At 36.5% G+C, this 67485-nt stretch overlaps 1 protein-coding gene across 1 annotated transcript; it reads left to right on the plus strand.

Annotated features, from left to right (window-relative positions):
• Nucleotides 1-24523: 24523 nt before the first annotated feature.
• IRAK1BP1 (interleukin 1 receptor associated kinase 1 binding protein 1) lies at nucleotides 24524-60492 on the plus strand. Its single transcript, XM_019929324.3, has 4 exons — nucleotides 24524-24956; nucleotides 43802-43867; nucleotides 59757-59887; nucleotides 59995-60492. Exons 1-4 carry the CDS (start codon nucleotides 24642-24644, stop codon nucleotides 60263-60265), a joined length of 783 nt encoding a protein of 260 aa, XP_019784883.1. The 5' UTR covers nucleotides 24524-24641; the 3' UTR covers nucleotides 60266-60492.
• The last annotated feature ends 6993 nt before the right edge of the window (nucleotides 60493-67485 follow it).

Consider the following 67485-nt stretch of genomic DNA (forward strand, 5'->3'; position numbering starts at 1 on the left):
CAGACAATGAAATATTATTCAGCACTAATTTAAAATGAGCTATTGAGCCAAAAAAAAAAAATGAAAGAAATCTAAATGGGTATTACTATGTGAAAGAAGCCAATCTGAATAGGCTACATACTGTATGATCTCAACTATACGACATTCTGGAAAAGGCAAAAGTATGGTGTCTCCATAATTTTTACTGCTGTTAAAAGATCAGTGGTTGGGGGGAGGGAGGGATGAATAGGCAGAACAAAGAGGATTTTACCAGTTGCTTTATTTTTTTATTTTTTATTTTTTACGGTATGCGGGTCTCTCACTGTTGTGGCCTCTCCCGTTGCGGAGCACACGCTCTGGACACACAGGCTCAGCGGCCATGGCTCACGGGCCCAGCCGCTCCACGGCATGTGGGATCTTCCTGGACCGGGGCAAGAACCCGTGTCCCCTGCATCAGCAGGCGGACTCTCAAGCACTGTGCCACCAGGGAAGCCCAGTTGCTTTATATTTTAAATGAAATATAGGTATACATATGTGTATATATCTCAGAAAATATTAGTAACCACTGGTACTGGAGTTCCACTTAAGAAACTGTCATCATTTAGACAAATGCCTTGATAAACTTCCATGAGTGTGGAAGGTGAGGTCTTTAGAGTGAGGTATAGAAGGAGACTGAAATACAAGGAGAGAATATTATCTCAAACTACTTTGATAAATTTTTCACTTTTTTATCCTGATGAAAATATCTGTATAGCTACCAAGAAAGCCAAGGTAAAAATCGTGTACATTCAAATGTTATAACAGATGGTCTGAGTCTCACAGCATCAGCGTCCCATCTATAGTGGGCCCTCAATAAATGTGGAATTCATGAATAAATTGATTACTGAAAGAACACATAATGCAATTTTCCTGTTTTTTGGTTTTTTCTACTCTGGAAATAAAACTTATATATGTATTGCTTTACACTTTCTGTGTCATACTTTTCTGAAGACACGGATGATCATGCACTTTTACCAAGCATTTGATGGAGTGGGAAACCTGTCAATCTGAATTGGAGAGACTATTTGGAGTATTGGGAATTTTATGGTTTGAAACCTTATGAAGTGTTATTGGGCTTTTGCTTCAGGAAAGAAAGTATGCACTTGTCAACTTAGCTCAGATCAAGCATTTCAAGAGTAATGTTCATAGAATGCTTGGTGAGAAGAAAAAAGGAAACACCAGAACAGAATAGTTCTTACAAAAACTACCTCCCTACAGTAAGAAATACACACAATAAATTAGGCTCTAAAGTAAGTTAGAGGCATGCATAAGATGCATGAAAAGCAACTCTAGTCCTCAACACTGTCTCTTTGCTTTTTAAATAAGTCTGATGATTGAAAGCATTGGCACTTTTGATTTTTAAATATTGTGTTCAGAGAGAAGATCATGCTACAGAAGTATCAAAATATGAAGGCACAGAATAAAAGGTAGATGAGGAATCTGCAGTGTAAGTAGGATAGGTGACTTGGCCAATTTCATAGAGCTCCTCGGGAGTACAGCTAGAAGAAAGAATGCAACAGAACCAAGAATCCCACTGTTTCTTTCCTAAATTCCAAAGAACCCTAATATAACACAAGCAGGTCAGCTTTTAGACATAACCTCAGGAATTACGTGATTTCAGAGAGAAGAATTTTACTTTGTTCAAAAAACAAGTCTCCTGCACAATATTGCCTAAAATTTCAATAGGAAACAGAGCCTTTAATTAACAGAAGATTAAAAGGCCAGAGTGAACACATTAGTGTGAATGTTCTCACATGCAAATGAAAAATGAAACCTCTTGATAGAGATAAATGACTAGAAATCAGGAAGAACCTGCGTACTTAAAGGGTAAGAGTGTATTTTCTGAAGGAGGAAAGGTTGTTAAAAAGTGACAATGCAGAGACTTCTCAATTCCGCCCTGATCTAAAATCTATATCAAATACTGATTAGAAGCTAAAACCTGAGAGTGAGAATTTCCCTCAAATAATACCTAGATATATGACCAAAGCAAGCCACTCAAACTTTCTAAGCCTCAGTCCTCTCATCTTTAAAATGAGTACATTAGTATCTATCTTAAACGACTGTGTGAGAATGAAGAGTTAATATATTGAAAGAATCTGGCACAATGCCTGGCATATAATAAACAGTTAATACATGTTTGTTATTAATATCAGTTCACATACCTCTTGAGCACATTGACTTGTTAGGAGTAAATATGTTTAAGTCTCATTCATCAGTGTTCAGCAAAGAATGTAAGTTTCATCAGTGTTATTTTAGGCCTTTCAAATTAGGTCATAACCTATTTTGATTTCTATAAAAATATAGCCCCCAAAAGTAAAACTGCATTATACTTCTTGAGAATCTGTTTCAGGTAACTGTGTGATATAATAGATATGTTAATTAACTGGATTATGGTCATCACTTCACTATACTACCTTGTATACCTTTAAAAAACTTGTACATGGGCTTCCCTGGTGGCGCAGTGGTTGAGAGTCCGCCTGCCGATGCAGGGGAGACGCAGGTTCGTGCCCCGGTCCGGGAAGATCCCACATGCCACGGAGCGGCTGGGCCTGTGAGCCATGGTCGTTGAGCTTGCGTGTCCGGAGCCTGTGCTCCACAACGGAGAGGCCACAACAGTGAGAGGCCCGCGTACCGCAAAAAAATAAATAAATAAAAACTCGTACAACCTAAATAAATACAATTTTTATTTGTCAATCATACTTCAGTAAAGTTGAAAAAATACTTTTAAATAAAAAATTTCAATCACTAATAAAAATCTGTTTCATGTTATTAAATCCAATTTTTCTTATCTTTGTACTTCACCCAAATATGTTTCTGTTTAACTTTTATAATTACAAAATAAAAAGCAGTCAGCATACAAATGAATGCTGTAACTATATACCTTGGTTTGAGAGCAAATTCAGTATGTCCCTTTGAATAACTTTTATACAGTTGTGTCTGTCAGTCAAATATATCCACATCTGATATGATATTGGTTTATAAAAAGATTCTTCAATGGCAAAATCCCTATGAAGAGAAGACAATTTAAATTTTTAAACACTTTTTAGCGTAACAATTATAGGAATATTTCTATGTATCTGGACCAGCAATATCATGTCCTAGAGAACTTGTTAGAAATGCAAATTTTCACACCCTCCCCAGAGCTAATGAATCAGAAATTCAGAGGACAAAGACCAAAAATTACATTTTAACAAGCCCGCCAGGTGATTCTGATGTATGCTGAAGTTTGAAAATCACTGGTCTAAACTCTAGTCAGTATGATTGCATGCTATAGATACCCCTAGCTGAAACTTCTTAACAGCTGAGGCGCTGTGCCTATGGATGATAGAGAACTGAGAATTCTTGGTCCATGCCTTGTGATTACAGGGAGAGGCTCCCTACTACACCACCAATTACCAAAAGTCCATAAATTGCAGAAGGGAAGGATACAGCAAAACTTCAAGTCTTAAAACATCAGATCATAATTAAACAGCTGAAGGTCTTGAATTTTAGTCCCTATAGGGAATCCCTAACCAGGATCAATCCAGCTACAATTAGTGTAAGGAACTCCTTTGCACCATGCCTGGCAGTGAAACTGAATAATGTTGACCAGAGAGAGCAGCAACACAGGGGCTTTCAGGGAAGACTTGACTTTGGAAGATCCTTTCAATATTTCAACTCCCTTTTAAGAGAAAACCCCAAATACCTCAAAGGCTTACTCCATTTTGATGAACTTAGATTCTGCGCTTTCTAAACTATAGGATTGGAAACTCTAGGCCTCAAAGTAATTTCAAAGGATTATCAGCTGGTAAGCACACTAGGCACTGTATGTAGACAATAAATAACCAAGCAGGCAACATTCATTCATCACTCAGCCTGTGCCAGAAACTTCTATGTATTCACTCACTCGATAGCCCAATGTGGTAGGTACTGTTAAACAGAGACTTAGAAGAGTAATTTACCCAAGGTCATGCCTAGCAGGTGATGCTATTGATAGCAGTCTGATTAGAGAATAAACACTCTTAGCACTACCATCTGGGGTCAGAAATGTACAGGCATATCTGGGAAACTGAGTCACTACACAAGACAGAAGTTTTTACATGAGAGACTGAGGAACAACAGAAGACAGGACTTATTCTAAGAAGTAGAAGAACCAGGCACAATAAGTTTGATCAAGTAACAAAGTCTTATTTGCCAAATTTTTACACATTCTAAGTAGCTGTCATTCCATCTGCCCCAGCCTAGCTGTTTGCACTCGTGTCTGTGGCCTAATGTGAAAGAGGCTTTAGCAAAAACTGCACAGTCATTTCACTAAAATCTAGTAAAATACAGTACTGTTTAAGGGTACCTCTAATGGAGAGTAACACTAAAAGCAAATGGATGAAGGCACTTTTCTTGGCTTCCCTTCCCCCTCTCATCCCCTAATCCCCATCTACATATAAGGGCAGTATTTAAGTAGAGCCAGGCTGCTTGGGAACTGAAAACTGGAAAATCAAGAGCATAGATCCTTCTTGCTGTCTCTCAGGAGCTGCCTAGCCACTAATCTCTTTTTTTTTTTTTTCCTGCTATGGCTAAGTACACTGATTTTGATACCTAATAAATCTGAGTTTGAACCTCAATTCTAAACCCAGTTCTAACCCTTACTATCTATAAGACCATAGACAAACTTTTAACCTCTTGAAGCTTTCACTCTTTTATTTGTAAAATGGAATAATAATTAGTACCTACCTCAAAAGCAGTGATATGTTACCCCATAGGCAGAATAAGGATGTACTCATTGTACCAGTAAAGCAGGGTTGTCAAGATGAAATGATAAAACATTTTTAATGGATATGAAAAAGCATCAAAATGGTCATCAAAGTAGTGATATTAACAACTAATAGTTATTTGAAATTCCATTTGGTGTGTGCTCGCATTAGGGGAGGGATGACAAAGCACCATAATCTTTTCAGTGCTTATTGCAATTGTAAGTTTCAACATGGCTCTGCTCATAGCATGGATATGAGGATCAAAAGAGATAGAATGCGCTTGAAGTAACGTTTGCCCAAAGTGAGCTCTCAGTAAATGTTAACTGTTATAATAATCTGCATTAACTTCCACTAATACCTTCTGCTGCCTCATAACTTTAGCTTGTGGAGCCAACTCTAACCCTTGCTCTACAAGACCTTTCAACTCAAGTACGCCGTAACTGAACACAACAGTCTATGTCTCTTTGTTCAAATTCTCAAGAAAAAAAAAAAAAAAGGTGGATTGGACCCAAGCAATTGTAGGCTGAAGTGGAGGTTGGTGGAACAGAGTTGAGTTATATAACCTCCTAGCCTCTCCCTTTTTTTTCTTTCAACAAGGGCTATAACTACAGTCTGAGAAGTCAGCTTTTGCTAGTTTCTGCTGTGGTTAAAAAGCAACCCTCAAATCTTGTTGTTTACAAGAATGAAGGTTTATCTCTGGCCCACATCACATCATAAACTGACTGCAGATTGGCTGTGATTCTGTCCCACACATCTTTCCAGGATCCAAGCTGAAGGAACAACCCCTTATCCATGATGCACACTTCTTGTGACAGAGGGAAAAGAACAGTGGAATGACTGATGGCAAGTAATGTTTCTGCTTAGCCAATATGTATCTATCATTCATGCTCACGAAGAAAAGCACATTGCCAAGCCTGGGGCTGAGAAGTACAATTCTCCTGCAGGAAAGGCCGTGAATAGCTGGGAAAAATAATACAACCGAGGACAGGGAATAAGGGGGAGCAAGTCTTTTAAAACATACCTATTAAAATCATGTGAAAAACTGTAATATTTAAGTACAAAACTTACTAAGTAATGTACATTTTTGGGAGCTACTGCTTAAAATGTTACTTCAAGTTCTCTCAAGCCACTGGACAATCTGAAGAAGTTTCTAGTCAGCATGATGGCATAGAAACTCATGTTTTTCATACACGAACCAGTCAATACCAAAGTGTTTTGGAGACAACAAAACTTAAACATATGCATTATCCTAAATTTTAATATAGTGTCTATGCCTTTCCATACTCAGTACAGAAATGGCTCCTTAAAAGAGCCATTTTTAATTTTTTAGTAAACGGAAGAATTTAGTAAACAACATTTCCTGCAGCATGAACTTTATGCACTTGAACCTAATCAGTTTTCTTTTTTTTTGCTTCATTAAAATGTGAATTTAGGGGATTATTATTAGCTTTAAATAGCATGGGGAGCATCCATACTTAAATGTCATAGAAATTTAGCATTCATGTCATATAATTCTACAACAGTCCAAGGAGTCTGTAGATGATACTATATAATGAAACTATTATTTTCCAGATTAGCCATAATAGGCCAAAAATGCATAATTTAGGTATCCACAATTAGAAGTAAAAAGCATGACTGTATATTTCATGCTTTATGAATAAATGTTCTGACTGTAAACTTTTGAAGAGTTGTGGCAAACAACCACGGAAGTCAAGGAACAGTTCCATTGCTGTCTTCTCTCTAGAAATCAAAGTTTTTCACTGCTCTCCCTACTTTGTCTGTCAGGAGACTTGTACAGTCTGCTGCTCCTTGAGTCAAGGGGCCATTATAGCTCAAACTTCCAAGAGACCCACAGCAAATCCAGGGTACTAGTCACCCAAAGTAGGGATTGAAGTTTTACAGAGGTGAATCAGTATTTTCATCCTACTTAAGAAAAGTACTTATTTTGATAATGAAAGTAAAAGAAACAATCAATATCTTTCTAAGAAATCATATTGCTTCATTTTCTACATATCTTTATTCTTCTTAAGTTAAAGCCAGTGAAGATACAAAAAGATGAATTAAAGAACTGAATTTTTCATTGGTTCAAACAATTTATGCTGAAATTTTCTTATAAGGGTTAATTTTTTTTTAACTATTATGAATCTTCCTTAAAGGCAAGGCAATTTTACCCATCAGGCACTATAACTACAGTGCTTAAGGCCTAAGTTCACGTAACAAAAAACTTGTTTAAAATTTTCTTACCCAAAACTTTCTTTTCCTGGCCCCTTCAAAAGTAGAGAGAAAGAAAGAGAGAGAGAGAGAGAGAATCAATTTTGAAAGTAAACAATCCAATGATATAAAGCAAGGCTGTAATAATTGTAATCAGCAGTTTTTTTTAAGGTCAGAATCATCTGACCTTAAAAAATTAATAAATGTAACTTCTTGATAAATTTTCCAAGAATAAAACATTGCAAAATGTATTCTAAGTCACCTAATGAGCCAACTACTAAATTGATAGCTACATGCAAGTTGAAGGCCAGAGAACATCTCCCCAAACCTATGGCTTTGCTTTTGGAGAGTTCATCTAAAGCCCCTCTGTCTCCTACCGGAAGTAAAACAGCTGAGCTAGTCCTCTATTCCTAGTTTATGACTGTGAAGCCATGCCTTTTGCATTAAGAGCAAGCCTAGTCTTCAGTTCTCTGTAGTGTGGTGGGTAAGGAGTAGCTGGAAATGACAGTGGAGAAGTATGATTGCTGTATCAAATGGTAGTTCTATTTTTAATTTTTTGAGAAACTTGCATAATGGCTGTACCAATTTACATTGCCACCGACAGTGCACTCTAATTTTAATATACAGTGTGTTTATAAGATAAACAAGTACTGGGGATATATTATACAACATAATGACTATAGTTTTAAATATATATAGTTATGTTAAACATGACCTCTGGGACTTCCCTGGTGGTCCAGTGGTAAAGAATCTGCCTTACAATGCAAGGGATGCGGGTTTGATCCGTGGTCAGGGAACTAATATCCCACATGCCATGGGGCAGCTAAGCCCGTGCACCACAACTACAGAGCGCATGCACCCTGGAGTCTACATGCCACAACTAGAGAGAAAACCTGCATGCCACAACAAGAAAGAAGCCCGTGCACCACAACGAAAGATCCCACGTGCCATGACTAAGAGTTAACACAGCCAAAAATAAATTAATTAAATAAAGAAAGAATAAAATAAATCTTTTTAAAAAAATGACCTCTTTCCATTACCATTTAACAATCTGCATTTAGCTTTATTAATTTTTCCTTATACCATCTGATTTGTACATGTTACTTTCCCCCTAACTCCCCCATATATCTAATATCTAACTCCTCATATACCTAATCTCCCTTCTGTGATGGAAGAGGAAAACGAGGTAACATTTTTTTCTTAAAACCCTATCTTTTCTAACCATCCAATGTTATCTCTGGTTTCTCTAGCACAGTGTGTTAAATTCTTTTTTGGTGATTTGAATATCAAAGACATTATTTCCTTTTCATGAAATGACATCTTACGTAAACCATTTTCTTTCAAACTTGCAACATATTATTTCCTTCCTAGGAGGGACTGCCTGACATCTTTAAAGTAACTATTCTATTCAAATACTGTTTACTTTGGTAAATCCAATGTCTTTGAACTAAACTCTTTTTTTATACACTGGAAAGTGACTAATTCCTATGCTTTCATTAAACAAGGATAGACGTGCATTTCAATATACAGTAATGGATTTCTGAAGTCTATGCTTTATACAAAAATGTTAAATTTCCTTTGAAAACTGAGGCCAGGAGTAATTAGTTTTTCCTTAAGAAAAATAAACATTTTATTGCTAACTTAGACATTGGGGGTTACCATATACCAGGATCTTGCATGGCTTCCCTTAGCACACAAGCTCAAAATGTTAGTTTTCCTGTGAAAGTTATAAATATTTTTATTATAAATTTATGAATGTTGAATACATAATTGTATGAACATTGATCATCCCATTGAAGACTCTCAGTAAGAGCCTTCTATGTACAAAGTACCACAGAAGATAGAGCTACAAAGAAGGTTCCTGACTTGTATCTCCAGATAAATGACACCTATAAGTAAAATGTCCATCTCCTGAACCTGATGATCTGAATGTTTGCCCTCCTACGTCTAGTCTCCCAGAACAATAAGAATAATGCTATCCTCTCTCTACAAAGAAAATGTAGCACATGACTTTGAAGATTTTTTTTCAGAAGTGGTGATAGGTCTTTTCATTTGCCCATTCCTGAGCTGTATAATATGGCAGCCATTATGCAAATGTGGCTATTGAACACTTGGAATCAGCCTAGTCTAAATCAAAACAGGCTGCTGGTGTAAAATACACACTGATGTCAAAGAATCAGCATGAAAAGAAGAATGCAAAGAATCCTGATTACATGTTGAAATTTTAATGTTTTGGATATACTAGGTTAGATAATGAATTATTAAAATTAATTTCACCTGGGTTTTATTAAACTTTTCTAACGTAACTATCAATACTAGAAAATTTTAAATTATATTTGTGGCTTGCATTGCATTTCTACTGAACAGCACTAGTCTAGTCTCTCTCCCCTGGATCCTAAATGGTACACAATCACAGTATGAAACATGTGACTTAAGTTAGGGGTATCACATGGTACAATGACAGAGAATAAAATGAACAGGCCAACAAAAGGATTAAATATGTGATGTCAAAATCTATAACTGGATGTTGATTAGATGTAACGTGGTAATTGTTTCAATAAATGCAAATATCGAATCATTACATTGTATATCTGAAACTAATATAATGTTATATGTCAACTATAACTGAATTTAAAAATCTATAACTAAATGAATTAATCATTTATAATTCCAAGGAATCTGAGAAATACCAACGGGTCTAACTGTAAGAGTAGCAGCAAAAAGTCAGTCCTGCCAACTCAGATCCTGTCGGTCTGATCATTTGGGGGAATCCTGGTACCTGCAATGCCTGAATACTCACATGCTTATACATGTAAAGGATGATGGTGACAATAACTGTCATTTACTGAACGCTTAATTTATGTCAGATACTTTATAAAGATTCCTCGTGTAATCTTTATAATAATCCTAAAGGTGTATTAGTTGGGGTAGGCTAACTGCTGAAACAAACATCCTCCAAGTTTCAGTGACTTACCAAAATAAATGTTATTTCTTGCTTACATCTGATGGGGTGGCAAAGGAGTGGCAGCAGACTCTGTTCAAGGTTTCTTCTGTCTTAAAGTTCTTGTTTCTCATAGGTCTCTGGAGTCCTCCCCAGTAAGCCAGCAGATGGAGAAAAGAAGAGAAGAGCGCACTTGGGGGATTTTTATGAGCCAAGCAGGAAGTGGTGCTTTTTCTTTCCAACCAGCAATCCATTGCCAGAATTCAGGCCTGGACACACCAGTCTGCAAGAGAGGCTGAAAATATTTATTGTGCCCAAGAATAAAAGGGAAACATTAGCAGTCTCTGCAGCAGGCACATTTTACAGATAAGGACACTGAGTCTCTGAAACATTCAAATAAATTCCCTAAGGTCACAGATCTAGAAAACAACATTCAACCACAGGTCTGTAGGACCCAAAAGCCCATGCTCTTTCTAAGTAACACTGCATAACTCACAGGAACTGTCACCACCTCAGTATACTGACCTCAGTGGGATGATCAAGCAAATGGTAAGGACAGAACATGAAGTGATTAAGATGAAAGCGGAGTATTTTCTTCATAGGCAGATGCCTAGTGAGCTGGCTATGAAGGGTTGATAAAATTGTTGTCTCCGTATAACAATTTTTATATATTTCCATATATAAAAAGATATATATGGAAATCATTAAGCTAATTTGGCTATAAATGAGATAGAAATCAAGACACATCAAAAGATTAGATAGGCAAAAACTACTAGAACTACAAATAAGAAACATGGAGGTTCAAAGACTTGAAACTTGAATTTGATATGAAAGATCACGTTGGGCTCTAAATTACTGATGCAAGTGAACAAATTTCTTTTAGTGGCCATTGAATTATGCAATTGGTTTGGGTGCGAAAGTCTAGAAGCAAACAGACAGGAAAGTTATCTAAAAGGATGGTAACTATGATAAAGAAAAAGGGAAGAGCCAATGGTGCTAGTCATTTGCTATGTTTTTTTTCTCTGTTTCTGTATTCATTGCATCTTAGGAGCACTTCCATATCATGTTAGTCAGTATTCCTGACTCTACTAAATCTTATGAACACGTTTCTGAGAGAATATAATTTGTTTCCTTTTTCAGTTCTATTGCCATTCTCAGAAGGTTACTTATCTAACCTTAACCCTCCTTGGGACAATCTTTTACTGTTCTCAAAAATATGATACTTTCTAAACTTCATGTGACTCTACCATGTTTCTACAAATCTGGAAAAAAAAAGATTACATATCTTAATTCTATTCTTATGGGGACATGACTTGGGTTAGACCTTTTTCTGAATCTCGGTGAATGGCATTTTCAGATAGGCAGTTTTCTGCCATGCTCTGTTAGGTACTGGGTAAGAGTTTTATTCCATCAGAGCTTCCCTACTACCTTACTCAGAGATAATCCTCAAAGCCAAGTCTGTCTCAGCTTGAAAAGTGAGGCAGGACTATAGGAGACCGTTGGAAGTTGTGTGTTTACTTAAATTTTTACTACCATGTGTGCTGCACACCTTCAAATATCCCCATCATCGTCCTGTGAATCCAGTCATCTGATCTGTCAACTGGAACCTCATCCTCTGAGAAAGGCTCCTATGAGAAATTCCAGTGCCCTTAGTCCCATGTACTTGCTTTCTCATGGTCAACCATAGCTCTTACTTCTGCTGAAGTACTGATTACACACACCTCACCTCTTAGAGATGATTGCTTCTCTTTGTTCTATACAGAGCTTCTTTCCTTGATTTCCCCCAAACCACACAGACACTGCAATGCCATGAGTTGTTACATTGCCAAAAGGCCTTTAAAGTTCTCAGCTACTATGCCGCCATAGTGGCATAGGAATTTTTCTATCTTTCTCCACAGATTCAGCCTGCTACCTATGTTTTATGGCCTTTTTTCTAACTCCATCCTCCCTTGTCTTTCTTCCTGGCATTCCTCCTCCACATCTATGTTCACTTCTTTATGCATAACTGTTTAGTTCTCTCTTTGTATTGCAGCCTCCTTCTACACCTCACTGAAAAGGCCTCACCTTCCACAGTCATGGAAGTTTATCAAGGCATTTTCCTAAATGAAGACAGTTCCCTAAGTGGAACTCTAGTACCAGTGGTTATTAATATTTTCTGAAATATATACATATATTTATACATATAATTCATTTAAATATAAAGCAACTAAGCTTCAGAGGACATAAATTTCCAGTTCATATCCTGACAATACATGTCACTTTACCCTAAATACCTTTGCCTTTTAAAATACTGTCAACACGACGCTGTTTTTCATTTTAATTAATAAACTGTATTTCTAGAGCAGTTTGAGGCCCAAAGCAAAATCAAGCAGAACATACAGGGTTCCCATAGAAAGTCTGTCCCCATACACACACACAACCTTCCCATTATCGACGTCCTGCACCACAGTAGTAGATTCATTACAACTGATGAACCTACATTGACACAACACAATCACTCAAGGTTCATAGTTTACATTAGGGTTCACTTTTGGTTTTATACATTCTATGGGTTTTGACAAATGAATAATGACATGTATCTACCATTGTCTTATCATATAGGATAGTTTGCCCTAAATATCCTCTGAGCTCTGCCTATTCTTCCCTCCCTCCCTCCTAATCCCCGGCAACCACTGATCTTTTTAGTGTCTCCATAGTTTTGCCTTTTCCAGAATGTCCTATAGTTGAGATCAAACAGTATGTAGCTTTTCAGATTGGTTTATTTCACTTAGTAATATGGTTTCTCTGTACCTTTTCATGGTTTGGTAGCTCATTTCATTTTAGCACTGAATAGTGCTCCATTATCTGGATGTACCACAGTTTATTTTTCCAGTCACGTACTGAAGGACATCTTGCTTGCTTCTAAATTTTGGCAATTATGTATAAAGCTGCTATAAACATCCATGTGCAGGTTTTTGTGTGGACCTAAGTTTTTAACTCCTTTGGGTAAATACCAAGGGGCACAATTGCTGGATCATATGATAAAAAATGTTTAGTTTCAGAAGTAACTGCCCAACTGCCTTCCAAAGTGGCTGTACCATTTTGCATTCCCATCAACAATGAATGAGAGCTCCTGTTGCTTCACATGATCATCAACCCTTGGTGCTGTTATCAGAGTTCTGAATTTTGGCCATTCTAATTGGGAGGTAGTGGTATCTCATTGTTGTTTAATTTGCAACTCCCTAAGGGCATATGATGTTGAACACCTTTTCATATGCCTACTTGCCATCTGTACATCTTCTCTGGTGAAGTGTCTGTTCAGACAATGCTGGCTTTTAAGATAAAAATTTATGACATCCATCATTTTATATTGTCATTGACCCGGCTTTTAAAAGTAAAAAAGAAGCTACTCCGGTTCTCTCATTTTACAAATAAGAAAACTGAGTCAGTAAAAGTGAAAACTGAATACATGAAAATAGTTACAAATTTAGACAGAAGAAGTAGGCTGAGGACTGAGTCAGTCAGAAAAAGAAGTCAGTAAAGTATACAGTATAAAAATGACCAGAGAAGGAAGTAAAACAAGAAGAATAGAGTGTTATAGAAGTCAAGAAAGGTTAGAGATAAAGCAGATTATTTGTTCATTTGCTTTGAAAAAGAGCTTTTACAATAGCAGTAGGCCTCTATGATCGCTGGGCAGCAGCAAGGCACAGTGGAAAGATCATTAGATTGCCTCCACCCCATAATCTGGGGTATGTAAATTTAAACACTTTTTGGTTTGTTCTAGTATGTCCATCTGTAAAATCAGACTATGCTTCTTCTAGCTTCCAAATTCTGTGTTTTCTTTCCCATGGTATTTCTCTCTCTTACTTTAACAAACTTTTTACATCTTTTTTCTTTGATAATTGTGATGACTTTTTAGCATCTACCTCACTGTGCCCTGTTAGATCTCTAATGATTGACCACATCATAATCAAAACTTGTTATTTGTTGTCTTTTGGATAAAAGCCACTCTGACAGGTGTGAGGTACTATCTCATGGTTTTTATTTGCATTTTTATTTGCATTTATTTGCATTTTATTTGCATTTCCCTGATGATTAGTGATGCTGCTCATTTTTTTTATGTGTCTGTTCACCACCTGTATGTCTTATTTGGGAAAATGTTTATTCAGTATTCAGGTCCTCTACCAATTTTTTTATCAAATCGTTTCTTCTTTTGATGTTGAGTTGCATACATTATTTGTATATGTTGGATATTAACTCCTTATCAGATAAATCATTTGCAAATAACTTCTCTCATTCAGTAGGCTGCCTTTATATTTTATTGATGGTTTCCTTTGCTGTGAAAAACTTTTTAGTTTGATGTAGTCCCATTTGTTTATTTTTGCTTTTGTTTCTCTTTCCTGAGGAGACACATCCAAAAAAATATTGCTAAGGCTGATATCAAAGAGGGTGCTGCCTACATTTTCTTCTAGGAGTTTTATGGTTTTAGGTCTCAAATTTAAGTCTTGCTCACTTTGAGTTTATTTTTTTATATGGTGCAAGAAAGTGGTTCAGTTTCATTCTTTTACATGTAGCTGTCCAGTTTTTTCAACATCATTTACTGAAGAGGCTGTCTTCTCCCCACTGTATATTCTTGCCTCCTTTGTTATAGATTAACTGACCATAGACGTGTGGGTTTGCTTCTGGGTTTTCTATTCTGTGCCATTGAGATATGTGTCTGTTTTTGTGCCAGTACCACTGATTATTATAGCTTTGTAGTATAGTTTGAAATAAAGGAGTGTGATACACCCAACTTTGCTCCTTTTTCTCAAGGTTGTTTTGCCTATTTGGGGTCTTTTCTGATTCCATACAATTTTTTAAATTATTTGTTTTAGTTCCATGAAAACTGCCATTGGTATTTACATAGGGATTGTACTGAATCTGTAAATTACCTTGGGTAGTATGGACATTTTAAAAATACTAATTGCTCCAATCCATGAGCACATTGTATCTTTCCATTTGTTTGTGTCATCCTCAAGTTCTTTTATTTACGTCTTACAATTTTCTAAGTACAGGTCTTTCACCTCCTTGGTTAAATTTATTCCTAGGTATTTTATTCTTTTTTGGTGCGATTGTGAGATTGTTTTCTTAATTGCTCTTTCTGATAGTTCATTACTAGTGTATATAAATGCAACAGATTTCTGTATATTGATTTTGTATCCAGCTCTTTTACTTAATTCATTCACTATTCCTAATAGTTTTTTTTGGTATGTACTTACAGTTTTCTACAAATAATATCACTGCAAACAGTGACAGTTTTACTTCTTCCTTTCCAATTTGGATTGGAAGAACTCCTTTGGAGTTCTCCACCTCCTGACCTGCAAAGTTTCTGCTGAAAAATCAACTGGTTTTCTTATGGGTGTTCCCTTGTATGTAACTAGTTGCTTTTCCTCTGCTGCTTTTTAGATTCTCTTTTATCTTTAATTTTTGCTGTTTTAATTAGAATGTACTATGGTGTAGCCCTCATTGGGTTCATCTTGCTTGGGACTCTCTGTGCTTCCTGGACATGAATTTGTTTGTTTCCTATATCAAGTTAGGGAAGTTTTCATCTATTTTTTTCTTCACATAAGTTCTCTGCCCCTTTCTTTCTCTCATCTCTTTCTTAGACCCCAATAATGCAAATGTTAGTATGCTTCATATTGTCACAAAGGTCTCTTAAAATGTTCTCATTTTTTAGAAACTTTTTTCTCTTCAGCTTGGGTAATTTCCACTACTTTGTCATCCAGTTCTCTGATCCATTCCATTATATCATCTAATCTACTTTTGATTTCTTCCAATGTATTTTTTTTATTTCAGTTATTGTATTCTTCAGCTCTGTTTTCTAACTCTTCATTAAAATTCCCACTATTTTTATCCATTCTTCTCCAAAGTTCGGTGAGCAACTTTATGATCACTACCTTGAACTCTTTATCAGGTAGATTGCTTATTTCCACTTTGTTTAGTTCTTTTTCTGAGGTTTTGTCTTGTTTCTCCATTTGGAACATATTCCAATGTCTCCTCATTTTGCCTAATTCTCAGTGTTTATTTCTATGTATTAGGTGAGTCAGTTACATTCCCTGATCTTGGAGAAGTGGCCTTATATAGGAGATGTCCTGTGGATCCCAGCAGCACACTCTGCTCTGGTCACCAGTGCTACATGCTCTAGGGGTGCCCTTTATGTGGGCTGTGTGGGCCCTTTTATTGTGGCAGGGCCAACTGCTACAAATAGGCTGGTAGGTGGCTGTCCCACATTCCAGTTGGCTGCCAGGCCCTGCCTTGTACAGTGGCTGCCGGCCCACTGGTGGGAAGGCTTTGGTCCTGGCACAGCTTGGCTAGGGGCACCTTGGGGCTAGTGCTGGCCTACTGGTGGGTGGGGCTTGGTCCTGGGGTGGCTCTAATTTGTAACTTTCAAGGTGAAAATATAATCATTAGACTTGGGAACTCTGTGTAAGTTGGGCAGGGGAGACAAGTAAATAAATATGACTGGCAGTAATCTCCATGGACACAGCACACACTATGCCCACTATCCTGTTCTACATATATCATTTCAGGTACCAGAAGATAAACATCTGCAACCTCTAATAAAGCAAAAAACAAACATGGAAATAATGAAAAAAGACAAAAAGGAGAGCTATTTGAAGTGTCTGGGGTATTTGTGAGATAAAATAGGATATTATCTCCCTTCATTTCTGGAAAGCCTGAATACAATTATTTTTTCTTATCAAAGCAAAACAGAAGGCAGTATTAACTTAAGATAGTATTAACAAATATTTACCTTTTTCTAGTCACTCACTCATCCCTTAACCCTTGTCATTCAGTTCCTAGTGAAACAATCCTTTGAAAGTCACTAATGATCTTCTAAATATTATATTCAATAGACTTATCTCCATTCTCAAATTTTTTCCCATCTGTATCATTTGACATTATTAAGCACCTTTCCCTTTTTGAAAATTTTATATCCTGTGGTTCCACTCACACAGAGATAAGAAATCCTTTTTAATAAGTAATTAATTAAGTTTCTCAACATATGTTATCAATTTCTGTGTTGTTGTCTCTTCTATGCCATGCCTTCCCTTTGGACTTACTAATTTTTTTAATTAATTAATTTATTTATTGGCTGTGTTGGGTCTTTTTTGCTGCATGCAGGCTTTCTCTAGTTGTGGCAGGCAGGGGCTACTCTTTGTTGTGGTGCTCGGGGTTCTCATAATGGTGGCTTCTCTTGTTGCAGAGCACAAGCTCTAGGCACATGGGCTTCAGTAGTTATGGTGCATGGGCTCAGTAGTTGTGGCTTGCGGGCTCTAGAGTGCAGGCTCAGCAGTTGTGGCGCATGGGCTTAGTTGCTCCACAGCATGTGGTATCTTCCCAGACCAGGGCTCACACCCGTGTCCCCTGCATTGGCAGGCAGATTCTTAACCACTGCGCCACCAGGGAAGTCCCTGGAATTACTAATACTACAGAGGCATATTCTATGATAATATTTTAGTGAGAGACTGTAACTGGTAAACTCCCTAAGTTTTTGTATGTCTGAAAAAATCTCTATTTTTCCCTCATTCTTGAGGGACAGTTTAACTAATACACACTTCATGTTCAATTTCATTTTTACCTCTGCATTTAGAATATACTGCTCCATTCTCTTCTAACAGATTTTTTTTGAAGATGTACAGAATTGCCCATTTAAAGATGGGTCCTGTCAGACACTCCAAAACATACAATCAGTCCAGCAGAAATCCATCAAAAGATAAAAATAGTATATCTGGGACACCAAGTATGAGCAGGACAAGAGGCTCTGCCCCTTCATCTCCAGCCCTACCTCCTACCAAGGTGACAGCTTCCAGCAAACCTTGGGGAAAGACTGACTCATGCTCATGTCAGATCCAGCTCTTCCAACAAAGCCACTGGATACATACAGACAGTACAGGTATATTCCCATACAAGGACACTCCTTCAAGACCACAATAGGTTAACTGTTTCAAAAAATTTCACAGAGACAGAGAAAGTTAAGCAAAATGAGAAGACAGAGAAATTTTTCAATTGAAAGAACAAGAGCAAACTCCTGAAAAAACAATTAATGAAACAGAAATGAAAAATTTACCATATAAAGAGTTCAAAGCATGAATAATAAGAATGCTAGCTGAATAAGGGAAAATAATAGATGAACACAATGAGAATTTTAACAAGGAACTAGAAAATATAAAAAAGAACCATTCAGAACTGAACACAATAATGGAAATGAAAAACACACGAAAAGGAATTAACAGCAGACTAGGTGATACAGAAGAACTCATAAGTGATCTGGAAGATAGAATAACGGAAATCACCCATAAGAACAGCAAAAAGAAAAACAAATTTTTAAAAATAGTCTAAGGGACCTCTGGGACAACAACACAGTACCAATATTCACATTATAGGGGGTCCCAACAGGAGAAGCGATAAAGGGCCAAAAATGCATTTGATAAAATTATGGCTGAAAACTTCCTGAACCTGAAGAACAGATAGTGAGGTACAGGAAACACAAAGGGTCCCAAACAAGATGAACCCAAACAGACATCATCAAAGACATATCATAATTAAAATGACAAAAGATAAAGAGATAATTTGAAAGGCAGCAAGAGAAAAACAGAGTCATATACAAGGGAAGCCCAATAAGGCTATTTTTCTGCAGAAAATTTGCAGGCCAGAAGAGAGTAGCATGGTATATTTAAAGTGCTAAACAGGGAAAACCTCCAACTTAGGAAAATCTACCCAGCAAGATAATCACTTAGAATTGAAGTAGAGATAAAGAACTTCTCAGACAAGGAAAAACTAAGAGTTCATCAATATTGAACCTACCATAAAAGAAGTGTTAAAGGATCTACTCTAAGTGGAAAAGAAAAGGCTATAACAAGAAATATCTATAGGAAAGGAAAAATCCCACTAGCAAAGGCAAATATATAGTAAAGGCTGAGGATGAATCAGATAAATAAGCTAGTATTAAAAGACAAACAATGTAAAAATCAACTATAACTACAACAAATAATACAGGGATAAACATGAAGGTTAAAATATATCAAGAACAAAAAATGTGAGGGAAGGGAGTAAAAATGGTAGATCTTTCAGAATGTGTTTGAACTAAAATGACTACTAGTTTAAAACAAGTAGACATATTTATAAGTCAACGTATATGAACCCCATGATAATCACAACAAATCAAAAACCTACAATAGATACACAAAAACAAGACAGAAAGGGACACAAGCATAGCACTAAAGAAAATCATCAAACCACAAGAACCTAAAGAAAAGAACAGTAAAGAATTACAGAAACAACTAGAAAATAAGTAGCAAAAGGGCAATAAGTACATATACCTATCAATAATCACTTTAAATGTCAATGGACTAAATGCTCCAATCAAAAGACATAAGGTGGCTGATTGGATAAATTTTTTTAAAAGACCCATTTACACACTGCTTATAAGAGACTCACTTCAGAACTAAAGTCACACACAGACTAAAAGTGATATAATTGAAAACGATATTTCATGGAAATGACAAGAAAGAAGCAGGAGCAATACTCATAACAGACAAAAAAGACTTTAAAACAAAGTCTATAACAAAAGATGAAGAAGGGAAATATATAATGATAAAGGGATCAATACAAGAAGAGAATATAACATTTGTTAACATATATGCACGTAATATAGGAGCATCTAAATATATAAGGCAAATATTAGCAGACATAAAGGGAGAAATTGACAGTAACACAATAATAGTGGGGGACTTTAACACCCCACTTATGTCAACAGACAGATCATCCAGACATAAAATCAATAAGGAAACAGCAGTCTTAAATGACATGTTATAAAATAGATAGCTAGTGGGAAGCAGCCACATAGCACAGGGAGATCAGCTCAGTGCTTTGTAACCACCTGGAGGGATGGGATAGGGAGGATGGGAGGGAGACACAAGAGGGAGGAGATATGGGGATATATGTACATGTATAGCTGATTCACTTTGTTATAAAGCAGAAACTAACACACCATTGTAAAGCAATTATACTCCAATAAAAATGTTTTTAAAAATGACATATTAGACCAACTGGACTTAATAGCTATCTACAGGACATTCCATCCAAAAACAGCAGAATACACATTCTTTTCAAATGCACATGGAATGTTCTCCAGGATAGATCACATGCTAGGCCACAAGACAATTCTCAACAAATTTAAGAGGATAGCAATTATATCAAACATCTTTTCTGACCACAGTGATACGAAACTAGAACTCAATTATAGAAAGAAAAATGGGAAAAACACAAACATGTAGAGACTAAACAACATGCTACTAAGAAACTATTTGGTCAATGAATAAATGAAAAAGAAAATCAGAAAATACCTGAAGATAAATGAAAATAGAAACACAATTTTCCAAAATCTATCAGATACAGCAAAAGCAGTTCTAAGAAGGAGGTTTACAGTGATATAGGCCTACCTCAGTAAGCAAGAAAAATCTCAAATAAACAACCTAACTTACTATCTAAAGGAATTAGAAAAAGAAGAACAAACAAAGCCCAAAGTCAGCAGAATGAAGGAAATAATAAAGTTCAAAGAGGAAATAAAATAGAGACCAAAAAAAATTGAAAATATCAATGAAACCAAGAGATGGTTTTTTGAAAAGATAAACAAAATTGATAAAGTTTTAGCCAGGCTCATCAAGAAAAAAAGAGAGAGAATCCAAATAAACAAAATAAGAAGTGAAAGAGGAGAAATAACTGATATCAGAGATCCAAAAAGTCATGAGAATACTATGAACAGTTATACGCCAAAAAATTGGACAACCTAGAAGAAATGGATAAATTTCTAAAAACATACAACCACTCAAGACTGAATCAGGAAGAAATAGACAATCTGAACGGACCAATCACTAGTAGTGAAACTGAACTTGTAATAAAATAAATACATAAATAAATAAATAACACAACTCTCAGCAAATTCCATGACCAGACAGCTTCAGAGGGGAATTCTACCAAATATAAAAAGGAGAGGCTAATACCTATCTTTCTCAAACTAGTCCAAAAAATTGAAAAGGAGGCAACACTCCCATTTTCATTCTACAAGGCCACATTATCATTAATTATTATTAATTAATTACCATTACCCTGACACCAAAACCAAAGACACTACAAAATAGAAAATTACAGGCCAACGTCTCTGATGAATATAGATGCAAAAATCCTCAACAAATACTAGCAAGCTGCATTCAACAATATACAAAAAGGATCATACACCATTGTCAGGTGGGATTTATTTCAGGGATGCAAGGATGGTTCAATATTGCAAATCAATCAATGTGATACATCACATTAACAAAAGGAAGGATGAGCAGGACCAGAGGACATAAGCAAGCTCAATGAAGAGGTTACTCAGACTCCCATGCCACTCACCAAGGTTGCACTATAACACCATTCTCAGCTCATACCAATGGTTATATAGGGCTTCTTGTATAAAATGCTAAAGGAAGAGGGAAAAGCCTGTGGTTTTATGGATAGGTTTATGGGTAGGCTGCCTAGATAAACAGGTTCTAGTTGGAAATGCAAAATAGCTGCATGACAATCATTCAACTGAATGACAGTGAAAAGCAAAATTTTCTCCAAGAGTGAAGCTTTGAACCGTGCACCTAATGATCCACTTTGTGTGGTGCTCTATAAATTCCTTATGGCTGAAAGCTATATAAGTCTTCTTTGAATCCTCCTCTATTGTCCACTGTTATCAGTCAAAATGCTTAGTTTTAAGATAACATAAAACTCAATCAACCTACTTATGCATTAAAAAAAAGGCAGGTGAGATTTTACGATAAGGATACAGGAATATTTTATAGAACTCCAGGAATGAAGACAGGACTAAGGAAAATTCTATAAACATAAATTGAAACTGCATTTGGATTCTTAATCTCATCTCTGTTCCTCTCTGAGTGACTTCCTCTCTCTTTTCTTTCCTTTTCTCTATACATTGACACACTGACATTTTCTGCTTCTCTACTAGAAATGGTATGTGAAAAATGGCAAATCTATTATCTCTCAAAGTTGTGTGTGTGTGTGTGTGTGTGTGTGTGTGTGTCATGGTCCACCATCTGAGAGACTGAATTTTTAAAATTGGTGTAAATATAGATTCCCATGAATAATAAAAACAAAAAACCTCTAACTGGCCTAGCTGGAATCAAGTGCCTATTCTGCATCTAATCAAATTGTGTAACGCACATCTAATCAAATTGTGTAAAGTACAAAGTCAAGAGTCATGTTATTAAAAATGATTGCTAGAGGCTCAGCATTGACTCTAAAGGAGAACTAGGTCATTGTTAGCTGAACAATGGACATACTCTTATCATTCTCATTTTCCCAGTTCTCCTGACTAGAAACCTTAGTCAGCTTTGGTTTATCCTTCTCTTTTATTTACTATATAGTTCTTTCACCATGAACTATTCCATTCTTCTTTCAAAATTAATCTTTTATCTATTCCACCTCCATTCCTACTTCCTTTGTCATTTTCCAAAATGACAGTCCAAAAAAAAGGATATTTATTGTAAAATCTGCATTTTTTAACTACTAAATTTTTTTTCTCATTATAGACTACTGGTGTTTCTGCATTACTAGCTTGTGTTTTAGACTGAATTGTGTCCCCACCACCACCCAAATTCATACGTTGAGGTGCTAACCCCCAATATGATTATATTTAGAGACAGGGTCTTTAAAGAGGAGATTAAGGTTCAATAAAGTCATTAGGGTAGAGCTCTAATGCAACAGAACTGGTATTCTTATAAGAAGATAAAGAAATAGCAGGGATGCTTGCACACATAGGAAAGGCATGTGAGGACACAGTAAGAAGGCTGTCTGCAAACCAAGGAGAGAGGCCTCAGGAGACACTAAACCTGTCAACACCTTCATCTTGGATTTCTAGCCTCCAGAGAAAGCAAATTTCTGTTAAGCCATCCACTCCATGGTATTTTATTATGGCAGCCCTGACTAACCAGCGGTTTGCCTCTGTGTTCATTATGCAGTTTTCTTTCATTTTATTCTGGTAAGAGCTCACTAAACATTGACTATTCGCTTTTTACACAAACATTTTCCCCAATTTATTTGCCCCCTCATCTTTTTGTTTTGTTTCACATACTGAAGTTGTTTCAGTGTAGTCAAATTTTTCAGACCTTTTCTTACAGTTGCTGCATTTGAAATCATGCCTAGAAAGTTCTTCTCATTCCCAGAATTATATATATATTCACCCATGTTCTTACTATTTTTTTGTCATCTGAATTTTTTTTTAGTGCCTGATGTAAGATCCAGATCAATTCTTTTTTCACATAGCCAACCAATTATCCCTGTACCACTTACTCATTTTCCCATTTATTTAAAACCTACTTTTATCATACCCTAAATATTTATATGCACTTAAAACTCCTATTGCTTCTTACTTATGACATTCATTCATTCAATAGTTCATTTTGGAGATTATATTTTTCCACATTTATCATTAAAGAAAAAGAATTTTCTACGAAATTCAAGAAACATTATTTTGGGTGACCCAAATTACTTAAAAAATTATGGTGGGAAAGTTTTTAAATTAAAATACTAACATATAATTGTTTTTAGCTAAACATCAAAATAAATATATACAAAACTACTTCACCCAGTAATGAGCCAAATGAAGGTGGGGGGGTACCATCTGATTTAATTGAATTATACTAATTAGAAATAAAAGAAAAATGATAGAGAGGAAACTACCTGAAGATTGTCAGTTGGCTTGTTCAGGCTCCTTTCAAGAGAATAGTTGTCCTTTTTTTTTAAATTAGTTATCCAAAAAAAAATTTTTTTCCTCATGGTATAGGAGGGCTATTTTTGTACATCATTACTTATTGGTAAGAAGAAAACCTACTTAATGCAGGTCACTGGGTTAAGGATTCTGTTGTGCCAAGCAAAGGGTATTGACAAGAACTAAGTAGTACAGGCCCTGTAATGTCCAGTTGTATGTGCTTTGCTACCGCTTGAGTTTCGCCTGTCCTTATTCAAGGCCAGAACCATTCCAGGAATTTTAGAGAAAATTCAAGAGACTTGAAAAGCATGCCAAAGCTTTAGCTATTACTACTATCCATTATTTTCTGCTTTCCATATGGCAAACACTTTATAACCACACTGCAAATGTGAATGTATTATCAACACAGCTTTATAGACGATGAAACTGAGATTCGAGGTATCATAAACTTCCAAGATCAAACTAGTAAAGAGCTGTTCATTCCAACACAAATCTCTGGCGATCCGAGGTGCTGCGCGGTCCAAAAAGCTGTGCCCAAGTAAAATGGTAAAGTCGGACAAAAGGAAAGACAAAGCTGTGACAATCGCAGACTGGCATTAGAGAAAGATAAAAGCGCCGCGGGGCCTATCAGGAAACTTCCGAGGCAGGCAAGGTACGTGGCCGGCCGAGGCCGACGGAGCGCGTGGAAATGGGAGCTCACTGAGAGGAAGCCGCGGAGAAACCTCGCTACGGTTTATAAAGGCCGTAAGGTAAACAAGTTAAAAACCAGAGCGACCCGCTCAGCCAACAACTTGTAAAGGAGACGCGTTAAGACGCTCCGCAAGGATTTAAGTACCTCGCGCCACGAGCTCCTGGACCTCCAAGCTCATCCCGGCATTCTTTGCGCCGCGGAGGAGCAAGTCCTGACGCGCTTGGGCCCGTGCGGCCGCCGTAGGCTCTGAGTTGCTATGGAAACCCAGCTGCCCTCACTATGTCGGGGCAACAAGCCCCTCAGTCCCGGGTATTCGTGGAACTGGTTCCCTGGGCTGACCGGGGCCGGGAGAACTATCTGCTCTCGGGCGGAGAGACGCTGCCCGGCCTCCGCCGCCCTCTCTCCTCAGCGCAGACCCAGACTGCCACCCGCGAGGTGCATGTAAGCGGCACTGCGGAGGTGTCTGCGACCCCCGACCGGGCGCAGGTGGTCGTGCAGATGAGCAGCACCAAGGAGGCGGCAGCCGAGGCCAAGAAGAGCGTTTGCCGCCGCCTGGACTACATCACGCAGACCCTCCAGCAGCAGGGCGTGCAGGTGAGAGCTCCGCGGGCGAGGAGCTTCTAGCCTGCCCAAGAAAACCCGGCGGCGGGGGTTGGGGGGTGGGGAGCGTCTGGGACTTTGGTGTCATCGGTGGCATTAGAAGGCTCGAGGACCTGGCAGAGTGAATCTTTGGCCCATCCTTCCTGATGAAAGTAATTATCAGCTGCAGAGACTTGTAAAATAAAAGAATTCAAATTGAATGGGGTTTTATTTGGCGATATTTGCTGCAATAATTTTGTTTTTAACGTTGAAATGACGAAGTGTTAAACATGAAATATTAGATGTAAATGTTTGCCTAAGTAGTGTGCTAGACACCAGATCATTTGTTTTATTCTGCACCACGAAATTAGCAAGTGAAAAACAGGGCTTCCTCCAACCTGGTAAAGCTTTTTTTTTTTTTTTTAACCATCTTTATTGGAGTATAATTGCTTTACAATGGTGTTAGTTTCTGCTTTATAACAAAGTGAATCAGCTATACATATAAATATGTACCCATATCTCCTCCCTCTTGCGGCTCCCTCCCACCCTCCCTATCCCACACCTCTAGGGGGTCACAAAGCACCTAGCTGATCTCCCTGTGCTATGCAGATGCTTCCCACTAGCTATCTATTTTACATTTGGTAGTGTATATATGTCCATGCCACTCTCTCACTTCGTCCCAGCTTACCCTTCCCCCTCCCCGTGTCCTCAAGTCCATTCTCTACGTCTGCGTCTTTATTCCTGTCAAGCCCCTAGGTTCTTCAGAACCTTTTTTTTTTTTTTAAGATTCCATATATATGTATTAGCATACGGTATTTGTTTTTCTCTTTCTGACTTACTTCACTCTGTATGACAGACTCTAGGTCCATCCACCTCACTAAAAATAACTCAATTTCGTTTCATTTTATGGCTGAGTAATATTCCATTGTATATATGTGCCACATCTTCTTTATCTATTCATCTGTCGATGGACACTTAGGTTGCTTCCATGTCCTAGCTATCGTAAATAGAGCTGCAATGAACATTGTGGTACATGACTCTTTTTGAATTATGGTTTTCTCAGGGTATATGCCCAGTAGTGAGATTGCTGGGTCATATGATAGTTCTATTTTTAGTTTTTTAAGGAACCTCCATACTGTTCTCCATAGTGGCTGTATCAATTTACATTCCCACCAACAGTGCAAGAGGGTTCCCTTTTCTCCACACCCTCTGCAGCATTTATTGTTTGTAGATTTTTTTGATGATGGCCATTCTGACAGGTGTGAGAAGATATCTCATTGTAGTTTTGATTTTCATTTCTCTCATGATTAATGATGTTGAGCATTCTTTCATGTGTTTGTTGGCAATCTGTGCATCTTCTTTGGACAAATGTCTATTTAGGTCTTCTGCCCATTTTTGGATTGGGTTGTTTCTTTTTTTGATATTGAGCTGCATGAGTTGCTTGTATGTTTTGGAGATTAATCCTTCGTCAGTTGCTTCATTTGCAAATATTTTCTCCCATTGTGAGGGTTGTATTTTCGTCTTGTTTATGGTTTCCTTTGCTGTGCAAAAGCTTTGGAGTTTCATTAGGTCCCATTTGTTTATTTTTGTTTTTATTTCAATTTTTCTAGGAGGTGGGTCAGAAAGGATCTTGCTGTGATTTATGTCATAGAGTGTTCTGCCTATGTTTTCCTCTAAGAGTTTGATGGTGTCTGGCCTTACATTTAGGTCTTTAATCCATTTTGAGTTTATTTTTGTGTATGGTGTTAGGGCGTGTTCTAATTTCATTCTTTTACGTGTAGCTGTCCAGTTTTCCCAACACCACTTATTGAAGAGGCTGTCTTTTCTCCATTGTATATTCTTGCCTCCTTTGTCAAAAATAAGGTGACCATATGTGCATGGGTTTATCTCTGGGCTTTCTATCCTGTCCCATTGATCTATATTTCTGTTTTTGTTCCAGTACCATACTCTCTTGATTATTGTAGCTTTGCAGTAGAGTCTGAAGTCAGGGAGCCTGATTCCTCCAGCTCCATTTTTCTTTCTCAAAATTACTTTGGCTGTTTGGGGTCTCTTGTGTTTCCATACAAATTGTGAAATTTTTTGTTCTAGTTCTGTGAACAATGCCATTAGTAGTTTGATAGGGATTGCATTGAATCTCTAGATTGCTGTGGGTAGTATAGTCATTTTCACAATGTTGATTCTTCCAATCCAAGAACATGGTATATCTCTCCATCTGTTTGTATCATCTTTAATTTCTTTCATCAGTGTCTCATAGTTTTCTGCATACAGGTCTTTTGTCTCCTTAGGTAGGTTTATTCCTAGGTATTTTATTCTTTTTGTTGTGATGGTAAATGGGAGTGTTTCCTTAATTTCTCTTTCAGATTTTTCATCATTAGTGTATAGGAATGCAAGAGATTTCTGTGCATTAATTTTGTAGCCTGCCACTTTACCAAATTCATTGATTAGCTCTAGTAGTTTCCTGGTAGCATCTTTAGGATTCTCTATGTCATCTGCAAACAGTGACAAGTTTACTTTTTCTTTTCCGATTTGGTTTCCTTTTATTTCTTTTTCTTCTCTGATTGCTGTGGCTAAAACTTCCAAAACTATGTTGAATAAGAGTCGTGAGAGTGGGCAACCTTGTCTTGTTCCTGATCTTAGAGGAAATGATTTCTGTTTTTCACCATTGAGAATGATGTTGGCTGTGGGTTTGTCATATATGGCCTTTATTATATTGAGGTAAGTTCCCTCTATGCCTACTTTCTGGAGGGTTCTTATAATAAATTGGTGTTGAATTTTGTCGAAAGCTTTTTCTGCATCTATTGAGATGATCATATGGTTTTTCTCCTTCAGTTTGTTAATATGGTTTATCAGAATGATTGATTTGCGTATATTGAAGAATCCTTGCATTCCTAGGATAAACCCAATGTGATCATGGTGTATGATCCTTTTAATGTGGTGTTGGATCCTGTTTGCTAGTATTTTGTTGAGGATGTTTGCATATGGGTTCATTAGTGATATTGGCCTGTAGTTTTCTTTCTTCGTAACATCTTTGTCTGGTTTTGGTGTCAGCGTGATGGTGGCCTCATAGGGTGAGTTTGAGAGTGTTCCTCCCTCTGCTATATTTTGGAAGAGTTTGAGGATAGGTGTTAGCTCTTCTCTAAATGTTTGAAAGAATTTGCCTGTGAAGCCATCTGGTCCTGGGCTTTTGTTTGTTGGAAGATTTTTAGTCACAGTTTCAATTTCAGTGCTTGTGATTGGTCTGTTTATATTTTGTATTTCTTCCTGGTTCAGTCTTGGAAGGTTGTGCTTTTCTAAGAATTTGTCCATTTCTTCCAAGTTGTCCATTTTATTGTTATGTAGTTGCTTGTAGTAATCTCTCATGATCCTTTGTATTTCTGCAGTGTCAGTTGTTACTTCTCCTTTTTCATTTCTAAATCTGTTGATTTGAGTCTTCTCCCTTTTTTTCTTGATGAGTCTGGCTAATGGTTTATCAATTTTATCTTGTCAAAGAACCAGCTTTTAGTTTTATTGATCTTTGCTATCGTTTCTTTTTCATTTATTTCTGATATGACCTTTATGATTTCTTTCCTTCTGCTAACTCTGGGGGGTTTTTTGTTCTTCTCTCTCTAATTGCTGCAGATGTAAGGTTAGGTTGTTTATTTGAGATGTTTCTTGTTTCTTGAGGTAGGATTGTATTGCTATAAACTTCTCTCTTAGAACTGCTTTTGTTGCATCCCATAGGTTTTTGGTCATCGTGTTTTCATTGTCATTTGTTTCTAGGTATTTTTTGGTTTCCTCAGTGATCTCTTGGTTATTTAGTAGTGTATTGTTTAGCCTCCATGTGTTTGTATTCTTTACAGATTTTTTCCTGTAATTGATATCTAGTCTCATAGCATCGTGGTTGGAAAAGATAGTTGATATGATTTCAATTTTCTTAAATTTACCAGGGCTTGATTTGTGACCCAAGATATGATCTATCCTGGAGAATGTTCCATGAGCACTTGAGAAAAAGTTTTATTCTGTTGTTTTTGGATGGAATGTCCTATAAATATCAATTCCATCTTGTTTAATGTATCATGTAAAGTTTGTGTTTCCTTATTTATTTTCATTTTGGATGATCTGTCCATTGGTGAAAGTGGGGTATCAAAGTCCCCTACTATGACTGTGTTACTGCCGATTTCCCCTTTTGTGACTGTTAGCATTTGTCTTATGTATTGAGGTCCTCCTATGTTGGGTGCATACATATTTAAAATTGTTATATCTTTTTGGATTGATCCCCTTGATCATTATGTAGTGTCCTTCTTTGTCTCTTATAATAATCATTATTTTAAAGTCTATTTTGTCTGAGATGAGAATTGCTACTCTAGCTTTCTTTTGATTTCCATTTGCATGGAATATCTTTTTCCATCCTCTCACTTTCTGTATGTGTCCCTAGGTCTGAAGTGGGTCTCTTGTAGACAGCATATATACGGGTCTTGTTTTTGTATCCATTCAGTCAGTCTATGTCTTTTGGTTGGAGCGTTTAATCTCTTTACATTTAAGGTAGTTATCGATATGTATGTTCCTATTACCATTTTCTTAATTGTTTTGGGTTTGATTTTGTAGGTCTTTTCCCCCTCTTGTGTTTTCTGTCTAGAGAAGTTCCTTTAGCATTTGTTGTAAAGCTGGTTTGGTAGTGTTGAATTCTCTTAGCTTTTGCTTGTCTGTAAAGGTTTTAATTTCTCCATTGAATCTGAATGAGATCCTTGCTGGATAGAGTAATTTTGCTTGTAGGTTTTTTCCTTTCATCACTTTAAATATGTCCTGCCACTCCCACCTAGCTTGCAGAGTTTCTGCTGAAAGATCAGCTGTTAACCTTATGGGTATTCCCTTGTATGTTATTTGTTGTTTTTCCCTTGCTGCTTTTATTAGTTTTTCTTTGTATTTAATTTTTGATAGTTTGATTAATATGTGTCTTGGTGTGTTTCTCCTTGGATTTATCCTGTATGGGACTCTCTGTGTTTCCTGGACTTGATTGACTATTTCCTTTCCCATATTAGGGAAGTTTTCAACTATGACCTCTTCAAATATTTTCTTAGTCCCTTTCTTTTTCTGTTCTTTTTCTGGGACCCCTGTAATTCCAATATTGGTGCGTTTAATGTTGTCCCGTAGGTCTCTAAGACTGTCCTCAGTTCTTTTCATTGTTTTCTCTTTATTCAGCTCTGCAGTAGTTATTTCCACTCTTCTATCTTCCAGGTCACTTATCCGTTCTTCTGCCTCAGTTATTCTGCTATTGATTCCTTCTAGAGAATTTTTAATTTCTTTCGTTGTGTTGTTCATCATTGTTTGTTTGCTCTTTAGTTCTTCTAGGTCCTTGTTAAATGCTTCTTGTATTCTCCATTCTGTTTACAAGATTTTGGATCATCTTTACTATCATTAGTCTGAATTCTTTTTCATGTAGACTGCCTATTTCCTCTTCATTTGTTAGGTGTGGTGGGTTTTTATCTTGCTCCTTCATCTGCTGTGTGTTTCTCTGTCTTCTTATTTTACTTAACTTACTGTGTTTGGAGTCTCCTTTGCTCAGGCTTCAAGTTTGTAGTTCCCATTGTTTTTGGTGTCTGCTCCCAGTGGCTAAGGTTGGTTCAGTACGTTGTGTAGGCTTCCTCGTGGAGGGCACTGGTGCTGGTGTTCTGGTAGATGAGGCTGGATCTTGTCTTTCTGGTTGGCAGGACTTCGTCCAGTGGTGTGTTTTGGGGTGTCTGTGACCTTATTATGATTTTAGGCAGCTTCTCTGTTAATGGGTGGGGTTGTGTTCCTGTCTTGCTAGTTGTTTGGCATAGGGTGTCCAGCACTGTAGCTTGCTGGTTGTTGAGTGGAGCTGGGTCCTAGCTTTGAGATGGAGATCTCTAGGAGAGTTTTTGTCCTTTGATATTACGTGGAGCCGGGAGGTCTCTGGTGCACCAGTGTCCTGAACTCGGCTCTCCACCTCAGAGACATAGGCTGACTCCCCACCGGAGCACCAAGACCCTTTTGGGAAGTCTGAGGTCTTCTGCCATCATTCAGTAGGTGTTCTGTAGGAGTTGCTCCACATGTAGGTGTATTTCTGATGTATTTGTGGGGAGGAAGGTGATCTTCACGTCTTACTCTTCCGTCATCTTGAAGGTCTTCCCCCTGGTAAAGCTTTGCATGAAGTGATACTTCAGTATTTTTATGCAAACAATAATGTGGGGCCCGCGAGGGGGTGTGGAATTGCACCCATTGTCATTTTTTATAAAGACTCAAAAAATCTCTCCAAATTTTTTCTTTTGTAGCTTAAAAAGAAAATTAAGCCAGTATATTGTAGATGCCACATATATGAAATACTTCTACTTACCAGAGATGTCCATGAGACACATAGCTAAATAAATCTTGTTTTAAGCCTATTTCTAAGAAAAGAAGAAAAAAATGAACCAGCCTTATTTAATCAGCACAACAGCCCTGTTAGGCAGGTTTTAATATCCCCACTTTGCAGATTTAAGGAAGTTAAGTAATGCTCTGAACTTCAGCCAGGGCTGTATTTGAACTTCTGTGTTCCTGAAACCAAAATCTATGTTTCTTCCAACTAGCCTAGGCTCCGGATAATTAGAATGAAAGAGAATGAGAAAGCACAGCATGGGTCATTGTCTCAGTTCACTCATTTTAGAGCATAGGACTCTAAAGGCCAGAGCTGTGATTTATGCCCTCCCAACATTGAATTCATAAAAGTGCTTTTGTTAGAAATGACATACCCTGAAAAAGCAAGTCTTTATTTTAAGGAGAAAATACATTTGTACTGCATTTATAAACATAAGAGTTATTTAAAAAGACATTTTGAAAAGATGTCTCTAAATGATTTTACAGTTTAGAAGAATTCTAATGCTAATTATAAATTATGTGAATAAAGTGAATTAATATATAGAAAAATATTTTCTCACAAAAGCTGCTGCCAGTGCTACAGGCCTGTTTGAATAATATAACTAATTCTTAAGTTATTTACTTAAAATGTATACTGAGCTCACATGGCTGTAACTTCTAATATGTAAAACCACATAAATCACTACATCCAATTTATAATTACATTTAGACTTAGTGCTCAAGACAAGACATACAAAGGTCATTAATCTCCCAGTTATCTCTGCTGATGGAGGAAAGCAGTCATGTAAATAATTTGTTCAGTAGATACGCAAAAATTAATTTATATTACTTTCCAGGATGAATTATAATGTGTCTTCACAAAGTCTTTCATCATTTTAACCTTAAAATCTGGGTTTATAAACATCACTCCCCTGCTTAAAGGGCCCCTCATATTCCAAATTCTTTTGCTTAATAGATGGAGCCTAACTTTCTGTCATTTCCTGTCATCTCTCTCCCCTCGTTAACTGACTCCCATTTTTTTCCTTTAAAATCCAGCCCAAGTTCACCTCCTGAGCAGTTTTTTCCTAGCGTAGCACTAGTCCCTGTCATACCACACTCCATTCCCCACCTTTAATAAAACGTATCACTCTATATTATAATTGTTGTTCTCCTTGTCTCTCCTCCAAATTCTGAAGCTCTCCAGAGCACAGGCCATTTTATCTCTTGGTTGCTTTGTATTGATGGATTATGTTTCATACACATCACATAATGTGTACTTAGAAAATGGTTTTTAAATGAATAAAAGAAAAAAATGAATGAAGCACTAAATGAATAAACTATTAGTTCAACAATCATGTAGATCATATAGTTTTATGGTGATATATAGTTTCACATGTGAAGGCATAACCCTCATTTTTAGTGTTGTTTTCATGGAAAAAAGTTTTAAAGTTCTAAGCAGTATTTACCATTCAACCATAAAACACTTATTAAACATTCCCTATCACTTCATTTTTAAATAGCATTTAACACAACATGTAATTATTTTGTTTTCTGGTTTGTATGTTCCCCCCATTGGCTGTAAGCTCCAATGTTTGCCTATTCATAATTGTATTTTTTGATAAATGTGTAATGGATGCCTCAGGCATGTTGCTAGACACCAGAAATAGAGAATGAGTAAAACTTAGGCACTGTGCTGAAGGAGTCTCATTATAGGACTAGACTAATATGTAGTGTTGTGATGAAAGTATGTACATGATACAGTACAGCAGAGTAAGAAAGGGAATAATGTTCATTTTACTTGAGGAATTCCAGAAAGATTTCATAGTGGAAGTGACACTTGTATCAAGTCTTAAACCATGGCTGAAGGGAAAGCATTTCAGTTCCACCCTAGAATGCAGCAAGTGTATGTGTTCAAAGCACTATATGCAGTTCAGCATGGCTAGAACCCAGGAGTGCCTGGAGAAAATGGAGGGGAATTAAGAGATCAGACTGAGGAATAAAGCTGTAGGCAGAGCAGGGAGGAAGGCCTTGTGTGCCATCCTGAGGGGTTGGATATTATTGATAATAAAAAACTGCTTACTATTGCTAGACTTTTTACAAATGTTATCTCATTTGATATTCACTCCTGCTATATGAGACTGGTATCTCAGTGGCTGTTTTACAGATGAGAACTCTCGGGACCAGAGTGATTATTAGCAGGTAGCTTGACCAAGATCACACAGGTAGGAAGTGGTAGAGTTTAGACTCCTGTCAAGAACTTTGACCTCAGAGCCACGCTCTTTAACCACTATAGCATGTTGCTGCTTTATTGTCTTGGCAGCAGGTGATTGAGTTTCAGGTAGAGGATGCAGCAGATGCTGTTGATACCCCACATTTGTTTCCCTTGGCTCTTCACATTGGTGTACATGCAGGCCCGCCTTATGTCTGCCAACACTTGTGCATTCTCTGACAGCTTTCCCTGGCTGCAGGAAGCCACTCTACCTACAGGTGGGCCCGAAAACACTACCAGAAAATTAACAGCCCCTCCCCCTGCTCCAGCAGCCTTCAACTAACAGCTGAGGGTAGTGAGTGGAAAGAGACTCCAGATTCCTTCACCCTTGGGGAGGATAGCTCTAAGGCATGTGTTCTACCCCAGCTCCCAGAGTTTCTCTGCAGGAGTAAGTTTCAGTTGCCCACACTAGCGACTGCTTGACAACACACCCTTCAACGGCTTTCTTTCCTTCTCTGTTTCACTTCCTACTCCGCTGTGGTGTTTCTTGGAATCATCTTAAAAATTAACTGCTTGTACTCAAATCCTTGTCTCAGAGTCTTTCTGGGTGCACCCAAATAAAGATAGGGAGTGGTAGGAATAGACGGAACATATCATATGAGTTGGCTTCAGTTTTTCATTATTAAAAATGGTGACAAGGGCTTCCCTGGTGGCGCAGTGGTTGAGAGTCCGCCTGCCGATGCAGGGGACGTGGGTTCGTGCCCCGGTCCGGGAGGATCCCACGTGCCGCGGAGCGGCTGGACCCGTGAGCCATGGCCGCTGAGCCTGCGCGTCCGGAGCCTGTGCTCCGCAACGGGAGAGGCCACAACAGTGAGAGGCCCGCGTACAGCAAAAAAAAAAAAAAAAAAAAAAATGGTGACAAAATGAATATCCTTGTTAGGTATTTATACATGTTATTCATTATGTTCTTTTGATATTAATTCCTGGCTTATGCATATTTCTAAGGCTTATGAAAAGTTACACTCAAGGAAGAAATATATTCTTCACTAGAAATACATCCTTGGCACAGTAGGCATTATTTTCTTCTTAACTTTGCCAGTTCAGTAGTCCAAAAAATGTTGTTATTTCTTATGCTTTGGTTTTTTTACATTTGAGGTTAAAATTTTTTCATGTAATTGCCAGTTCATAATATTTTGCCGATTTTCTCTTATCTTTTCTTTACTAATTTATGAGAACTTTAAAAATTAAGATTATCAATAGCTCTCATATAGTGCAAAAATTTTCCCAATTTCATATTTGCCATGTAACTTTGTTTACAGTATTAAACGTTCAAAATTTTAAAGATTTATTTAGTCAAATTCATTAATGTTTTCAATATGTTTTCTGACTTTGGTGTAATGCTTATTGGGTCCTTCCCAAGCCTGAGGCCATAAAACCATTAACTAATATTTCCTGGAAATTTTAGAGACCCTTTGTAGTACATTAAATATTTACTACATTTGGAATTTATTTTGGTATAAGGAAAAGAGTTTTGTTTTCTCCTAAATGGGTAAGTTGCTGTACTTACCGAAATCATTTATTGAAGTCTATTTCTATATCGAAATCTTTTATTGAAGTCTATCTTTCCCTTACTGCATGTGCAAGAATGTAACTCAACTGACCTTAAAAACAAAAAGTATTGCTTTTTTTGACCTTATGGTCAAGTTGTATTATGGTTTTCACTTATGCAATGGTCAAGGCTCTATTTTGATGTAGTTCTCTTGGCTTTACCTGCAGCTTTCTGTATGATACCAAAATGACTGCCCCACTCCCAAGGCTTTCATGACATACGGTACCATAAAGAGAAAGACAATGGTTCGTATTTCCTGCAACCACGTAAAAATAAAAATTCCTGTAGTTCACTCTAAGTGGACAACCTCAACTTGTCTTTGTGGCCAGAGAAATGCTATACACTAATTAGATTAGATTTGATTTCTGCCCATTTTTTAACGTAATTCTGTGGCAAGTTAGATGTGTAATCCTGAATGGTTTAGACCTGTCAGGGCTTACCTTGAACCACATAGTTGCTGCTCAGAGAGAGTAGGGGCAGAATGTAGATATGAGGATTCCATATTGTTTTGTTGTGCCTATTGTTTTGAAATGTTACTGGTATTATATTTGTGGTATTCAGACATTCTTTATTTCAGATTATTGTAGTTCTTTTGGTCACCTTGTTGTGTTAGTACCACATTAAATTATTACATCTTTGTAAAACATTTGTAGGGCAAGTTCTTCCCTCATTACTCTTCTACTGAAAAGGTTTCCTGCAAGGGACATGTTAAACGACACCATGGGGACGTTATCAGGAAATCCAGACAATGGAAAATTCTACATTTTATTCTATAAATAAAATATCTGTTCATATTGTATTGTTTATATATTAATTTCAGGAGAATTGCTGAGTTTACAGTAGTTTTCCTAGTCCATTCGAGCTTTTTTTCTGTAAACTTTTATGGTTTTCTTTTGTTTACCCTTTTTAAGTTTATTCCTATAATAACATGTGGTTTTTTATGGCTATTTAGAATGTTACCTTGCTTCTTTCATAGATTTAAATAGTTATTCTTATATTGACCATTTTGTATTTTAAAACTCTGTCTTTTGTATTTAAATATAAAATATCAGTAGCTTACTTGGGAAAACTTAATGGACTAGGTTTGTATATTTTAATATTTTTTAGTTTATCACCAGTATGGCAGGATTTCCCAATGTCGGCACTATTATTAACATCTTGGACTAGATAATTCTTTGTTGGGAGGGGCTGTCCTGAGCATTGTAGAATATTTTAGCTGCATTCCTGGCCACTACCTATAAGGTGACCAACTTATCCCAGTTTACCTGGGACTGTCCCAGTTTTACAACTGAAAGCCCTATGTCTCAGGAATCTCCTCAGTTCCTGGTAAACAAGGATACTTGTTCACTTTGTCTAATCAGTGCATCACAGCCATGTACTCTCTCAACCCATTGTGACAATCAAGTATATCTCCAGATATAGCAAATGTCCTGTGGGGAGCAAAACACCCTCTGGTTGAGTTCCACTGCCCTATAGATAAACAAAAAAATCTCATGCTTTGTGTGGGATTCCACCAGCTAAACACATCAGGAATATGTCTATAGCGAAACAAATTTAGGTTTATTTAGCATGATGTAGCAAACAAGAATGCATCTCAAAGGACCTTAAGAGTGTTTCAAAAAGGGGGAGTAAGGAGAGACCTCTTATAGGTTTTGGACTTGTGCTGTGAGTGGTTCTAAGGAAGGATCAGTGAAGAAGGGGCAGTTTGGTGATTGGCTATTTTTTTCACAGGAAACCCAGAGGATTAAAGTTAGGATAGAGTTGGCTTCTGTAAAGGCAGCAATCAAGCAGAGAAAGAATGTTAATCACTTTTGCTGTTGCAGTTCAGTTAGTTTCTGTTAGAAACTTTGGTTCTGTCTGTGTCCTGTTGAAAACTGTTTATATTCTGCTTAGAACGTCTCAGTCTGATTGCCAAGAGGCAATTTTTATTTCCTCATTCCCTATAATATTTGGAATTTCAATGTTTATTAAATATGTTACTACATTTATAAGCAAGGTAACTATCTTACATATATTGCTTTTAAACTACACACATTTGCTTTAAGAGTCACTGGGATAAACTAAACGAAATTGCTTCTAAGAATTTTTTCCTCCTCAGAGAGGAAAACACTAGGGGTATAAATGCAATTCAGTAGAGTTAGGAGAGTCTTTTCAACAAATGGTGTCATAACAGTTGAATGTCCATATGCAAAAAGTGAACCTCAACAAGTACTTCACATCTTACACAAAAATGTGTTCAAAATGGATCATAGGCCTAAATGTAAAACATAAAGAAGAAGAAAGTAAAGGAGAAAATCTATGTGACCTTGGGTTTGAAAATGACTTTTTAGTTACATTACCAAAAGCACAATCCATGAAAAAACAAAAATGTAAATTGAACTTTATCAAAATTAAAAACTTTTGCTTTGTGAAAGAAATTGTTAAGAAAATGAAAAGACAATCCAGTTACCAAAACTTGGAAGCAACAAAGATGTCCTTCTGAAGCTGACTGGATAAATAAACTGACAATGGAGTATTTTTCAGTGCCAAAATGCAATGAGGTATCAAGCCATGAAAAGACATGGGAGAAATTTAAATGGATGTTACTGAGTGAAAGAAGCCAATCTGAAAAGGCTACATATGGTAATGTTTCAACTATATGACACGTCTACAAAAGGCAAACTATAGAGACATTCAAAAGATCAGGGTTTGGGAGAGAGGGAGGAATAAAGAGTCAGAGCACAGAGAATTTTTAGGGTGGTGAAAATACTCTGTTTGCTGCAATAGTGGTGGATACATATTATGATACATTTGTCCAAACCCACAGAATATACAACACCAAGAGTGAACCCTAATGTAAACTATGGACTTTGGGTGATCATGATGTGTCAGTGTAGGTTCATCAGTTGTGACCAATGCGCCACTCTAGTGAGGATGTTGATAATGGGGAGGCTGTGCATGTGGGGGGCAGGGGGCGTATGCGAAATCTCTGTACTTTCCACTTAATTTTGCTGTGAACCTAAAACTGCGCCAAAAAAATAAAGTCTTAAAAAAGACATTCTACAGACTGGGAGAAAATAATTTGTAACTTACATATCTGATAAAGGACTTGCATCAAGAATATATAAAGAACTCAATTCAATAATAAAAAAACAAGTAGCTCAATTAAAAAGCACAAAATATCTGAACATATACTTCACCAAAGAATATATACAGATGGCAAGTAAACACATGAGAAGATCCTCGACATTGTCATTAAAGAAATGCAAATTAAAACCACAATGAGATGGCACTATGCACCTATTAGAATGACTAAAATCCAATATCATTGATGATAGCAAATGCGGGCAAAGATGTAGAACAGAAATTTTCATTCATTTCTGATGAGATTGCAAAATGGTACAGCCACTTCGAAAGAGTCTTACAGTTCCTTATAAAGTTAGACTACCATGGGAACCATTAACCCACAAAAGAATTAAAGACTTATGTTCACATATAAATTTGTGCAAGCAGTTTATAGCGGCTTTATTCATCAATTGCTAAAACTAAAACTTTAGAACTTGGAAGCGACCAAGATGTCTTCAACAGGGGAATGGATAACTGTTACATCCGTGCATTGGAAAATTTTTCAGCAGTAAAGAGGTACAGGCTATTGATTGACAGAAGAACATGGGCAAATCTTAGATATTATAAGTGAAAGGAGCCAGATCCAAAAGGTTTATATTTTATGATCCATTCATGTGACATTCTGGAAAAGGAAAACTATAGGGACATAAATCAGTGGACAGGGGTTGTTGGATGGCAAAGTTGTTGACTATAAAGGAGATGCACAGAGGAACTTTTCAAGGGAAAGAACTATTCTTTGTGGTTCTGGGGTGGTGAATACATTTGTCAAAACCCATAAAACTGTAAATCACAAAGAGTGAACATGAATGTATGCAAATTGGAAAAAAAAAAAGACATCGAAAAAAGATTAGTTCCAGAACAAAATCCAGACTGTGACAGATGAACCTAACTCTATTACAAATGAGTGAAATAACTGCACTGAACATGGGGGTGGGAGGTGAGAGGAGTATCCTAAGTAAGTCTGGAAAATTGTATTTTACTAGAAACTAAGGATAAAGATGAAAGATACGTAAATACTATCCTCCAGTTAGTAAATTTGTTTTCCAAGGGGATGCTGGTTAACAGTTCTGAAACTGCTTTACATGTATAGTAGGCTTGAAAAATAGTAAGTGGTTGGTGGGTGATGGGAGCCAGGTTTCTCACTATTGTAGAGGGAAGTTACAGATAAGAAGGGAAGGTTAGAATGAACTCTGTGGTTCTTAATGAGAGTTGGAAACATCAAGGTGAACTCGTGTTTAGCTTGGAATATGTGCACATGGATAGATACAGAAACAATTGTAGATGTATGTGTATATGTGAGTTTGTACACATAAATGTATTATCAAACTCTGTCCACTGAGAGGGCCTACACAGAATGACACTTGAGTAGTGATGAGCAGTCTCAACACCCAGGTCTTGGTTCTAAATAGCAATCTCAAAGAAAAGATGGTAAGCTTCTTAGTGAAGTGGCTGATTCTAGGGCTGGGCAGGGAAGCCACGACATGAGCCTATAGCATCTTGAACCAGAAGGTAAGGAAGTGCTCAAAAAATAAAAGGATGGATGGATGTCAAAGGGATATAAGATCCAACCTGAAAGAAGTCTCAATAGCCAAAGCTAGAACAATTTGAGCAACAAAATAAATAATGTAGTATTTATTGAGTGACTATGGGCTAGACCTAGTGACTTGCCTTCTATGAATAAAGCATGGAAAGGGAAAAATAGTAACTTTACAGTAAAGGACCCTGTCAGACATTACCTTAACCAAGTGATCAAGGTTATCATCATGAGTAATATCACATGGATATCATGTACCCCCCTGATATGTTGCAATGAGAAGGGCGCTTCACCTCTGTGATATTCTTTCCTAAAGCCTATAACCGTGGTCTGACCATGAGGAAGAGCTACCAAACAAACCCAAATTGAGGGACATCCTGCAAAATACCTGATCAAAACCTTCAAGGTTATGAAAACAAGAGAAGACTGAGAAATTCTCTTAGATTACAGGAGACTAAGGAGACATGATGAATTAATGCAATGTGGTATCACAGATTGGATTCTGAAATAGTAAAAGAACATTAATAGAAAAATTGGTGAAATGCAAGTAAAGTTTGGAATTTAGTTAATGGTTATATACCAATGATGGTTTTTTAGTTTGACAGATGCACCATGGTAATAAAAGATGGTAACATCAGAGAAATCTGAAACTGAGCTATATGGAACTGTATACTATCTTAGCAACTTTTCTGTAGATTTTAATTTTTTCTAAAATAAAGGTTATTAAAAGGTTACAGAACACCATGTAGAGTATAATTTCATTTATGGAAAAGTCTATACATAGATAGACTATACATAGATATGTTTATATGCATTGATAGATGACTTAAAATGTTTACTGAAATTTTTTTTTTTTTTTTGCGGTACGCGGGCCTCTCACTGTTGTGGCCTCTCCCGTTGCGGAGCACAGGCTCCGGACGCGCAGGCTCAGCGGCCATGGCTCACGGGCCCAGCCGCTCTGCGGCATGTGGGATCTTCCCGGACCGGGGCACGAACCCGTGTCCCCTGCATCGGCAGGCGGACTCTCAACCACTGCGCCACCAGGGAAGCCCTGAAATTTTAATACTACTGGGTTTAGAGACTTATTACTTTGTTCTTTTCTCTAGTATTAGATATTTATTAATTAGCATATATTATTTTTATAAAAGCAATAACATTGTTAAGTGCAACAGTAAAAGCTACTTTCTTTTCAGCTACCTTTCCTAAAATTATTTCTCTAATAATTTTTTAATCAGAAGTTTTATATGTATTTATTAAGTGAAGTGGGGGGAAAAATGAAAAAAAGACATCCAAGAAAATAGAAGATGTGTTTACATGTCATAAGAGAATATTAAATGACAGAAATGCTTTATGTTTCAAGTTTCATGTTTTCAACTTCAAGCAATGTATACAGTACTGGTTTATTTTATCTATATCCATATTGTAATTTTTCTACAATGAGTAAATATTACGTTCATCATAAAAAATGAATATTTTCATGGTAACAGACATCAGAGCTATAATTAGAACTTAAGTTCAGATTTTCAGCTTAAAGCTTTTTAGAATTTTCTAGGTCATATAATGGCTTGAAATTAGTGTATACCTTAAAATTCAGGTGCAGCTAAATCCCTTACCAAATAACTTATAATTAAATAATTATTGGGCATAATATTCTTTATTTAGCATATATTTTTAAAGATACAAAAATTTGGGGGAAGGGTGAGCTGTGACAGGGTGAGAGAGAGTCATGGACATATATACACTAACAAACGTAAGGTAGATAGCTAGTGGGAAGCAGCCGCATGGCACAGGGATATCAGCTCGGTGCTTTGTGGCCGCCTGGAGGGGTGGGATAGGGAGGGTGGGAGGGAGGGAGACGCAGGAGGGAAGAGATATGGGAACGTATGTATATGTATGACTGATTCACTTTGTTATGAAGCAGAAACTAGCACACCATTGTAAAGCAATTATACCCCAATAAAGATGTTAAAAAAAAAAAAAAGGATAGGCTCTTCAGCAGTGGATTCTTTATTGAATGTTCACAATGGTGAATAGTCGCATGCAGAAGAATGAAACTGGACCCTTATCTCATACCATATACAAAAATCAACTCAAAATGGATTAGAGACTTAAATGTAAGACCTGAAACTATAAAACTACTAAAAGAAAACATAAGGGAAAGCTCCACGACAACCATTGGCAATAATATTGAGGGGCGTATCTATTTTTAATGTATTTTCTATGTAACTTTTGATATGTATTTTATGTATTTGACATGATTAAGCCAAAAAAATAATCCACCTAAGCGGAAATTGGTTGGCCAACATGCACTGAATAATTCCTATGTGTCACTCTTGGCAGTGACCTTACCAATGCCACAAAGGACCCATGATCTAAGAAACAAACTGCATTTAAAGACCAGTGGGGCCCAGGAGTTGACCATAGCTCCATCCCTGAAGTTCCAACATTGTATGATTGTAGCAAATATCATAACCTGTTCAATTTATTAGGGGTCAGCAAATAAAGCAATGCAATAGTGGGAAAATAAAAAGATGCAAAAATTTATAAAATATAAGTTCTGTCTATCCCCAAGGATGGGAGTAGGTCAAGAATTCATTTCACTAAATTTTAAAACCCTTTTGAAATGTAAATAAGAAATTTAACTTTTTAACCAGAATTATATAACCTATACTTACCCAGAGAATCAAAAAGCATTAATATTACTTTTCTAAGAACAGACTGCTTGGGTCCAGTATTTCAGGAAATATTTATATCATAATGGTATAGCATGTGTGTTTGCTGAGTGCCTTCTGTGTCAAGCATTTTATTTACAACTTTTCATTAAATCCTCAGAACAGTCCCATGTGATCTTGGGGTAACAGCAGTGAATGGCAGCTTGAAGCAAGATCTTAGTTCCTTGCCTGGGAATCGAACCTGGGCTGCCTGGGTGAAAACGAGGAATCCTAACCACTAGACCACCAGGGGCTAGTGGCTAGAAGCAGAGCCCTCGCTCTTGACCTCTTTGAAAAACGAATTTTACAGAGACCAAGGTTGTAAAGCAGACACAGAGTTTATTAGAAGCACAGCACGTGTGGTAGAGCACAAAGAAAAGCAGTTTATTTAGGACAGAAGCAAAGCAGAGCTACACACTCAGAGAAGAGTGTGGGCATCTTCGCTAATAAAGAGCGCTAAAGGCGTGGTTTAAATTGCTTATGTAGGGGCCATCTTCCAGGTCTTTGTTTTCCTCTGGCCAATCATCTTGCTTGTTCCCCATATCCGATCTGACTCAGGGTCCTGTCTAATGTGCATGCGCATCTTTCGGCCAAGATGGATTCCAGTGTGCGGGTCTCTAGGAGACTGGCAGAACATATTATGGGTTAGCCCCCCCCCCCTCCTTTTTTGATCCCCTAGGAACTTTTCTGTACATGTGAAGTTGGGGAGGTCTCCTTGACCTGAAGAATGAAGACGTGGTCATCTTATCTTTTTACTGCAGCAGAGCTTAGTTCCTCTCTGCTCCTGCTGTTATCTTTTTCCTTGAAATGTCGTCAGGGGCCAGGGTGTGGTAGGGAGACAAGCTCCAACTGCTCAGTCTGACACACTCCAGCTGCTCAGCCTGGGACCTCCTACCTCACATGTAGTGTAACCTAATTTTATAAATGTGGAAACTAAATCTCAAAAATGTTGAGTAACTTGCCCAAAGTTGTGTACGATATGTTCAGTAAATTTGTATTATTTGTAAATTAAACATTTTTAAAACTCTGACATTCCTACAACATTCAGAATGCTTTATGTACAAATAATTCTTCATATATATATGTATACACCACCCTAAGTTCATACTTTTTGTACTAGCTAATGTAAAAATTACTACAAGTGTAGCCACAATTATGATGAAATTTCAGCAAATATGTATAAGTTTCTGAATTTATTTTATGTTACTTTTAGGAAAGTATTAAAACACCAGGCAAACCAGTTCTTTCTGCATATTTTGTCATTCTGATTTTAATAAGTTCAGGTTTATGCTTTATGTTTTAGAGTAATTGCATTTAGTAACCAAACATTTAGTAATCATACTTTTGTACTTTCTGTTTCAGTCAGAAAATGTAACTGTGACAAAGGATTTTCAAAGGGTAGAAAATGCTTATCACATGGAAGCAGAGGTATGTACTTATCTTAAATAATTGGAAACACCACGACTTGTGGGGACAGTTTGCATTTAATTTTATTCTTGAAACTCAGTGTATATGAGAAATGCTTCTCATGGTATTGATAAAAGATCATTTTTCTCAGTCATTTTTGGTGTTACATATCTGGATGAGCTTTTAAAATAAATTTAATGAGATTTAAGAGAAATTGTTTTGAAGTGGAATAAAAATAGCAGATGGAAGTAGCATTTAATTGCCACGTGAATAAAATTTTAGTAATGTTATCATCTAGTGAGCAGGAAGCACTACAAAAGAAAAATTTCTTCTCCTCCGATAAATAGCAAATTAATAGTCATAGAATAAAGGACTGAAAGACTTTTCAACATTCTTTTGGTTCACAATGTAATTTTATTGTTTTGTGTTCAGGTTTATTTAAAAATAAAAACTACTCAACCTTTGCACAAATTAAAAAGAACAAAATATTTTTGTACACTCAATTAATGAAAACACTTAGTTCCTAAAACTGTCGAGCTTTTTACTTATCTTTAAAGATTGTATGATCAGGATTTTATGACACCAGAGTATGTTATATGTACTTGTGGCTAGGTTACAAGACTGCTCTCTCTTCCTGGCTCCAAACATCTTGGGGTACTTTGGGGCAGTCAGGCTGCCTCCTTTGCCCCAGGAAACAAACAGGAATGAGATTTGAATGGAATATTGTTTATCTAATCAGAGAATCTTTGCCATTAGAGGTGTAAAATACCTCAAGAAATCAACTAGTCCTACCTTCAGGCAGATAATAAATTATTTTTTCTAATTTTAAGGGTGTGACCTTAGGCTTAGATAGCTTAGGCTCAGATTTTTCAAAGATCATATTATAAGAATTAGAATGGAAATTAGGATCCTGGCTTCTTACCTCTTGAGATAGTAATTTCCATAACACACTGTTGTCCCTATACTTACTTTAATAAATTTATAATTTCTTCACTTAAAATTTAACCATCTTATGATGATTTTAGGGATCCATTTGGCAAATGTTATTCTGTAGTAGTGGGGACCAAAACATACCTTTCAAAACAGGATGAAGAGCGGTCTGGTAAGATTCCATACTATGGAAGTCAAAGACTGGGAGTTGTTCTAGCATCCTCCAGTAGTTATTACCTGTTTGGACTTCAGGTTGTAGTGAACATAGATGGGCTCTGGTTATCTTAGTTAATGGGGTTTGTTGTGAGGGTACACTAGTAAGTACACGAGCAGGAAAAGGAACAGTCCCAGCAAACATTCAGCCAGGCTTCATGGAAAACTGGCCAGTTTTTCAGACTGATTTATTCTAGGGACTGACCCGCCACGTACAGAGTGTGCTTTAGAGCTGCTTATTTTGTTGTAAGACACGGCTAAGTGAGGACTTGGCTGAACTCTACTCCTCGTCCTTTTGCTGTACTTACCTTTTTAATGTCTTGTATTTGAATTTCTTAAGAGAGAATCTGATTATATTTTGTATAGGGCTTCCCAGTAGCCAGAACTCTTATATAGTGTAGTCTAATACATGATTGCCCTTAAGTCAGCATCAGCAGAGACCAGGATGGTAGGGTCCTGAGGTATAAAGTATGCCAACCTGTGCATAAAGAACAATGTGTGGCTTTATGGCTATGGCTATAGTGAACACCAAAACCTAATATCTGATGTATACCAATATTCTCGCAGATAGTTAAATATACAGACTAAGATTAGATGGTAGAACATGACTTTTCACATAATACCTGAAATTTTCATCCTGAAAGGCACTTCAGAGATTCTTTTTCTAACCTCCCGCCTACCCTGCTGCTTCAGCTTATTTTAAAGATAAGATATTGAAAGTTAGAAATTATCTAAGTGAGTTCTTTAAGGGTGGGTGGGTGTTTGTATGTTTGGGGTTGGAGTAAAACCTTGGCTTTGCAATTCTTATATCTCTACTCTTTCCACTTCTCATGTTGTTTTCCTGTTACAATTTCAGTGTTGGAGGGATTTTAAAAACCTGGGATATAGTAGGCATTCAATAAAAGTCTATTAAATAGAAAAAATAGTATAACCAGTTTCCCCCCTCCTTTTCCTTGCATGTTTCCATGTGTCAGGTGTTTTCCATACATTATCTCATCTAATTTTCTTTTAACTCTTCATCTTTTTTGTGAAATATTTTATACATAGATAGGTATGAATATAAAAGGCCAATTCCATTTTCAGACATCTAATCAATATACAATTTTCTAACATTAAACCAAGAATTGACTTACTAGTACTTATCCATTTTAATTATGTACCTCTCCAAGGACAAAACAAATATTTCTTCCTAGAACTATATACTTGAGGTTCAGTATCATATTAATGCTACTTTTTTCTTCTCCAAGTGTAAGGATCCCCAGTTTCTTTGGTCATTTCTTAGATGACAAGCTCTCTCTTTTGTTAACCAATTTCCTCCTAAAGCATCTACAACTATAGTGTCCTAATTGTGATTCCATATTAGAGAAAGATGATTATCTTCCCTATTCTGGAAAGTGTATTTCTAATAACACATATACGCCTGAACATTTTGGCACTTGCATCACATTGTTCCCTTCTGTTGAGCTTACAGTCATAAACAATGATGACAACTAAAAAAGTGTCTTTCTCACTTGGGGCTTTTAAATCATATTTCTCCTATCATATAGTTTGTTATTATCACCCTGTGTTCAGCAAAAATACTGCTCAAAATTGAAGGCCAACTATAGACTTTTTCAGAAAGCTGAAAGAATTCATTACCTGTAGACTTGCAATACAAGAAATGCTAAATGAAATTGGGTAGGTGGAATGAAATGGTACTAAAAAGGAATAGGAATCTACACAAAGGAATGAAGAGCACTGAAAATGGTAACTACACAGGTAGATATGATATTTTTCTTATATCATCTCTATTTCTCTACATCTATATAAAAGATAATTGTTTGAACAAAAATGACAATGACGAACTTTAGGAATTCTAACATATGTAAAAGTAAAACATACAACAGCAATAGCAGGAAGGTCAAGAAGGGAGAAATAGAAGTAGAATATTGTAGGTTTCTTATATATGAAATTGTATATCTCCTGAAGGTAGATTGTGATAAACATGTATATACTATAAACTCTAAAGCAGACACTAAATTAACAACAACAACAAGAGTTATAGCAAAGAAGCCAATGAAGGATATCAAATAGAATAATAAAAATATACTCAATCCCCCCAAAAAAAGGCAGAAAGTGGGGAGGGGGAGAAAAGAAAATATGAGACAAATAGTATAGCAAGATCAGAGGTTTAAATGTAACCATATCAATAATCAAATTAAATATAAATATTCTAAATACCTCCATTAGAAGGCTTATATTTCAGATTGTATTAAAAAACACACCTCACCTGTAAGCTGCTTGCAACAAACATACTTTATTTTTTTTTCTTTTATTAATAGAATTTATTTTTTTATATCTTTATTGGAGTATAATTGCTTTACAGTGGTGTGTTAGTTTCTGCTGTATAACACAGTGAATCAGCTATACATATACATATATCCCCATATCTCCTCCCTCTTGCATCTCCCTCCCACCCTCCCTATCCCACCCGTCTAGGTGGTCACAAAGCACCGAGCTGATCTGCCTGTGCTATGCTGCAATGAAGTGAGAGAGTAGCATTAACATATATGCACTACCAAATGTAAAATGGATGGCTAGTGGGAAGCTGCCGCATAGGACAAATGTACTTTAAATATGAGGGCACCAACTGGTTAAAAGTAATGGCAGACTTTCAGTTTCTTAGTCTACGTGTTAGGAGCTTAGAAGTCACCACTGCATCCTAACAAGTAAAAAGCTGAAAGAAAACTGAAAAATCAACAACTCTTCTAGGATCCATAAGAGAGGTGAGCATACAGGGCACACTGCTACCCCCCAAACTGTAGAGACAGACAGGCAGACACAGTGAGTCACAGCTTACTAGAGCAGAGACAACAGAAACCACCTCCAGAAACGGTGCCCGGATAGGAAACTCTGAACTATAATTGACAAATTCCTGGAGGCTCAGTGTGGACAACTCTGAGAATTAAAACTCTAGAGGATCCAGTCATAGAGGGGGACCCACAGTTTTGTGAGATTTACCTCCACGTGCTCGACTAGGTTCTCACTGTGAAGATGGGAAAAAACTTCCCTAGTGTGTCTGGCAGAGGGAGGGGAAAAGGAACCATTTTGAAATATGCCAGAGTACTCTGTTCTTCTTAAGAAAGTCTGTCCTCAGGAGAAACTAGTTAAGCAGACCCTAACCTGCTGGTATATTATCAGAGCCTAACTAACCAGAGGGAAGGGAAATACCGAAATCCAATCCACTCTAGCCATCTTCTTCTACCTGAAGAGGAGGAGAAAACAACAACAACAACAACAGCTCAGAAATACTTGTGAAGTTCAGTCTGGAGGCACTGGCTCACTAAAAAACTGAGAATCATAAAACAGTAGAACACTTTCCCTCTCCCTATATCTTACCACCACATTACTAAAGACTTATTTACAGCAGTTCCTTTTACTCAATATATCATGTCCAGTTATCAAGGAAAAAATTACAAGGCACACCAAAAGGCAAAAAATGCAGTTTGATGAGACAGTGCAAACATCAGAACTAGAGATGGTAGGGGTGTTGGAACTATCAGACTGAGAATTTAAAACAAATATGATTAATGTGCTAAGAGGTCTAATGGATAAGTAGACACCATGCAAGAACAGATGAGCAACATAAGCAGAGAGATTGAAATCCTAAGACCCAAAAAGTAATACTAGAGATCAAAAACACTGTAACAGAAATGAAGAATGCTTCTGATGGATGCAGAAGACTGGATGCAGTAGAGGAAAGAATCTCTAGGCTTGAGGGTATCTCAATAGAAACCTCAAAAACTGAAAAGCAAAGAGAACAAAAACTGGGGGAAAAAAAAAACCCAGAATATCCAAGGACTATGGGACAACTACAGAAGGTATAACATACACATAATGAGAGTACCAGAAGGAGAAGAGAGAAAGGAACAGAAGAAATATTTGAAGCAATAATGACAGAGAATTTCCCCAATAAATGCCCAAAAAGACCCCTACTGGTGAGCATATTATTTTCAAACTACAAAAAATCAGAGATAAAGAAGAAAACGTGAAAGAAGCCAGAGGTAAAAACACTTTACCTATAGAGGAAGAAAAACAAGAATTATACCTGACTTTTCCTCTGAAACCATACAAGAAAAGAGAGAGTGGAGTTTAAACACTTAAAGTGTTGAGAGAAAAAAAAACCCCAACCTAGAGTTCTCTACACAGTATCCTTCAAAATTGAAGGAGAAATAAAGACTTTCTCAGACAAAAATTGAGGGAATTTGACTAAGACTGTTTTTTCGGGGGGTGGGGAGGGTGTTTTTGTTTCTGGCCGCACCATGCAATTTGCAGGATCTTTCCCAACCAGGGATTGAACCAAGGCCACTGCAGTGAAAGCCCGGACTCCTAACCACTAGGCCAGCAGGGAAGTCCAAAAATTGAGGGAATTTGTTACCATTAGGGCTGCCTTGCAACAACTGTTAGAAGAAGTTCTTTGGAAAGAAGGAAAATAATATAGATCAGAAACCTGGATCTATGTAAAGAAAAGAAGAACATCAAAAAAGGAGTAAGTGAAGGTAAAATACTTTTATTTTTCTTATTCTTTTTCTTAACTTCTTATTTTATATTATAGTTGATTAACAATGTTGCATTAGTTTCAGGTGTACAGCAAAGTGATTCAGTTATACATATACATGTATCTCTTCTTTTTCAAATTCTTTTCCCATTTAGGTTGTTACATAATATGGAGCAGAGTTCCCTGTGTTATAGATATTTTTCTTATTCTTAATCAATCTAGTGAATACCAGTTTGTTTAAAGTAATAGCAACAATATATTCAATTTTGTATGCTTATGCATGTTTCTTATATATATACTTGTGTATGCTGATATATAAGTGAAATGAATGACTGTAATGATACAAGAGATGGGATGGAGGAATTAGGATTATTTTGTTATTATAAGGTACTCACACAACCCATAAAGTGGTATAGTGTTATTTAAAAGTGGACTTGGATTAGCTGTAAATATGTATTGCATACTTTAGAGAAACCACTAAAAAAGCTTAAAAATATATAACTGATATGCTAAGAAAGGAGAAAAAAGGGAACCATGAAATGCTCAGTTAAAATCACAAGGGCTTCCCTGGTGGCACAGTGGTTAAGAATCCACTTGCCAGTGCAGGGGAAATGGGTTCCAGCCCTGATCCAGGAAGATCCCACATGCCGCGGAGCAACTAAGCCTGTGTGCCACAGCTACTGAGCCTGCGCTCTAGAGCCCACAAGCCACATCTACTGAGCCCGTGTGCCATAATTACTGAAACCCGTGCACCTAGAGCCTGTGCTCTGCAACAAGAGTAGCCACTGCAATGAGAAGCCCATGCACTGCAACAAAGAGTAGTCCCTGCTTGCAGCAACTAGAGAAAGCCCACACACAGCAACGAAGACCCAACACAGCCTAAATAAATAAATAAATGAAAAAAATTTTTTAATCACAAAAGGCAGAAGACAGAACTTAGAAAAAGGAACAAGGGCAACAAATAAACAGTAAAGAATATGGTGGATATTAATCCAACTATATCAGTAATGCTTTGAACATCAGTGGTCTAAACGCAGCAATTAAAAGAGAGATTGTCAAAGTGCATCAAAAAACACTACCCAACTATATGTTATCTGTGAGAAATCCATTTTAAATATAAAGACATATATAGATTAAAAGTAAATCCATGGAGAAAAATTAATCATGCTAACACTAATCAAAAGAAAGCAAGAGTCACTATTGTAATTTCAGACACAACAGACTTCATAACAAGGAGTTATCAGGGATACAGAAGGGCATTAGGTAACGATACAGGGGCAATTTTCCCAGAGCCATAACAATCCTTGGGGACTTCCCTGGCAGTCCTGTGGTTAAGACTCTGCACTTCCAGTGCAGGGAGCATGGGTTCGATCCCTGGTTGGGGAACTAAGATCCCACATGCTGCGTGGTGGCACAGCCAAAAAAAAAAAAACTCCTTAACGTGCATTCCCCAACTACATGAGGCAAAAACTAATAGAACTGCTAGGAGAAATAGATGAGTCTGCTATCATAGTTGGAGTCTCCAACTCCCTTTATCAAGAAGGGACAGATTCAGCAGGCATAAAATCAGTAAGGACCTAGTTGAACTTAACAGTACCATCAATTCACTGGATAGAATGGACATCTATAAATTACTTCCTCCAAAAACAGTATTCTTCTTCTCAAGCTCTCATGGAGCATTCACCAAGATAGAACACATTTGGAGTTTGGGTCTTTTGAGCACAATCCACCCATTCTCATTGCTTGGCCCTGCAGTAAACCTTTACTTCCCGTGCCCCCCCCCACCAAAAAATACATTTTAGGCCAAAACTTATACCTTAACAAATTTAAAAGGATAGATCATATAATGTCTGCTCTCTGACCACAGTGGCATTAACCTAGAAATCAATAACAGAAACATAATTGGAAAATCCCAAAATACATGGAGATTAAACAACACACTTCTGAATAACATGGGTCAATGAAGAAATCTCAAGAGAAATTTTAAAATATTTAGAACTAAATGAAAGTGAAAATACAGTTTATCAAAATGTGTGAGATACAGTGAAAGCAGCTTAGAGAGAAATTTTAGCATTGAATGCATATAGTAAAAAGAAGAAAAATCTAAAATAAATAATGTTTCCACCTTAGGAAACTAGAAAAAGAAGAGCAAATTAAGTCCAAAGTAAGCAGAAGAAAAATAATAAGAATTAGAGCAGAAATCAGTGAAACTGAAAACAGGAAATCAATAGAGAAAATTAGTGAAACCAAAAGCTAGTTCTCTGAAAATATCAATAAGATCGATAAGCTTCTGGCCAAACTAAAGGGGGGAAAAAAGAGAAAGAACAAATTACTAATATCAGAACTGAAAAAGGAGACATCACCACAAATCCTATGGAAATGCATTACAAGATAAGAAAACTACAGACCAATCCCTCATGAATATAGAGGCAAAAATCTTCAACAAAATATTTCCTACATACCAGCAACAAACAAGTAGAATTTGAAATTAAAAACAATTTTCCATAGCACCCCAAAACATGAACTACTTGGGTGTATATCTAACAACATATATGTACAAGATTTATATGAGGAAAACTTTGACACTCTGATGAATTAGATTAAAGAAGAGCCAAATAAATGGAGAGATATTCCATGTTCATGGATAGAAAGACTCAATATGGTCTGGATGTCAGTTCTTCTTCTATAGATCTATAGATCTATAGATCTATCTATAGATTTGATGCAGTCTCAACCAAACTCCCAGTAAGTTATTTTGGGGATATTGAAAAAAAAATAATTCAAGTTTATATGGAGACGCAAAAGAACCAGAATAGCCAATACAGTATTGAAGGAGAAGAACAGAGTTGGAGAAATGACATTCCCTGACTTCAAGGCTTACTAAAAGGCATCAAAAATCAAGATAGTGTAGTAGTGTTTGAAGAACAGACAAACAGGTCAATGGAACAGAATAGAGAGCCAAGAAATAGACTCCTGTATAATCAACTGATTTTTGAGAAAGGAACAAAGGCAGTACAATGGGGCACAATCATCTTTTCAACAATTGGTGCTGGAACAACAAGACATCCACATACAAAAAAAAAAGCATCTAGATACAGACCTTGCACCCTTCAAAAAATTAACTCAGAATGTATCATAGACCTAAAGGTAAAACACAAAACTATAAACATATGAGAAAACCTAGATGGCCTTGAGTATCACACTGACTTTGTAGATACAACACCAAAGGCATTGATCCATGAAAGAAATAATTGGTAAGCTGGACTTCATTACAGTTAAAAACTTCTGCTCTGTGAAAGACAATGTCAGGAGAATAATAAGAGAAGTCACAGACCCAGAGAAAATATTTGCAAAACACACTTATTTTAAAGGACTGCTATCCAAAATACACAAAGAACTCTTAACCTCAACAGTAAGAAAAAAAAAAATTAAAAATAAACCAAAGACCTTAACAGATGCCTCACTAAAAAAGATATATAGATGGTAAATAAGCATATGAAAAGCTGATCCACATCATATGTTATTAGGCAGCTGCAAATTAAAACAAAAATGAAATGTCACTGCACACTTATTAGAATGGCCAAAATCTGGAATGCTGACAACACCAAATGCTGACGAGGTCGTGGAACAAGAGGAGCTCTCACTCATTCCTGGTGGGAATGCAAAATGGTGCAGTCATTTTGGGAGACAAAGTTTCCTATAAAACTAAACATATTCCTACCACATGATGCAGCAATCATGCTCCTTAGTATGTACCCAAAGGAGGTGAAAATGTATGCTCACATAGAAACGTGCACATGGATATTTGTAGCAGCTTCATTCATAATCGCAAAATTTGGAAGCAACAAAGATGTCCTTCAGTAGGTGAATGGATACATAAACTGGTACATCCAGAAAATGGAATATTATTCATCACTAAAAAGAAATAAGCTCTCAAGCCATGAAAATAGGTATGAACCTTAAATGCCTATTACTAAGACAATCAGAAAAGGCTACAAACTGTATGATTCCAACTATATGACATTCTGGGAGAAGAAAAACTATGGAGACAGTAAAAGGATCAATGGTGCCAGCAGTTAGGGGGAGGGTGGGATGAATAGGGGGTGCACAGAGGAATTTTAGGGCAGTGAGAGTATTCTGTATGAAACTATAATGATAGATGCATGTCAGCATACATTTGTACAAACCCAGTGAATATAAAACACCAAGAATGAACTCTAATGTAAACTGTGGACTTCTGGTCATTATGCTGTGTCAGTGTATTGGGTTGGCCAAAGGTGTTATGGAAAAACCTGAAAGAACTTTTTGGTCAACCCAGTAGGTACACATATTGTAACAAATGTACCAGTCTGGTGGGGAATGTTGATTATGGTGGGGGGGGGACTATGTGTGTGGGGGGTAGAAGGGTATATATGGAAAACCTCTGTTCCTTCCTGTCAATTTTGCTGTGTGCCTAAAACTTCTCTAAAAAAATAAAGTTTTAGAAAAACAGATCAATGTGTTATTTAAGGCCTGTGTTTCCTTATTCATTTTCAGTCTGGATTATCTGTCCATTGATGTAAGTGGGATTTTAAAGTCCCCTACAATTATTGTGTTACCACTGATTTCTCCTTTTATGTCTGTTAGTATTTGCCTTATATATATAGGTACTCCTATGTTGAGTGCATATATATTTACAATTGTTATATCTTCTCCAACACATTAGTCCAAATGGACTTAATTGATATATACAGAGCATTCCAGTAGAAAGCAGCAAAATACACATTCTTTTCAAGTGCACATGGTTCCATGTGCACATTCTCCAGGATAAATCACATGCTAGGCCACAAAACAAGTCTCAGTAAATTTAAGAAAATTGAAATTGTATCAGGCATCTTTTCTGACCACAATGCTATACGACTGGAAATCAACTATTTAGAAAAACTGCAAAAAAACACAAACGTGGAGGCTAAACAATATGCTACTAAACAAGCAGTGGATCACCGAAGAAATCAAAGAGGAAGTCAAAATATACCTAGAGACAAATGAAAATGAAAACATGACAGTCCAAAACTTATGGGACACAGCAAAAGCAGTTCTAAGAGGGAAGTTTACAGCAATACAAGCTTACCTCAGTAAACAAGAAAACTCTCAAGTAAACAACCTAACCTTACATCTAAAGCAAAAGAACTAACAAAACCCAAAGTTAGTAGAAGGAAAGAAGTCATAAAGATCAGAGCAGGAATAAATGAAATAGAAATGAAGAAAACAATAGAAAAGATCAATGAAACTAAAAGCTGGTTCTTTGAAAAAATAAACAAAATTGATAAACCTTTAGCCGCACTCATCAAGAAAAGAAAGGACAGGGCCCAAATCAATAAAATCAGAAATGAAAAAGAAGTTACAACTGATACCACAGAAATACAAAGGATCGTAAGAGACTACTGTGAACAACTATATGCCAATAAAATGGACAACCTAGAAGAAATGGACAAATTCTTAGAAAGGCACAATCTCCCAAGACTGAACCAGGAAGAAATAGAAAATATAAACAGACCAATTACAGTAACGAGCTTGAATCAGTAATTTAAAAACTAACAACAAACAAAAGTCCAGGACCAGGTGGCTTCACAGGTGAATTCTACCAAACATTTAGAGAAGAGTTAACACCTGTCCTCTGAAACTATTCCAAAAAATTGCAGAGGAGTGAACACTTCAGAACTCATTCTGTGGGGCTAGCATCACTCTGATACCAAAACCAGATAAAGATATCACACACAAAAAAAGAAAATTACAGGCCAATATCACTAATTAACATAAATTCAAAAATCCCCAACAAAATATTAGCAAACCGAATCCAACAGTACATCAAAAAGATCATATACCATGATCAAGTGGAACTTATCCCAGGGATGCAAGGATTTTTCAATATCTGCAAATCAATCCATGTGACACACCACATTAACAAATTGGAGAATAAAAACCACATAATCATCTCAATAGGTGCAGGAAAAGCTTTTGATAAAATTCAACATCGATTTATATTAAAAACCCTCCAGAAAGCAGGCATAGAGGAAACACACCTCAACATGATAAAGGCCATATATGACAAACCCACCACTAACATCATTCTCAACAGTGAAAAGCTGAAAACATTTCCTCTAGGATCAGGAATAAGACAAGGACGTCCACCCTTGTCACTTTTATTCAACACAGTTTTGGAAGCCCTAGCTACAGCAATCAGAGAAGATAAAGAAATAAAAGGAATCCATGTTGGAAACGAGGAAGTAAAACTGTCACTGTTTGCAGATGACATGATACTATACATAGTAAATCCTAAAGATGCCATCAGAAAACTACTAGAGTTCATCAATTAATTTAGTAAAGTTACAGGATACAAAATTAATACACAGAAATCTGTTGCATTTCTATACACTAACAATGACATATCAGAAAGGGGAATTAAGGAAACAGTCCTATTTACCATCTCAGCAAAAAGAATAAAATACCTAGGAATAAATCTACCTAAGGAGGAAAAACACCTATACTCTGAAAACCATATGACAGTGATGAAACAAATTGAAGACAACACAAACAGATGGAAAGATATACCACGTTCTTGAATTGGAAGAATCAATATTGTGAAAATGACTGTACTACCGAAGGCAATCTACAGATTCAATGCAATTCCTATCAAGATACCAACGGCGTTTTTCACAGAACTAGAACAAATAATTTTAAAATTTATATGGAAACACAGAAGATCCCTAATAGCCAAAACAATCTTGAGAATGAGGAACAGAGCTGGAGGAATCATGCTCCCTGACTTCAGACTATACTACAAAGCTACAGTAATCAAAATAGTATGGTTCTGGCACAAAAACAGACACATCCATGAAACAGGATAGACAGCCCAGAAATAAACCCATGCACTTATAGTCAATTAACCTACAACAAAGGAGGCAAAAATATACAGTGGAAAAAAGACAGTCTCTTCAATAAGTGGTGCTGGGAAAACTGGCAGCTACATATAAAAGAATGAAATTAGAACATTCTCTTACACCATGTACAAAAATAAACTCAAAATTGATTAAAGACCTAAATGTAGGACTGGATAGCATAAAACTCCTAGAGGAAAACATAGGCAGAAAACTCTTTGACATAAATCACAGCAATATTTTTTGATCCGTCTCCTAAAGTAAAGGAAATAAAGGTAAAAATAAACAAATGAGACCAAATTAAACTTAAAAGCTTTTGCACAGCAAAGGTAACCATTGAAAAAAATGAAAAGACAACCTACTGAATGGGAGAAAATATTTGCAAATGATAAAACTACCATATGACCTAGCAATTCCACTCCTGGGTATATATCTGGAAAAAACAAAAACACTAATTCAAAACGATACGTGCACCCCAGTGTTCATCCAGCATTATTTGTAACTGCCAAGATACGGAAGCAACCTAAGTGTCCATCAACAGATGAGTGAATAAAGAAGCTATGGTGTATATGTGTGTGTGTGTGTGTGTGTGTACACAATGGAATACTACTGAGCCATAAAAAAAGGAATGAAATTTTGCCATTTGCAGCAACATGGATGGACTTGGAGGGCATTATGCTAAGTGAAATAAGTCAGACAAAGAAAGGCAAATACTGTATATCACTTACATGTGAAGTCTAAAAAATATAAAAAGCTAGTGAATAAAACAAAAAAGAAGCAGACTCACAGATATAGAGAACAAACTAATGGTTAGCAGTGTTGGGGGGCAGGGGCAATATAGGAGTGGGAGAGTGGAAGGTACAGACTATTGGGTATAAGATAGGCTCAAGGACATAGAGTTACAACACGAGGAATAGAGCCAATATTTTGTAGTAACTGTAAGTGGAAAGTAACCTTTTAAGTTGTCCAAAAAATAAAAAATTAAGTGCAACTATTTAAAAAAAAACAGATCAGTGGCTTTCAGGGGCTGGGATGTGGAGAGCACAGGGGAATTTGAGGAAGTTGATGGGACTGATCATAATGGTAGCTACATGAGTAAATGCATCTGTCAAAATTCATAGGACATATACTAAAAGGAGTGTATTTTGCTCTTTATAAGTTATGCCTTAATAAACCTGACTTTAAAAAAAACCAGCGCTTCCCTGGTGGCGCAGTGGTTGAGAGTCTGCCTGCCAATGCAGGGGACACGGGTTCGTGCCCTGGTCCAGGAAGATCCCACATGCCGCGGAGCGGCTGGGCCCGTGAGCCATGGCCCCTGGGCCTGCGCATCCGGAGCCTGTGCTCCGCAACGGGAGAGGCCACAACAGTGAGAGGCCCGTGTACCGCAAAAAAAAAAAAAAAATCAAAGGGGTGCATAAAGATATACCATGCTAACAATAACCAAGAGAAAGTTGTAGTGGCTATGATAATATCAGACAGAGTAGATTTCAAAGCAAAGAGTATTACCCAGATAAAGATGATTTTATAATGATAAATGGGTCAATCAAGAATATAACAGTCTTAAACACTTATACATTTAATATTAAAGCTTCAAAATACTTAAGGCAAAAATGATAGAACTGAAATATTTGAAATTTAAATAACATACTTCTCAATAACCCATGGGTCAAAGGAGAAGTTAAAAGAGAAATTAAAAAGTGCATACATTTAAGGGAGAATTTATGCCAATTCTGTACAAACTTTTCCAGAAAATGAAGAAGCTGGAATACTTTCCAACTCATTATTTGGAACCAGAAGATAACAAAACCGGTGGGGGTGGGGGGAGGGCGGGGGGACATTACAAGCAAAGAAAACTACAGACCAGTGGTCCATCATAAACTTATGTGCAGAAATTATAAACAAAACTTTAGCAAATCAAATCCAGTGATATATAAAAAGGATAATATATAATGACCAAGTATGGTTCATCCCTGGAATGAAAGGTTGTTTCAACATTCAAAAACTGGTCAATCTAGTTTATCATATTAACAAGAAAGAAACATATGATGATCTCAGTAGATGAAGAAAAACATTTAACAAAGTCCAACATCCATTCCTAATAAAAATTCTCAGCAAACTAGAAATAGTAGGAAACTTCCTCAAAATGATGAAGGGAACCTATGGAAAATCTACAGTTACCATCATATTTATTGATGAAACACTGATTGCTTTGTGCCTAAGATCAGGAACAAGACAAACGTATCTACTCTCACAACTTCTATCCAACATTGTACTTCAAGTTCTAGCCAGTGCAGTGAGGCATGAAAAAGAAAGAAAAGGCATCCATACTGGAAAGTAAGAAGTAAAACTGTCTTTGTTTGTGGACAGCATGACCATCAATGTAGAAAATCTAAAGGAATCTACAAAAAAACTATTAGAACTAATAAACATCAAAAATATAAAATACCTAGGGATAAATCTGATCTTTTAACTGTGTATGCTGAAAACTACAAAATATTGCTAAGAGAAATTAAAGAAGACCTAAATAAATGAAGAAACATACCTTGTTCCTGATTTGGAAGACTCAGTATCATTAAGGTATCAGGTCTTCCTTAATCTATATTTAGAGTCATTGCAACCCCACTCAAAATCCCAGTCAGCTTTAAAAAAAAAAAAAATGAAATTGACAAACTGATTATAAAAGACATTATTCACTTAGTATTGAAACCAGATAGAACATCAGTCTTCCCTGGATAACATTTATGATTAAAGGCAACTGTTCTTCAGTGTATAAGATGACTCAGGAGGTTACCTCATCCCTCTCTTTCTCTTTGCTGCTTCCACATATTTAAAGACAGAGGACATAGTGAAATAGATGAACTTCTGCATATAGATCTGAAAATAACTTTTGGAAGAAGAAACATACCTCAAATGACAGCAGTGAAGTATGAAGGAATTACCACTAATCAGGAAGCTAACTAATGGCATAGATGACTAAAGAGTCATGAAACATTCATCAGGGTTAGAATTTAGCTGAATAATAAAGTTGAAGAGGAAACCCTCCAGTTCTCTTTCATAAAAAGTCTCTGACTGATTTAATTAAAATGAAGTTTTAAATGTTCAAGTCAACATTAGATAAATTACAAAATTCATAAGCAAAAATAAATTTAATAACAAAATTTAGTTATAAGTACCAAGTAGGTCTTTCATATGTTACATACTATAAAATGACCTCATTGTAACCTGGCTTTACTTTTTTTAACTCACATTTAGAGAAAGATTTGAAATAATGCATCAGACATGAAAATAATTTCAATTGTCATTTCATTTACAGGTCTGCATTACATTTACTGAATTCGGAAAAATGCAAAATATTTGTAACTTTCTTGTTGAAAAGCTAGATAGCTCTGTTGTCATCAGCCAACCCCAGTTCTATCATACTCCAGGTTCTATTGAGAATCTTCGGTAAGTTAAGCACCTCTTTAAATTAATTATCAACCAATTAAACAAAACTATTCAGTGCTGCGGTTTGTTGACTGTCGTATTAATAATCTCTGCATTTAATTCCTAAGACGGCAAGCCTGTGTCGTTGCTGTAGAAAATGCATGGCGCAAAGCTCAAGAAGTCTGTAATCTTGTTGGCCAAACTCTAGGAAAACCTTTATTAATCAAAGAAGAAGAAATGAAAGAATGGGAAGGCCAAATAGATGATCACCAGTCATCCAGACTCTCAGGTTCGTTAACTGTACAACAAAAAATCAAAAGTGCAACAATACATGCTGCTTCCAAAGTATTTGTAACTTTTGAAGTAAAGGGGAGAGAGAAGAAAAAAAAACATACCTGAAATTCTGACCAAAATATATTGTGTTTGTATCTTTTTGTCTATTTTTATACTTTTTATAATGTTTGCTTTTGTCCTGAATATATGTATATTGTGTAGTATATAAGGTGTTTCTTCCTCAAGCCTGTCAATCCTTGAATATAGTTCCACAGAATACTTATGTTTACTTTCTGTTTTTGAAAACTTACTATGGGAAATACTCTTGGGAATAAATGTGTTATATGTGCACACTTGCATAGTGACAGTTCATATAAGTGTATGTGTAAATAATTTTATATTCCTACTACAGGACAAAATACTGACAGTTATTAACATGATTGTTAACATTCATAGAGAGAATGATGAGCAATACATAACTCTTGATAAAAGGGTAATGAGATATACTAAGAAAATATTTTGATGACAGACATAAAAGATAATATATTGACCAGACTCTCTTCACTAGGGCTCCTTTGATTATACCAGCACTCTCCAGTACAAATATATATAATGCAATCCATATATGTAATTTAAAATTTCCCAGTAGATACATTTTTTAAAAAGTGAAAAACAGTTGAAGCTAATTTTAATATTTTATTTAACCCAGTATATCCAAAATATTATCATTTCAGCATGTAATTATTCTTAAAATAATTAATGGATATTGTATATTCTTTTTTATACTAAGTTTTCAAAATCCAGTGTGTATTTTATATTACAGCACATCTCAATTCAGATGCTAAATTTTCATCAGAAATACTTGATCTGTATTTAAGTTTCTTAAAATATAGGTGGAAAAAATAGATTCACACACCCAGTTGTTCCAGACATTCTTGAAAGATCTAGTAACTGGATCACGTGTCAGTTTTTAAATTAAAAATGTTTTTTTAATTTAAAATTCAGTTCCTTAGTTGCACTAGCCACATTTCAAGGACTCGAAAGCCATAAGTAGGCAATGGCTACCGTGTTGGACAGTGCAGGGCCATACACTGAGAAAATACTGATCCTTAAGGCTATCTGAGCAAGTACATATCATTGCTATTGCATTATACACCATCTGCAGGTGTGTCTACATAAGCCAAGTCTGTTATGCAGCACAGGCTTTCCATTCCCTGCCATACAGCTAAGCCCTAGGGTTTTTCCTTTGATAGAGCTTGACACTCATATACCAATGTTTCTTTCCTATAACGTATTCCAGTATGTAGTTTTCATCCCCACCCACTTTCTTAAGTGGCACTAAAACCGCTTAATCCATCTCTTCTGCAGTATCCTTGGTGGGAAGGAGTGTGGAAGCTAAGAAGAAAAATTTTAGAATCCAACACCGCTATTTTAAAATCCTGATTTTACTACTAGAACGTAAGCTCCTTTAGAATGGAGATCTTGTCTTTCTCATTCACAGCTGCATTCTCAGTCTTAGCATAGTGACAGGGCCAACACAGAGTAGGCTCTCAAATATCTGCTGAGCAATGTACTGGTTATAGAAACTTGGCAAGGCACTTTAATTTCTTTAAGCTTCTCTTTCCTCACCAATGAAATGAGGCTAATAATACCTACCCTCCAGTGTTACTATAAGGATTAAAGTTGATAACTGTAAGACCACAAGAATAATGCCTAGCACATAGCAGTTACTTGGTAAATGGTAGCCACTATACCAGCTGCATTCTTTGATTATTGTCAACCCAAGTAAAAGTTGGCTTTTCCAAATCTATCATTAAGATGAATTTTTAAATAGTCATATTAAAAATAAACTTATCAGAAAACCAGTTTAAGGTATGTTGAAGTTTTATTTCCAAAAAGAGTTAAATAAATTATATTTTAGCTTTTATTTATCCAGTTGGGTAGAAAAGTACTATTGAGTCTGTACATCAAGAAAAAAATTGTTCATACTCAATAAAATTTAATCACGGGGGCTGATTTTTCTTAGCCATGGCTTCGTTGTATCTTTGGTTCCGTCACATTTGGTAAAGAAGGTTTTCAACTTAGCAATAAATACCTAAAAACAAATTTTAAGTTAGCAAACACTTTTTAGAATTTACAGGCATTTTTAAAGATGTTGCCTCAAAAAAAACCTATAAAATGGACAGTCCTACAATTCTGTAGAGCATCTAAGAGAAGTAATCCTTCAAAGATTGGACTGGTTTAATGTATGACATCCTGTGTACTTTAAGGGTATCAAATTTAGTTGTCAGTTAATGGCAAGTTAATTTCTGACACATGGCAGATACTGGAGTATCACAATGAATTACTTAGGGGACCTGTGCCACAAAGCCTGCTAGAATAAACCTATCCCGAACTTAATCCTTAATCCTGACAATTTCTTTCTTCTGAACCCCTTTTTAAAGAAAATCTTTCAAGAAAGCAAAAAATTGTAATTGCTGTTTTCTGAAAGAAAATTTCTTTCTAATTAGGATGTTTGAAACAAACCCACTATGTTCCAAGCTCCTTTTTAGAAGGAAATACTATTAAAATAAGGTTTCTGAATATTACTGATAAAATTTAGGATTCCATTCAGCTACATGCTAAAGATTACATTTTTTGTAGTATTTACCTTACTTATATCAGTATTCTTATTTGACAGTTAATTTGAGTTCAATGCAAATAAGACCTGGAAAAATATTTTTTAACTTAAGATTCTGTGCCTCATATTCCATAAATATTGTTATGACCTCCTTGGAAATGTAGGTTTAGGAGATGCAAATTCTGTCAGACTTGTTGATGAGAATTTGATAATGAGGAATTCTTCTCACTGGCCTACAAACAATAAAAACATGAATTATGAGGTCAAAAGTGGGAGTTAATGTATTATCTACATTACAAAATTATGTGGGAGACAAATGTATTATGATTCATTCCAGAAAAAAACTATATAAATCGGTTTAATCAAAATAAAAAACATTTATTATTTTATTCATATTATATTTGCAGCCAAATAGTTTCTAATAGCCATAAAATCTCCTGTGGCCTAAATCACTTTAACATGTTCAGTTATGTTAAAAGACTAGAATTGACAGTGGCTTATCCAAGTCAAACACTTCTCAGGGTGAGGTAATAGATACTTTTCAAGAGGAATTATTTGTACTATTTTATTAAAAAGAATAACATCCTTTTATAACCTGTTTAGCAGGGGGATATACTCTGGAGCTCTGGCTTCAGTGTCCCAACCAAAAGTACTCCCAAACAGCCATGCCACTTATGAACGCTCACCAGTCCCACCTCAGAGTGAGCAAATGCTGGCTTTGGACTTCAGATGTAAGTTGGTACTGTCGTAACAGTGAAAAAACAGAACAGCTAATCAAAAACATATTATTTGCTACACAGAGTTTGATTTATCAGGGTTTCATATGCTTGATACAATTAGTAAGGCAAATAAGTGAACCAAAAACTAAAATCAGTTTCCACACTAAGAGATTAAAAGCCTAGGTGGCAGGAGAAAGTACTAATCTAAATGATCCTGAAACAAGGCAGTAATTCCTGAATTTTAAAAAAATCCTCCAAATGTCACGTTGCCATCTGGCGGCAGTGGGGGGGTGTGCGTGTGTGTCCATTTTTTTAAATATAGAGATTCTGTCATCCTCTCTGCTCCTTCCCTTCTACAAACGATTTTGCACAAAAGACCCAAAAACAGGTAAATAGTTCCAATACTTCAAACAGAAAAATCTACACTAATCACATTCATTACATCCTAATTTTTCATCAGTTTCTATACAAGACTATGAACTCCTCAAGGGTAGGGCTATGTCTTAAACATTTCTTTTCCTAGTACCTGGCTAATAAAAGGCTAAGAGGAGGAAAAGCTGGTTGTCAGTGATTCTGCTTTATTCCCAAATCAGAAGGATAGCATTCATAGCGGAGTACCTCAATGTTGGTACACATGGACGTGGGGAAGGGAAATGCAGGGCACTGATTCCAGAGTCAAGTACAAATATGATTTTCTATAACAGGCTTTGAAAATTAATGGTAATGGAAACATTCAATTTAAACATCTATTTATTAAAAGTTTTAACTGAATTTATTAGATGCAGTTTTATAGTGGTTACAGTCAGAATTTCAAAAGCAACTTTCCCTGAGAGTGTGCTATGGGCTGTTTTTTTGTTTTCTGTTGTTGTTTGGGTCTAGTTCACTGTTTTTATTTACATAACCGCCTTTCTCCCAGACAAGCAACATTAGCAAAACTTAAGGCAAAGATGCCTTGTTGGTGACCATCCTGTTCAATTTTCTTCCGCGGAGGGTCTTCTCAGTGGCCATTTACCACATGGAGTTCATGCTGTGTTTGCATATTTTCTACTGGATCAGCTCTAAGTGAGGACCTTTGCCCTACCCTCCTGTCACCACTGAGAGTGATTATACTTGTGCCACACATTGCTCACCAACAGGCCATGACAAACTCTCAGGGAAAGTTGCTTTCTTTGAAATTCTGACTGCAACCACTATAAAACTGCATCTAATAAATTCAGTTAACTTACAACTTCTAATAAACAGATGCTTAAATTGAATGTTTCCATTAATTTTACTTTCAAAACCTATTTTAGAAGGTTATATTTGTACTTGATAGCAATAATGAATTTTTATCTCATACAAAAACAGTTTTTATGCTTTTTCTTTTTACCAAATCAGCCATGTTTATTGTAGTGGGACAGGGAGGGTGGGAGGGAGGGAGACGCAGGAGGGAAGAGATATGGGAACATGTGTGTATGTATAACTGATTCACTTTGTTATAAAGCAGAAACTAACACACCATTGTAAAGCAATTATACTCCAATAAATATGTTTTAAAAAAAAAAGAGTGAGTATAATGATTCAGATAAATCAAGTCTAGCCCAAGTAAGTAAATAGCATCAAAAGAAAATTTTTCTTAGTTTATGCTAAACTAATGATGAAAGGTCTAAAGTATTACATTCTATATTGGAGTAGGAGGTGAGGTATAATTAACTTAAAGTTGAATGTCAATCAAATACAATACAAAATTATTTTAATATAGCAAATGTTCCACTAGCTCAATACCTGCAAGGAAAGCACAGATTTCTTCTTCATTGTACCTATTCCTAAAATGATAAAGATGCAGTGATATAGACTGTTGTGTTCTGCAAAGAATCCATTATGAATATGCAGCTGAAACCTTTGAAAATTTTGCAAACCACAGAGATCGGCATATATTTGAGGAATGACTATATTTGTTTCATTCTGTAGGAATGTTGAGAATTCATAGCATCCCCAAATGTTACTACTCTTAAACGTTACATTCATTTAAAGTATTCAGGGACTTCCTTGGTGGTCCAGTGGCTAACAGTCCACACTCCCAATGCAGGGGGCCCGGGTTCTATCCCTGGCCAGGGAACTAGATCCCATATGCCACAACTAAGAGTTCTCATGCTGCAACTAAAGATTCCGCATGCTGCAACTAAAGATCCTGCATGCTGCAACTAAAAGATCCTGCATGCCACAACTAAAAGATCACACATGCTGCAACTAAAGATCCTGCATGTGCAACTAAAAAGATCATGCATGCTGCAACTAAAAGAACTCGCATGCTGCAATGAGGATCCCGCACGCGGCAACGAAGATCCCTCATGCTGCAACAAAGTCCCAGTGCACCCAAATAAATAAATAAAACTTATTTTAGTAAATAAATAAAATATTCAACTGTTCGTTTGAATAAGAAACAGAGAATTGATGATCTCACTAACATTAGATCCAACACTTTAGACATGTTTATCTAAATGATTAGACATTTCATTGTCCAATATTAACTAATGGTTTTTCATATTATTTGGTGACAACTCTGGAAACATAACCCTGCAATAACCACATGACTGAATAAGTATGAGAACACCTGCAGCTCTGAGACTTGGAGAGATTCTAGCCCTCACTCCACCACCGCAGCCCTGATGGCAAGAAGAGCAGAAACCCCAGCAGTATCTATAGAGCCACCCAACTACTGCTTCTCTATGTGTTCAGGAAGGGAATATGGGGGTTGAGAGAATAATGAACTTCTTGGAAGATAGCAGGCATGATAGAGGCTGTCACATCACTCCCAGAAGTATATGTGGAGGCAGTTCCTTCAATGCTTAGTTTGCAGTTTGCAGCCTGCTACCTGCCAGAGCTTATTACGACAAGAAAGAAACATGTAAAGTCTGAATACAAAGAATTTTTTAAAATCATGATCAGGAATGTGTGTAGTTGTAATGCTACACTTGCAAGCAACATAATTTAAGAAGAAGGGACAAAAGCTAAAATTAAAATGCTTGAAATTAATAAAACATATAAGAAATCAAAGTTTTGTTTAGGTTTTTATCTATAAAAAAAAATAAGAATTCTGAATGCTCTTCTCCCCTCCCTACCCTGTCTCACATACAAACTGCTATTTCTCATGAATGCTTTCTCTCCAGTTATACATAGTCAAGATAAACAGCCAAAATCTTGCACATAAGTGCCCTTAACTGAGTCTGCATATCGCAAATAAAGCCTGACATCTTTTCGTTTTTGCTACTGAGAAGACGAATTATCATGGATGGTGAGGTTTTCATGACTTATTTGGAGAAAAGTGGATTATGTGTTAAAAAAAACTTTTATCAAGTCTTAATAACAGTTATATTAGGGTATCTTTTGCTACCTGCATCATAATTCTTTTTTCATACCCTGTCCAAAATATATCCCCTTTCCAGCCAAGCCTAAAATAATCCAGGACAAATGTTCGAATAAATGTCAAGTTACAATTATTTCTTACAGTTTTTCTTATTCTTTTTCATTAAAAAAAAATCAGTATTGAATCAGCATGAAAATGTCAAAAATAAATGACTTTTATTTTCAAGGTTTGAAATGAACTTTGGATAATCTTCTTACACCTGTAGAATCCCTTAAACCATTCTGTTTGCTAGATGTCTGTGGTCAGTTATATCCCTATGCCAATTACTATTTTTAGAACACTTCTTATTCTCAAGTGGCCTTGATGCTTTTAAATTCATGGTTTTACACTGTTATCTGAAAAATCTTATAAACATTTGTATATATAGATGTAGATGCATAGATATATAAATTATCAAAATAAAAGGGACTACTCCTTTGCCACTTCCCTATTACTACTAACAGTATAGTTGTTTTAAAAATGAGGGGCTTCCCTGGTGGTGCAGTGGTTAAGAATCCGCCTGCCAATGCAGGGGACACGGGTTTGAGCCCTGGTCCGGGAAGATCCTACATGCCGCAGAGCAACTGAGCCCGTGCGCCCATAACTACTGAGCCTGCACTCT

This window comes from Tursiops truncatus, chromosome 12 (genome assembly GCF_011762595.2).
Source record: "Tursiops truncatus isolate mTurTru1 chromosome 12, mTurTru1.mat.Y, whole genome shotgun sequence".
NCBI lineage: Eukaryota > Metazoa > Chordata > Mammalia > Artiodactyla > Delphinidae > Tursiops > Tursiops truncatus.

What these genes read in the sequence shown, in the direction of transcription:
- IRAK1BP1 (XM_019929324.3), top strand. Translation starts at nt 24,642, where the DNA reads ATGTCGGGGCAACAAGCCCCTCAGTCCCGGGTATTCGTGGAACTGGTT. An exon ending in TCCAGCAGCAGGGCGTGCAG is followed by an intron (nt 24,957 to 43,801) that starts GTGAGAGCTCCG and finishes TTTCTGTTTCAG; the next exon opens with TCAGAAAATGTAACTGTGAC. An exon ending in GGTTCTATTGAGAATCTTCG is followed by an intron (nt 59,888 to 59,994) that starts GTAAGTTAAGCA and finishes TTAATTCCTAAG; the next exon opens with ACGGCAAGCCTGTGTCGTTG.